Below are 72,089 nucleotides of genomic sequence, written 5' to 3'. Positions count from 1 at the left end.
TGAATGGAGTTCAGCATGACCTTATCTCCATGCAACAGAACTGCACCTATCACGACCAGAGTGGGCGAAGTTCAAAGGGGCAACAAGTCAAACTTACCAAAGTTTGTTCATACTGCAGCGCCCGCTGGTCTGTCCCGTCCCCTGCCATGGCTCTGCTGTGTCTCTACCCGGCGAGTCAGCCAGATGAACTGTTTTCAGCTTGGAAATGAGACGAAACGATATATCTCGCTGTAGAAGGAGTGATTAAAGCATTGGGCTAAATAAAGTCTCTGTATGGGAGTTCACAAAGGGAACTCCGGCTTGAAAATGCGCCCCAACTACAGTAAGTTCCTTCATTTTATAGCCTCAAATCTCCAGCAGGATCCACACTGTGAGGCGGGACTTGTGTGGTTGGAAGTTGAAACGACCCGCCCATCTGGAACCCGTGTCAACCCAGCCAGAATAAATTATGCCCTTACTGGTTTTGGAATGATGATTTGCATAACTACATTCTCTCAATTTCTGGAATTGTTTTAGATTTTGACAGTATTATACTGGTAGTTAAAAGATGATCATAAGGCAAGACAACCACCAATATAAACAAAAAACTTTTTTTCCCCTCATAAAATACTTTCATATAAATTACACCAGTTGGATGTAACTTACTATGATGCATACAATTAATTTTACTTAATGAAGATTTCACTTAGCCTGGGTAAACTCTATTTTGCAAAAAGGTGAGTAAACTGGGTTAAGGTAGATTTTACCTTAATATTAAATGGATAAAACATTGTTTTTCTCATTTACATTTTGTAAACTGTCTTGGCAATATTGTTTCTGATAAATGACCATAAAGTAATTGAATTTAGTAATAAAAAATAAGACTTTCAAAAGCAATGTTTCTGAGTTACGGTAACGCTTTTATTTTGAAGGCAAAATAGTCTCACTTATGCTTACTTCAAAGCAGAATTACAAAGTGCTTTATAAGATGAATAAAATGTAAGCAACAAATAAAAAAACAAACTAATAAAATAAAATAAGAAAACATAATACAAAAGCACAAATAAACAGAATATAAAGAGTAAAAATACAGACCACAGCTCAAGTAAAAGCAAGGCCAGAATTGAAGTGGCTGTGTTGCAGGTGTAGTGTTGGATAAGGTACTCAGAGTATTGTCAAGGTGACTGGGTGAAAGCAGCTGGTGTGTCTTGGCCCCTGACAATCAGCCCCCAGCACTGAAAATGTGCCATCACACTCCTTAAATGCATCATGGCCGTGTACAAATCTTTCAGGGTGTAGCAGAGGCTTTTTTCCTATTGGGGGATCAATAAAGTATTAAAAAAACAATCAAATGGCTAGGTTTAGCTTTCCGGGGGAAATCATTAGAGCTTTACCATTCTAGAGATGACAGAGGGAACCTCCTAGACGTGATCCCACATGGTGGCAAGTTAGAGAAAGATTTTAAGGTGTTGACAATGAGACATTGTGTAAACAAGCCTGGTCTCCTGAAATTTCTTGAAACGAGCATGATTTCTTGAAATGCAAATATGTGCTCCGTGCATGAAAAGTGTGAGAAATATGTTTCCCCACCAGGAAAGGATTACATGAAGGAGACACGACTAGGAACAGACAGTAGTCTGACATTGGAATAGCATGGCGGAAAGTAAGGGTGTTGTGGTCGGGGTAGTTATCACCAACAAACTGGGTTCAATTCCCAACTCATAACAAGACCTTTTCTACTGTGAAGTCTTCATTTGTAGCTAAAGTATTCCTTATTTAACCATGACCAAAACCTTTCACTAACCTTAACCAAATTGTTTTAGTTGCCTAAATCTAACCCTTACTTTAACCAAAGTTTTAGTTGCCTAAACTTAACTATTGGCCAACTTTTTCACATGATGAACAGGTGTAAATGGCGTGTCCAACTTGTGGTATCGTCACAAAATCCAGTTTGTGGTGGAGTGTGTGAATTCATGCTCATCTCAAATTTTATGAGCCTGTGTTTGACACAGGAGAGCAACTCACTAGTGAGAACTATTTTGTACACAGAGTACAACTACAAGTCAAGAAAAGCTATAAATAAGTCAGCAATGATCCATCCTCCAAATATGACTGGTAAAGCATAACATAAACACAACAACATAACATGACATGACAACATGACAACATAACATTATATAACATGACATATTATAGCATAACATAACATAACATAACATAGCATAACATGACATGACATGGCATGACATATAACTTAACATGACATGACATGACATGACATGACATAACATTACATGACATATTATAACTTAACATAACATGACATGACATGACATGACATGGCATGACATATTATAACATGACATGACATAACATGACATGACATGACATGACATGACATGACATGACATAACATAACTTAACTTAACATAACATAACATACAAAGTTCGAAATTTTAATTATAGCGCCCACATAAGGCCAATCAGTGTATTTTTTAAAGAACAGAACACACTGCCCAAATGCATCATCCCTCCAAGTTTCAACAAAATCATATCAGTGATGTGTGTGTCTCACTGTGCGGCAGGCACAGTGAGACACACACATCACTGATATGATTAGATAGACGTTGATGTTATTTTGCAATATGACACACTTTTTTTCAATCCACAATCAAGTTGCAACATTAGAAAATCCACTGAGATAAAACTTGGAAAACAATATTGACCTTATGCACGAGACTCAAGACTTGGGTCAATAGTTACACATCATATAGGTGGTGCAACAAACAGGGAGACAGTTGTTCAACCAGAGGACTCATGTCAATAAGTATCCACCCTGCTGAAGTGTCTTTGAGCAAGACACTGAATAACTACCAGCTCTGTGTGCTGTTCTGCAGCTGAATCTGACCTCTGACCTCCCTGTGGAAGGGGGGGGCAAGAGAAAAGAGAATTTCCTTACAGGGATCAATAAACAAGCATGACACTATTACTATGAAAATATTTTTTTAGAAATACTGAAACCCTCTTTGTTGTTCAGAAGCGTATGATTCTCAAGATATGAACTGATGGCCCTGAGCGAAGGATAGGCCCTCCTGAGGTCAAGCACATGCCTGATTTAATTCTTCTTCAAAAGAACTTGATACTGAGAAAGTGTGTTTCTGTTCAAGTGTTTGATGTTCTTTTGCAGTGATGGATGGATTGGCTGTGATGTGAAACAAATACGGAGAACCTATTCATAGCTGTCAGCAGGGGGTTCAACCTGAGATGGAAATCCACAGAATACACACTCGAGCCAACAGGCATTTGTCCTTAAAGACAGTGTGTGTGTGTGTGTGTGCATCTTAAGACCTTTACCTTTGATGGAATCATCTGCACTTTTTTACTATTATTGTTACATTAGTCATTCTCATTTTATTGTAAACACTTGCTATAAATTGTGTGTGTGTATGTGTGTGTATGTGCGCACCTGCATGTGTTTGTTTGTGTATGTGTGTGTGTGTGTGTGTGTGTACACATGGCTGAGGGAGGTTAATCATTAAAACACCTCTGCTTTTATGTGAATCTCGTTTGAAAGTTGCAGCCTTTGTAGTTTAACCCCGCATCTTGTGAAAATGTTCTTTTCAAGGTTAAGAAAGAGCTCACATTCTTGAAATTCATGCTGGCTTTGCTTACCTACAACATCAAAAGAAAAGGCATGGAAAGGTATATGCTGAGCAGACACACAAATGATCAACACATCCCCATATGCCGTTCAATTTCATTCTCAAAATATCTGTACACAGAGGTAGCTGTTATAGAATCCCCCTTCATGCATTCATCCATCATCTATTAGCCCTGCAGACAATTCTTTCCTAAATGACAGACTGTAGAAACAATTTTGCATGTTGTAACATAAAACTCATAATATTTTTTTCCCCAAAAAATTCCATGCTCTCTTGTGGATTGAGAGCATGGAGTAAACAGGGCTGTAGGCAAAACCACTTTGTTGAGACCAAGTCCATTCGACCAGGTCCAGTCAAGTTTGAGTCAAAGACCAGGTCCAAAGGGGGTCGAGAACACGTCAAGAACACTACTGAGACCAGAGCAAATCGAGTCTATTCAAGACCAAAAGAGGCAATAAACAGTGTGCATGTCTTTCCAAATGGAAAAGTAATGCTTAAGGAGTTTCTTAAGAATCAATAGATGTAGATCTATCTGCAGGAGCTCTGTACTATACCCTTAACATCCAACTAATCACTACATAGGATTTTGACTAATCAATGCATACAGGTTTGAGGACCATTACATACAGGTGTAATCCCTTCAATTGTTTGTAGTGCTGGGGAGAAAATAAACAAATGTGGACCAGGTGGAGAAAAACAGATCTTTGAAAATATTTAGATAGGCAGGAAAAAGTTGAGTCAACATCCAATAGAGCTGGCTAGTCACATGGTAATCCTGCAGCATCAAGGTTCCAGAAGAGTTTTGGCTGTTCATTTGTAGCCTTAGCTTGGTAAAGAATATATGATATGTGTGATATGTGCATTTCTGTTTTTTTAGGAGTAAAAATTTAAAGAAAAGACTCTGTAACGATGGAGAACTACAACCTACGTAATCTCTCATCACAACATAGAATGTAACTGTTGACAGTGGGGGTGATCTGCCTGAGGGACTAGATGCTGTCGCATATAGGTAGGTGAGTGACAAGTCCATTGTGTTGCGCAATTGGTTGTCAAAGTCATGTCTTGCTTTGCACCAGACTTTTCACAGTAGCCTGTGAATCTGTAGCTAGCTAGCTAGCTACCGTAGCTTGTTCCCTTTGCAGGAGATGGAACATTACAACTAGCTAAAAGCCTGCTGGCTAGTGTAGTTCGGGAACTAATTTTGTCTTTCATGTAAAGAATACTGAATGGATTTTTGTGAAATTAAGCCATGTTAGATATGTTGATGCTTATTACAACATATTTAAAAATCAAAGCCATATGCCTTTTCAATTCATTATATGAAGTAACCTCCCATATACTGACATAGGGTAAAGTCAGGGTTGACAGAAATGGCGTCAACTTCGGCTCCCTATAGTGTCAAGCCAAGAGACCAAGACAAGTCTGACTCAAAATAGAGACATGATGTCAAAAAGTGGTCTGGAGACCAGACCGGACTCCAGTACTACAGCCCTGAAGTAAACATCACAAATTCTGCTTTTTGTTAGAAAAGTGTGTTTGTCACGTCCATATTTAGATAAATGCAATCAATCAGGAAAGCTAATGGCTTTTGTTTGAGTGTGTGACAGCTTGTTTGTTTGTGGCTTGGAGAGTGACTGATAGGGCCTTGGACCACCAGGGGGATACACACCTACAGAATGGCAAATTAGACAACTGACAGCAAAGCATTGGGATGGGTGGATTTTTTACAGTTTATCTGTGTGTGTGTGTGTGCGCACGTGTGGCAGAAAGAGATAATGTGTGTGCATGTCTAATACATGTGATGTTCGTGTATCTCGAACAAGATTGTCAAGTCCGAATCACTCATTCAGCGCCACTTACACAAAGGAAACTTACCATAATATGAAAAGGGATGGTCAATACCTCTCAGTCAATAAACTATTAGCTAATCCAAACACTGAGTGAGTAAGTGATAGAGTGTGTTACACAATAGAATTGGCACATTCCTTGAATGGTAATTGGAGAATGGAGGTCAGTGGAGGGAGAGGCCTGTGCTGTGACACTGGGAAAGCCATTCAACTCTATGTGCATGTGACTTAGCTAGTCCAGTACCATTTTGACACCAACCACCGAGTTGTGACTGTGCTATTCTGGCCCAGATTAATCCTTCTTTACGTCTGTGTTGACAAGATGGATCAGGCTGGATGGATGAAAAGCCCACCTCAGTTCACAACTTGTAATCCTCTTTTTATTTCTATGGAAGACCCATTTGACATCCTCCAACAGGCCTCCCTCCCTGCTCAGCAGCAGGCCTTGACCGAGTAAGCCACACAATATTTGCTTTCTATTTTCCATTATTTCTGTCAGCTGGATGACACCTGGATGACAATGCCTTCTTTACTTCATTGTTTCTCAGCCATTGCAACGCATTGAGCACTAAAGCATTCCAAACTGACCAAATGATTATACAGTATTATCATCCAATATCCAAAATGAGGGAATAAACACTTAAGGAGAGCAGCCATTTTTAACCTACTTTTAACCAATCCAACAAAGGGTTTTGGCTGAGCATGCATGTTCTATTTCAATAGCACCCTGTTTCATATTCATACAGTTACAAACATTCAAGAGCTAACAACCACAGTAGCTGGGGTAGCTGGGAGTTAAGTGCCTTGCTCAAGGGCACTGTGATGGTAGTTGTTGAGAGAAGGGAAAACATTAAACTTTCACTTTTCCCACCAAACTGGTCTTCTGCAATGAGTGCACTTCTCTAACCTTTAGGCTATACCACCCCCCCCCCCCCCCCCCCCTTTTTTTTTTTTGAGTATTTGAGTATGTGGGGTAGGCTACAATACGCCACATTCCCCACATTTTATACAAGAATATAATAAATTGTCCTGCTGTTCCTACTTTTGTATTCCAGAGCTATGAAAAGCTTGAGTGAGTGATCATAAATTTTGTAAAATGTGGAGGAAAAATCTCCACTTTATCAGTGCTGCAATGCGGAGACTCATGAGGTTACGAGTCCAACCACTGGCGTTTTTTGTTTTTAACTGATTGTTGGTTTTTTTTTATCTTGAAATGACCTTTCACTGCTGCATGAACCTCTAAGAGCAGAAAAACAAGCCTGCTTCACTTTGTGTTCACCTGAACTGCATAATTTTAGCAAAGGGGGAGGTTTTCCAAGACACATCCTGGTGTTTAGGGCAGCTGAGGGTGAAGCATGTCCTGGGGCGGTAGACAGCAAACTGATATCATACATTTTCAATGAGAGAAGACAGCCTGACTCTGTCCATACTGACTGTAATGGCTGAGGGAGCTGTGGTGAAAGTTCCAATATTTCAGCTTGTCATTTTTGCCGCACTGGGACATGGTTTTCATAACCACACGATGAGCCTGTCAAAGTTCAGCGCTTCATTTCACTACGACAAAACAAAGCTTCTCATGACAAGTATTTTCAGGAATAATATTTATAAGCTTATAGAATTTGGGGATGATTTTGCCAGTGGACCATTTCTAATATCAGTAACACGAACGTGACAATAGATTATCTTTGCCCCAATGGAACATGGACCTTATTCTCACAGTGGCCATTTTGAACACTTAATAATAATAATAATAATAATAATAATAATAATAACACATTTTATTTGTACTGCACTTTTCATTCACAGTGAATCTCAAAGTGCTACTTGCGGGAAACTACCCAGAAGAGCAAGTAGAACACAGTTATGTCTGTTGTATAAATGTCTGGAATTGGACAAACATTTATCATTTCACAGATTCCCCACTGAAAAACCTTTCAGAAAAAAATGGATCTAAAGAATATAAAGGGATATAGTTTCACATTTTAAGCTAATTTGGCCCACAACTAGCTACTAGCCTTGGTAACTAGCTAGTAGCTAACTAGCTAGTAAGCTAGCTAACGCCCCTGCTAAATTCAAGCAGTTGTTGCTGAGACTGATGACCAATTTTATAACTGTTAGGTCTATCTGAAGTCCTCAGTTAAGTGTTGATTGATTGAGTGTCTAGTTTTAGATTATATGCCAATCTTCTGAGGTCGTATTGAACAGTGAAACTGAGCTTGCTACCGATCCTACCTCTGCTGCAATGTTAGATTCATGATTGCATATGTAGGTCCAGGCTCAAGGAGGCACAGAATAGTATATTTATAGATATTTTGGGGGGGATTTTGTAGAAATGAGCATTTTGTGGAGCATGCAAAAGCAATATTGTGTAGTTTTCTTATTGTGAATGCCTTGGTTGTCCTGGAACAACAGCTTACTCCCTCGTTAATGTTACAGTGTATCCAGTAATGGTTATTCATCCTCCAACACTCTGATGTAGAGAGATAAAAGTACAAAACAGTTTATTTACAATTCCACAGGTGAATCCACAAGGCAGTGTTATCTAACAGGAGTACAAATCTGAATAACTGTTGCAAAGTACCGACAATGTGATAGCATTAAGATGCGATAAGAAAGCTGTATTTCTCCAATCCACTGGCATTAATCAAACCATCTCAAAATTACCATTTTTGTCTGAAAGTAAACAAATGCACAAGGCTAGGGAGTTTCTTATAGAGACAGTAATGATTACTGAAATACCTACAGTATATGAACAATAAATTGTATCTCACAGATTAAATTAATACTAAGTATCATGATTTAGGGAATGTTGGTTTCAGGGGGTCTTCAATAGATGTGACTCAAAGATCAATATAACTCAATAAAGAAAAGGTGTTTATTATTTATTCAGTTCATGTGTTGGCATCACTGATGTAAATATTCACTAGACATCATCCGCCACTTTAACTGGGTGACTGCACTTGCCAGCACTACGTGGCATAAGGTCAATAAAGTATGCTGATATTCAGATTGGTCTATTGACATTTTGTTCACATAGTTCTGCCTTACTGCTGAAGCATACAATATAAGCAGGCTATCCTTACACAGAATATCATGGCATGTTATTATGGCATCTGGCAATGCACTCTCTAAAAAACACACAATATTGTTCATTTTGTTACGGATGATGTACCGTTCTGTCTGTCACTGGGCAGGACCCTGTAAAGATATGTTCATTGTATTTTTCTGCTAGAAAGCTCCATATTTCCACATTACAGGCCACTGATGTAACATCAAGGTAACACATGTTAAAGTGGAAATCCACGAAATCCTTGTTTTTGTTTTGGGTTTTTTGGCGACATCTTTGGTGCTCAGCGCTCATTGCTGTGGTGTTTCTGCACTGCACTTCCCAGAGATCACCTGTCAATCAAACAGAGTGTCCAGTACTGTGACGTCTTTTTCCTTGGATTTTCTGCTGATGAGTTTCTTTAGGTGGCGCTCTTTTCTTTGTCTGTTCAGCCATGGTGGCTATCGCTGCTCATGCTAACTACCCACTTCTTCTTCTATTTATTCTGAAAAAACTGGAAACATAAAACTCATAACTTCCTGTGTGCCAGAGGATTTTTTGCAGAAAAGACCTATGACACCATAATGTAAAAGCTTTCATGAACTGGTTATAGGTTAAATCACTATTGTGTTATATCAGTTGCCGATAGAAAAAGGTACATTTATTTATATGAAAATGTCATGGATTATTGCTTTAATTCTGTCTCCTCACCACCTAACTTTCCTCCGAATGTGAAAGCTCAGAAGAAAAAGGAAACTGAACAACCTCTGAAAAGGTCCAACAAAGTTGACCGATCTTTCTCTGGGTCTCATTAGACCTCTCAGGCTCTGTTCCTCTCTCGCTCACGAGTGGCTGATGTGAGGTCAACCAATTAAGAAGACTTCCTTTAAACAGCAACCACAGGCCTCACAGTGCAGATGCTGCTGCTTCTAGCAGGATTTATTTCTGTTCTCTCACCCCTTTTCTACACAGCAGCTCTTGTTTTCATATTTGTTCTGTTGCTAAGTGTTATCCCTCAACACACACACACACACACACTTTTGAGCCATGGTATTTTCCTTTAAGGAATATTATTACTCATCTTCTTTGGCTTCCTCATTCTACTTCTGACCTTTTCTGACCTTAAATTGTCTTAATTCCTTCTCTACGGGTTAATTTGTTTGTTCTTTGTTTGTGTGTGTACTTGTGTATACACGTGTGTGTGTGTGTGTGCGTGTGCGTGTGCGTGCGCATGTACTGTACGTTCATCTACTTGTTCCTCGAAAGGCTGGATTCTCCGCTACGGCATGTGAAGTTGTTTGTTCGAGCCTTGGCAGTTTGTTTTTCTGTCTGTCTTTTTATGTATGTCTGCAGTAAAATGAAACTTGTGATCTCTGAGGCTTCCTCTGTGTTTGATGGCACTGCGGAGAACTCACAATATCCTGGAGCTGTGTGTGTTTGTGTGTGCGTGTGTGTGTGTGTGTCTGTGTGGGTTTTGACAGTGCATCAACGTTCACAAAGCTGTTCAGAATATTCTCAAATAAAAAACTGACTCATTGCAACAGCGGAGTATGTGCCAGTGGTGTTCTGTCATTATTCGCCAGTCAGTCTGGGATTACAGTAGATCTATTTAAGTGATATACTGATATATTAATGACACATGCACACACACACACACACAGAAGCAGCAGAGGCTGATTCATCAAACACTGCAAACAGCCTACACTGGTAACTCACTGACCCCCTTTGTTGGATATAGGTAGATACCCGCTGCACGTGCGAGGGCACACACACACACACACACATTCAGAAGTAGTCCCTACTGTATTTTATCCTTGAAATACTGAAGCCTTAAAGAAAGGCGGGTGTTTTTTAATACATTTCTTACAGTCAACAAATCCTATGAAAATAACAAAATCAGCAATTAATTTGTTTTGCTAACAAATCTCGTCCATGTAGCCGGTGCCCAATGAAGCCATGTCCCAGCAGCCATAGAACTCCACTGTATTAAAAAAAACATTAAAAACACGTCAAAGAGCCATGCTGTTGCTCTGGCAGCATATTTCATCATCACGATGCACCGGGCCAGCCGACTTTTTCCTCAAACAACTTAATAAGCCGACCGGAAACATGCTTTCCATCTCAGGAATGTAGTTCCGTAGCACCGAAAATAGTCCCCATCGTAATGAAGAATTTGTTACCATTTGAATTTGATTTGGTAAAAACTACAATAGCCTGATTTTCATGGTAACAGTTTGCGATTTTTAAAATTGAAACTGTCTTTGTGAGTTGTATTTAAAGGTTTTTAGCTTACAATTGGAGCCAATGATTTCCAGTTTGAAGGCTAAAAAGGGAACGTGGGGAGTCGGAAAGTAACGGGAGTAGAGCAAACACATCGTTGATTTTGTTATTTTCATAGGATTTGTTGACGGTAAGAAATGTATTTAAAAACACCAGCGCTATCCTTTAAGATAGAATATCATGTACATATCTGCTTTGGATGCTTTATTGAGCAGCCAATGGATCTGGAGATTGCATGGTCAGCCCACATCATTTGAATTGCAAATGTCATTTATCCCCTAAAAAGTACACAACCTCTACTGTTGCTAACTATGAATGTACACAGCACTCAAAGCTGCTGTCTTTACATAATGAGATTTCATACCATCTGTCATCTGAACACTTAAGACTGTGTTTCGTCTTTCTTGTCTTGAGGCTTTCATCACCTCAGAAATGCCAATAATGTAATAAAGCTCCATGTAACAAAGCCTATAATGTAACAAAAAGCCAATACTGTAATAAAATCTTAAAACATAATGATACATAAAAATGTGAATTGGTAATGGACCTTTTGTCTGAATAATAACGGCAACCAATGACACACACCCGAATAAATCTATTTTAATGTCTTTTCCCTAGAAGCAATGACTGTAATTTTCTACTGGACTAAATGTTTATATTTTGGGCACCGAGTAGAGTGCGTACCATATAAGGTTCAGTCCTTCCCGCAGCAACCCGGGTTCGAATCCAGCCCATGGTCATTTGCTGCATGTCCTCCCCTCTCTCTCTCCCATACCTTCCTGTCTCTCTCACACTATCTCTCTGTCACAAATGGCTAAAAAAACATTATATTTTGGGTAAATGACCTGATATTGACTCTATTATTGTAAAATGTTGTTACATTTTTTTTTTTTTTTTTTAAATGTCTCACTTACTGTCAACAAAACATCATCTAGTTAATCCTGGGTGATGTCAGAAACTCATATTGGTTAATGATGATATCGATCTAAAATTAGAATCTAAGCATAATCAATAAAAATAATAAAACCAACAATGAAAACAGTAAAAAATATTATATAAACAATTGTGGGGTTATATAAACACATCAAGCAGACTGTAAGATGTATGGGAGACAGTATGGATTACTTACAGAAATTAATGTAACTTACTTAAAAATGAACATAATTTTTGCTCTACGAATGCGAATACTTTATGGCTTCAAGATTTTTTATCACATTTCAGCTTTTTATTACAGTATAGGCTGTTATATTTCGTTTTACTACATTACTGGCATTTGTTACGTTATATGCAGATACTACATTACAGGCCTCTACACACCCTCCTCTAATTATAAAGGGGGATAAGGGATGTACGTTGGCGGTCTGGGCCTCCGGGACGAACTCACATGAGGGATAGTGAGTCCAGGCAGCGACGGTAAGCATAGATCTAACCCAGTCATTACACAGCGAGGCCATTACACATTAACAGCCCTTTCATCAATAATGGATGAGAAGATCCAACATCTCGTCCAGCTGCCTTTGAGCTGCCTGTGTGTCCATTTGTCTGCTTTTTATGTATATTTATTTATGCATATATATGTGTGTGTCTGTCATAATATGTATACATGTGAGTGTATGCGCATGTAAATGTGTGCGTATCTATGTCTATGCATGCCTGTGTGTGAGTGTGTGTATGCGTGTGTGTGTGTGTGCATTCCATTTCTATCCACATAGTCTTGCATGCTGAAATAAAAGGCAGGTTTTCTCAGGGGAGCTGAGCCGCCGATGGGCAAACGCTACCTGGTGTTGGGCCGCGGCTTTGAGGTCGGCCATTGGAACGTGTTGAAAGAGACATGAAAGACTGACACACACACACAAATATTGTTTTCTCTTAGGTTTTCACTGCTGCAGCTCAAAAAAAAATTCTACTGTGGTGGCGTGATCCCCCATGTGATTCCCCACGAATTGTGCAGGATTGACTTGTGGCACAAAGGAGAGGCCTCCACCAAAATAGGAAAAGGACTCCCTCGCTCTACTTTTTCGAAGGCGAAAAAATACATAAACAAGTACAGATGCTGTACAGTTCCACAGCAGCTAGCTAGCTGTGCAGCATCAACTGTTGCTGTAGTTGAAGTTGCTACAGTCCTGGAATACTCAGGATAACCAACCCAATGTATTGTCAAGAAGAAGAGATCCACTCTACTACATTACACTCTGTTAGGTTAGCTAACTTAGAGTATCACAGTAGCCTGTTAGCCAAAATGTTTCGTTTGCATTGCCCAAACTTAAACCTGCACGAAACGAATGTGTGCTGTGGAGACTTCAATGAGACATAATGATATAAACCACAGCAGCCAGCTGGGTTGCTGGTTTCACTCATTTTCTAAAGCATGTTGTCAAATTCTGGTTCTAAATGAAGCTCCTCCTGATCTGTAGTAAGTTTTTTAAAACTAGCTTGGCACCTCGCTCGCTGTTAAAAATCGTTCCTCACCCCCTCCCATTCCTGAACATTTTCACATAATGGTGGAATCGATGAAGCAAGGGACATAACCTTCAGCGGGAGAAAGGCTTGTCAAAGTGAGACTGGTAACTGGCGAGACTTCTCCATAGGTACGTTTAGTTTAGCTAGCCTTTATGCATGGTGCTTTTCAATGTTTGTCCTTGGCTGGCCTCAGCAGTGCAGTATACGTATACGTTTTTTGGGCGGGGGAGACAGGGAGGCAGAAGTGGCTTTGCTGTGAGTTTATTTACAAATGTGTTGCTGTTTTGTCAGCCTCTAGTGGTCAGAAAATTTCGCTTATTGAAGCTTTAATAAATTCCACAACTATTACACCAAAAACTGCTCTGCTAGCTAACCAGTTTTGAACACAGATTGTGTGCAGCTAAAAATAACTTCTCAGCAGATGAATACATGGTTGCTCACCTGAAATAGTTCCAAAAATAAACCTACATCAGCTAGGCTGAGCTAGGCTAGACTGAGTTCATGATATTTCTTTTTTAATAATCTGAATCTAGAGACCATCTAATAAAAAACAACAACTTTTTATTAGATGCTTGAGAGGAGTAGCCTACCTCTAGGCTTACAAGAGCCAGGCTCTGTGTGTTTGTTTGTTTGTGCATTTGTGTGTAACACTTTTTGCAATGCGCTAACTATCACTCAACATAGTGTATGCTAAAGTGTTAGCATGGAGCACTGGATCTATGTTATCATCACTTAAAGCTACACTAAGCTATTTTTTCTGACCACTAGAGGGTGACAGAAACCGCAACACATCTGTAAACACACACAGCAAAGCTACTAGGCGACGGAAGCCCTTAAGGACAAACCGTGCATAAAGACTAATGGCTAAAATAAACGTACCTACGGAGAAATATCTCCGGTTACCAGTCTCACTTTGCCAGATCTTTCTCCCGCTACAATGACAAGTGAAGCGGTAGGTAGCAAGTTTACTACTTGAAAATGTTTACTCGCTCGCCTCATCGATTCCGCCATTACCAGATTTTTTTCAGGGAGGGGAGGGGGAGAGTGGCGCTTTCAAACAGTGAGGGAGGAGACGAGGTAGTTTGACGAGGTAGTTTTATAAAAAGGAAAAGCTACAACTCAGGCCGAACCTGACAACAATTAGAAAAGAGGTGAAAACAACAACACAGCTGGCCCGCGTGTGTGGCTATTTGTTTATATCATTACGTCTCACAGAGATCTCCATGTAGCACACATTAGTTTCAGGATTGGTTACAGGGTCTGAAACCGCTTATTGCAGGTTTAAAGTTCACCCAAAAATTTAAATTCAGTCATGGGCAACTCCCAGTAGCAGCCTTCTCCAAAACAACTGAAGTTGTTGGGGGACCTGTCTTCAGAATTTAAAAAAAATATGCTTCGGCTGAGAAGCTCAGGCACTGTTGTATGGACAACATGATCTCACACAAATAAAGAAATAAACATGAACTCTGAAACGCCAATTTACATGCTTTGGGCAAGTATTACGGGAAAATAACTTTTCTCCACCACGAACTGAATTACATTCCTCAGTTCCTACGGTTAAGTTTAGGCAATTAAAACAACTTGGTTAAGGTTAGGGAAAGGGCTTGGTCCTGGTTAAATAAATAATAACGTTCATTAAAAAAGAAGCCCTTTGTAAACACTGGGAATTGAACCCCAGTCGCTGGCACTGAAGGCAAACACATACACCCATCCACCACCCGACCACAACACACTTACTTTCCACCAAGCTATGTCAATGTGACACTACTTCCTGTTTATAGTCGTGTCTCCTTCACATAACCGTTTTATTCTGGGAATATGTAATTTTAACAATTTACGTTCCACCAACACGTAATTAGCTGTTAACAAGTCGTGTTCATTTCACGTTTTTCTGTGAGATCAGGTAGTGTACGGACTAACAAACTTCACCCGAGTTTCTACTGGGATGGGGGTGAGTAGATAATGACTGAATTTTCATTTTTGGGTGAACTACTCCTTTAACAGGTAAGTTGACCAACACAGCAATCACCCAAAAACCTGGTATTCATTTATCTACATTAAATCTTTCCTAGAACACTGAAAATGAACTGCAGACCAGTTGGAAGCAAGACACTGAAAATGCTGCCTCTGTGTTGCCTGTTTTCCCCTCCTTTTTTTCATCAATTCTCTCTCTACATCTCATTTACTTCTTCCTCTCTTGCTTTCTATCTCTTTAACACACACGCACGCACGCACACACACACACACACACACAGAGCAGTGCAGGTAGCTGTCCATCTGCAGTAACATCTGACATGTATCGCCAATTGGTCTCTGTCTTATCCTGCCAATCACACAACAGCCTGAGGACATAAACACACACACACACACACACACACACACACACACACACACACACACACAGAGGCAGCAGTAAGAACAGCTTGAGGTGGATATTTATTGTTTGATGCTGTTTTTCCTTGGTGTGACTGCGGTCAGCCAACAGTGCAAACACCATAACATTCCCACTGTGTTTCTATGGGTTTTTCACTCTGTGGCACACTCCACCTGCACCCTAGGGTGTAGGCACAATCTCAGCCTACACCGGGAGACCGTGCCCTGGAACAGACTCAGCACATGAGCCTCTTACCCTTTTCCATTTCCCACCATCCAGCATGATGTTAAAGTATTTCCTATTTCTTTACCTTCACCATTAGCTGTGCTTCCATCCAACTGCCAAGGAAACTTTTAAAATGCAAATTAGGTGTGTTGAATTGAATAAATCCGCCTCCAGAATAAAAACAAACAAACAACAACATTGAACAGAAAAAAGGAGAGTCGTTCAAGAATTGATTAGTACTGGGGAAGTTGTTATAGTTCTTTAGTGTCAGCTAATGGTGGCCATATTTCATGCTGATGGGAGCGGCCTTATACAGGGAAGAAAGAGCAGGTTTGACATTTTATGGGAGGTGATGGTGGACAGATGTTTTACATATTACAATACAATACATATTTCAGAGTGTCGAAAACCACTTTTCAACTGTTTTGGAATTAAATTCAACCATTCATCAGGCCAAACCTACATCGTTATTTATTCGACAAATGCTTTTCAATTCACTCTTTATCGCATAACTTCTTTATCGACAAAAAACATTTCCGCTTCAAGCGAGCGGAAAAATGTATGGAAATTTTAGCAACATTTTCCATTCCAATTCAGCCTCTCTAATGCAACACATCATTATTCATATGATGGTACGGTAACCCAGCTATTTAACGGCATGCAGCAGGGTGTCCCCTCTCCCCACTGTTTTTGTGTCTGTTTTTGGAGTAAATCTACTTGAGCCATTTAATCAATGAAATGGTTGAAAAGGTGTCAGCAGAATCTGGGTCATAATGATTTGCAGATCAAAGACAAAGACTAGAACAAAGACTTTCATCTGCTATGATTTGCCATAACATAGTGGAGGGAATATATCTTGTCATTCTCAGCACTTGTTTGAGTGTGTCGGCAGTGCTGTTACAGCAAAGAAGTGAGTACCGAGTGTGTGAGCGTGTTTGAAGTAGAGCCAGTGTAGTCATTGTTTGTATTGCTGAGAGTGTACGTGCATGTGTGTGTGTGTGTGTGTTTGTGTGTGATAGTGAACTTGGGAGTACGTGCTGACTGGTCTCTCTGCAGGGATTAAAAGCCGGAGATGATTTCATTACAAGAAATAAGCAAGATTCTCTGATCAGCAAGGCAGTGGGTGTGCATCTAGGTGTGTGTGTCTCAGTGTGTGTGTGCGCATGAATGAGTCACTTAGGCAGAGACCCAGAGTCTGTGTGCGACTGGAAACCTCACGGTGTGTTCAGGTACGACTGAACTTGTGTGTATAGTATCGACATTGTGCGCACGTCTACCCGCAAATCCTCCCCATATAAAAGGGTTTTCTCTCCTGACAAATAAGCCTCCGCATCATTTCCCAGCAACACCTGCACCGATGTTTACAGGAAACTCATTCATATGCTGGGAGGGAGTTGGACATCCCTTTCTATTTTTTTCCCCCCATAAATTCTTCCGTCTGCCCCTCCCCTCCCTCCCTCCCTGTCTGAGTAATGACTGTGGCACCTGACTCCCTAACTTACTTACCTCCGGTGAGGGAATGATGGAGCGCACCGGACGACTATACGCACAAAAACAACCTTCACTATGCTGCAAACACAGCGATCTGCATCACTCATGCATGCCTCACACTACAGACTTAAACATTCTTAACTTGAGCCACTCAGAGCGGACAGGTTCGGCCGGAAACTGAGCGCTCGGAGAGTCGGCGGTGTTTAAAAATTAAACGCACTCCGTGAAATGAGGCAGCTAGAGCCATTTGTTATCGAGTCTCACTTCTCTCGCCTTTTTTTCCCCCCTCATCCCACCATCTCAGTGCCGAATCGGGGGAGGCGCCTCTTTTTTGATTTGTCTGGAGAAAGAGGGAATAAATGGAAAGAGAAGGCAGCCGTTACCATGGGCACTTGTGCCCGCTGTGAAACGGTCATTTTTTAAAAATGGATGAGTCTGAGGTGCCGCTGACAGGGAGCCACCGCACTTTCTGAAGAGGCCTAAGGTGATGGGAAACAGATTCTGGCACTAATAAATGTCACCATACTTCTCTCCTTGTCTGTCTGTCTATCTGTCTTTCTGTCTGTCTTGCAGTGTGTCTGCTCTCTCCTTTCTGATTCCTCTGTAGCTGCATTCTCAGCTCCCATACCTGGAGTTCCATGAAGTTTGACACTGATACCAGTATTTTTTGAATGAAGCTGCCGATAGCTGATATTTTGTGACAAAATACTAGATTTTTAAATCTGACCATTTTCATGCCAAAAAGTTTCTCTCAAAAATTCCAAGGATAAAGTGTTTCCAGTTGTTTGTATTTTTGACAGGGTGGAAAAGCCTCTGAAACAGCATTTAGACCATCATGGGACACAAAAACTCCACTGAAACACAGGATAATAATAATAAACATATTGATACATACTTGTGTGGAATGTGTGATCAAAATGTCTCATTAGAATCAGTTCAGGTTAAGAGCTTCCCATTGACAACCAGTGTAGTATTGATCTTTTCTACAATAAATATGTAATCGAACAAACTGCATCATATCATATCAGAGGTGGACGACACTGATTGGCTGATATCTGATTTTCAATAAAAGGCCAATATTGGTCTGATATATCAGTCTAACCTTACCTCCCACTGCAGAGTAACTATCACTAAGCTCTGAACTAAACTCTGGGTGCTAAAAAGAATAATAATTCAGAGAATAAAGAAACACAAACAGGCGAAGAAGAAGTACAGGCTGAATGTAGGAAAATAAATCTTTTCTCATATCTAAACACAAGTTCAACATACTTGCAGTGGTGCGACTGTAAAAATGTACAATTCTGCCAAAGCCAGAACAAAATATATACATATGAGAATTAGTAGCTATATTAGAGATAAATTGTGTGCAATTGTGAAGCCAAGTCCACTGCTTGTTCCTCTCCCAGTATTTTTACTGTCGTCCAGTTTGACGGAGTTACAAATGGGTTACTCGTCTGTTCTGATAATATTATGATATCTGTCACATTATGATAAAGTGCATCTCTACCTCATGTTTTCTGCAGTTTTTTTCTATTAAGTAGTCAGGACCTCTCTTTATGGCCAGACTGCGGTCACTCAGTCTGGATTTGGTCAGGACCTGTCTGGATCTCTGGCAGTGAAGAGATACTTTGCTGATTTGCATTGACGATGTACCCAGCATGCATTTAGATATTGAATACATGATGATACACGGCCTGCACCAAGGTTTCAATAAAGCACCAAGATGAAAGTTGAGACGATATCTGCAGTCGTCCATAGCTGCTACCTGCTTTGTTTAGTGAAAGCAGAACCTAAATATCTTTCTGATATCACTTCAAAACAGCTTCCAAAGCTGTTTTAATATGAATTTTTACTGTGCCATAATCTCATATTATGAAAATGTTGTGCTCATTTAAGTTGAAGTTAAACTCGGCCGCCTCCTGCAGGTTGCTTGCTGTGCAGGGCCAGATAGTAACTCAGTTTGTTTTATGTTTGGGTTTCAATGCTCCATGTACAGTAGAGGCATCTTTTGCTCCTCTCAGCCTCTCTCTCTCTCTCTCTCTCTCTCTCTCTCTCTCTGCCGCATGTCATTACTATACCATCAGTGTCCCATCAACAGAAAACTGTAATTTGCCCAACATTGCCACCCATCCAAGTTGTGCCCCAGTGAGTGTACAAACAATCAAGGGAAATGATTACCCAGCACAAATTGAACAAGAATGTTAACGCTAGTGCACAACACACACACATGAACACAAATACATATGAACACACACAAGCACACACACACACACACACACAGCTCTTTTTGGCTGACTGCGCTTTTCAGAGAGCAACATGGAATTAAGGCATTCTCAATTAAGCCCTATAGAATTGCTCCAGCTCCACCCACAGACCCAAATGAATGAACTCCATTAAAATTGCTCTTCCGCTAGCGCCGGTCGTCTCATTTGAACACGACTGGAAAACAAACAGCCGGCTCCATCCCCCCTCCTCGCTTCCTCCCCCCCCTGCCCCCTCCCCCTGCGTCACCCAGCGCCGCGCCACGCCCTCGCTCACTCCTCAGAGTCTGACACTGTCCCCCAAGCGGTGAACTTTAAGGAAAAATCCATCGCACAGCTTCGGCGACACGTCCTCTCATACAGTTGGTATTTATTTCCCGGTAGATGACTCTGTTGGTCTCGTAGATAACTTGGACAGGTTTGTGCTTTAAGAGAAACCCCTTTGGTCTGTTAGCCAACTTGTTTGCTGCCTCGCCTAATTGTTGCACATTTAATGTCAACTTACAGCGTTAATGGAATGTGTCTAAAGAGCCCAGGAGGAAGGATAAGTAAATGTAGGTATTTGGCTGAGTACAGCAAGGCCTCTGTTTAGCACACAATACAGCAATATTGTATTCCCAGTATGGGCTGAGTCTCCAGCATGGCAGCCTGCCTAGAGTTCTCCTGCGTCACAAACACACTTCATACTGTATGTAGCTTTCATTCATTTCTATGTGCCTCCACCAAGGTACATGGTTATGTGGGACAGTGTGTCATCTGTGTGTGTGTGTGTGTGTGTGTGTAGACACATTCTTGTGAACACAATACCTCAAGAACAATACATGATAGAAACTTCATACTTACACCACAGGTCCCCCCTATAGAGCAGATGATCTCATTAGATTGTAGAGCACATTGCTGCATAAATTTGCATATTAATGAGGAAAATCACTTAGGTTTCATCTTATCATCAACATGCCTGGACATGCAGGACGCATCAAGGGGTTCGCGTGTCGATATAAAAGGTAATTGGGGAAAAAAAGTTTGGCCAAATGTAGACGACATGACGTCTCACTGAGATATTTCCAGCAGCTACAGTGGAGTTTTCCAGCAATCTAAAACATCAACAGTAATCGTTTTTGACAGGTTCTGGTGTCAGTCCCTCAGAATCAAAGAGCGAGGGCTTCTTTCTAGAGCCGCCATTTTGCACCAAGAGACGTTCAACAATCATACAGGGAGAAATCCATCATAGAAGAGGACAGAGACCAGTTTCTCCACTGACAGCAGCCTCAATAGACCAGAATGCAATGCAGCCACAAGACGTGCTGAGTTTTGAGAAAGTGGGTACGACAACAACAACAACAACAACAACAACAACAACAAAGCACTTAATCACAAAATAACTCCTGGAATGTATTGAACATCAGAGACTGACGATAACAAATGCAGAGTCAAGCACAGGGTCAAATGAGTTGAGCCACACAGCACGGTGACTCTGGGCCCCCTGGTGGGACAATCCAGGCATAGTCATGAAATACAATGTTCATGTTGCCACTGGATATACAATATTTACTAAGTGTTACCGCCTGTAGAGAGTTCATGCACTCTCACCGCTGAGGACCATTGCTCTTTGAGGGGATTCCAGTTTGACTTGTAAACTGGCTGCCCATGGCCAATGCATCATATGCCAACAGGGTGTGTGTGTGTGTGTGTGTGTGTGGAGAAGATGCCAGCCTGATAATCAGACTTTTCCCCATTTCCTGAATGGCTTATAAGCACATGATCACTCCCATGAATAAAAAACATATTTTGCCACATTCAGTACACACAAATTCGCCAGGCTGCCCCAAAAACCCGTCTTATGATCTCCAAGCTTTGGGCTGCTGTGGCAGTCATCATGTCTTGTGACGATGAGGCTGGTGCGCTTACACGACCGTGACCACGGCGGCACAACTGGTGTGTGTTTGTGTGTGTGTGTGTGTGTGTGTGTGTGTGTGTAGGAGAGAGAGAGCGCGCCAGGGTGGGAGGTGAGGATGAGGTGAGGAAGTTCACGACGGCAGATGAAAGGCATTTGCGTCTATCTCACGGCCTCACACGCACACACGCGCATGCACAGACATGCGCGCACACGCACGCACTAAGCAGCACTTTCAGACTCACCATCCTTCCCGGGGCTCCTCGGTATCCCCAGTAAATCCCCAGTAAGCGTCCTGAAGTGGCCGTGAGCGGTCAGTCACCTGCGGCTCTCCATCTCTCACCCTCCAGGCGGTGAGGGCGGAGGAGGGGGAGGGGGAGGGGGGGGTGGAGAGGGCAGATCCAAATCCCCCCAAGTTCAAAGGCAAAGTTTTATTCAAGTCAAAGCTTTATCCTCCAAAAGGAACTTGATGGCCGCAAACAAATGTTCTGACGGCCGCACAACTAGTCCTAGTCCGGTTCCTGTTGCTTCAGGCTGTCGCTGCCGGACTGGAGAGACTGGATAGAAATCCTATTGCTCGCAACAGCCCAACTTCCAAGACGCATTTATTATCCAGAAAAAACACACACACATCCCCTCTTTAATCCTATCAAGAGAGAACATGGACATCAGCGGATAAGGTGTCTGCGCAGGCTCGGTGCGTGTCCGGCGCTGCTATTGTAAAAAAAAAGAAAAAAGAAAAAGAAAGGGAAAAAAATAAACAATGAAAAGAGACGCAAGAAGCCCACTAGACATTCAACAGCCAGTCCTCAGCACCGGGACTGTGTTGCAATGCGGGTGCTGCCGCAGCAAAACTGGTTCATCTCCTCTCATCCCCACCGGTTCTCCCCCCCGCCGCTGCTCCAGATGTGCCGAGCTGAGCTGAGCCGGACCGAGCTGAACTGGGCTCCCGCTGACCGGAGCACACCGGACGGACTGGGACGAGGGTGGGAGCGCGCACTGCTGGGAGAGAGGCGACGCAGGGAGCTGGGGTGGAAAGAGAGCGGGCTACCTGAGGGGGTGTTCAGATCTACTTATTTATTTATTTGTTTTAGTCAATTTAGATGCAGACACCAATGGGAAATCACGCACTCCCGTAGCTGGGAAACATCTGTGTATGATATCCATGCATGGGCGTCGTTTGGGTGAGGCAGGTTGTGGCATTTGCCTCACCTCAGTTATAGTTTTTATTATTATAATGAAGAGCAAAGAGCAAGCAAAATATGTCAGAAATCTATTTGGAAGGCATAACTAAATAAAAGAAAAATCACATCAGGGGACCGATGTTTCTTCTAAACTGATAGTTTGGTGAACATTAGGCAGAGGTGGGGACTGGAGTCACATGACTTGGACTTGAGTCACAGTTTTGAGGCTTGACTTGACTTGGGTTCTGGTGACTTGGGACTTGACTTTGACTTGTACTTTGATGACTTGAGTCTTGACAACAGATCTTGTGTTTGTGTAAATGACTTAGATTGAAAGTGATGAGATTTGTTCCAGCAGACGACTGAATTTAAATTCTGTTTTCTGAATTTGTATGGAATGATTGATTTATTGAAGTTGAAACTGATTATAGAAATCAAACAATGATGCTCTTACCAAGTTTTTATTCTATTAAAACCATATTGCATTGAACAGTCCTAGATATTTAGTTTTCTTTAAGATATTAAATTGATACTGGACTCTTGATTTGTTCTGACTTGACTTGTTCTACATTTAGACTTGGGACTTGACTTGAGACTTGTGCCTCAAGACTTGAGACTGACTTTGACTTGGTCATCTAATGTCCATGCAGACAGTAAAGTTTATCCATGCATGTTAATACTCTTGCTTGTCTTTTCAGCAGATGAACAGTGTGACAGGTCTTGTAGTAAAAAGCCATTCAGCAGCACAAACTAAACAGATATTCAGTCTTTGCTCTGAGAGCCTCTGAGCTCTGGAACGCTCTGCCTGAGGAACGCACACCTGAAAACTCTTCTTCTTCTTCTTCTTCTTCTTCTTCTTCTTCTTCTTCTTCTTCTCATGTGTATTTCACAGCCAGAAATGGAGGGAGCATGTACCAAAAGGCTGGTTTTTGTTTAAATGATGCAGCATGTTAAAGCAGACAGTCATAGTCACTGTGCTGTTTAACATCCAGAGGAAGAAGGTGAACTGTTGTGGAGCATCAAACAGTGTGTTGCTGTCCAGACACTGAACACTGAGCCTCTTCTCAACCTTACTGACACTAGTACTGAGAGTTAAGAAATATATTTTTTTCTTCCCCAGAGAGCAAGCCAAAGGCATGAAGCATTTAGATGAAACCATCTCCACATCATGACAGTAAAAATCAGATTTTCCAGGTAGATGATTATGCAAACCATCCTTTGATTCACCATCCTTTGGATTCTAGGAGTTAAAGGATGGTGAACTTTGGTAGTACCTTGGGTTGTGTAGCTTCCTGGACTTGATATAAGCCCAAAGTTTTTTCTTTCTCCATTCACTGCCATTATGAGGCGAAACAGGTCTGAAAATCATATAAAGCAGATTTTGACAATATATAAGTGAATCACTTTCTGTATGTAACACCGAAATCCGGTCGTAAAGATTTTGGTGTTACAATGAAAGGTTTAATAACTAAATAATAAAGAAAGCGATTCTAGTTTTTTATATATTGTCAGAAAAGTGATTTTCAGACCTGTTTGGCCATATAAGGGTGATGAATGGAGAGAGAAAAAAACATTTGGGGGTTATATCAAGCTGCACAACTCAAGGTACTACATTTTTCGGTCCCTGTGTTGGTTGTCATGCTGTGTGCAAACGCTTTCCTTCTGTTCAACTGAGGCATGAAAAGCCAATGGAAAGGATCTACCTAGAAGTGATGACGGGTTCTGGATGGTGTGTAAAGCCAGAGGCGACAGCAGCAAGGAAAAACTCCCTCTGAGAGGCAGAAACCTTGGGAGGAGCCAGGCTCTCTGGGGGAAACCCATCCTCCTGTGCGTGGTGGCCTCCGGTCCCTCTGTGGTCTGGTCGCCGGGCCACCGGACACGCAGGTAGTCCTCCTCCTCCTCCTCCTCCTCCTCCTCCTCCATCTTCAGCTTCACCTCCACCACCTACAGAGGGAAGACACAGAGAGACAGACAGAGTGAGACCATACTTACCTGCACGCCGTCTTCTAGGTCCTCTTGTGGGATCCTGGGTCATGGTGGATCAGGTCCAGGCTCTTGGCCGCTGATCTTAACGGCCATCCCGCTCGCTGCGAGACCATCCCACCGACCTCCGCCTCTTCTACGGCTGAGAACACAACACACACAACACACATAAGTCCAGTATTAGTGGATTTCATCAACATTAGACAGATGACATCCAGAATCCTTTTCAAGACCCCTGTCCTTCTGAACCTGAATCTGACCAAGAAATCATGTGGACTGTTTCTCTCTGTCTCTTCCACATCAGACACATGGTCTCTGCTGTGTTCTTACCTGTTTTTCGTAGAAGAGGATGTAAGCTGTGCTCTTCCTCAGGTCGCAGACAGACGCGCCGGTCGTCTCACTGACCCTCTCATCATCATAAGAGAGCCAGCGGTCTGTCGGGTCGCCTGCCTGTTCCTCTGTGTAGGCCCCGTCACTGATGTAATGTCCTGAGAGGAGAGGAGAGGAGAGGACACACTGTTACCTGCTACCTGCTACCTCTATCCTCACCATAGGGTCTTTCTTCTCTGTGCTCTCTGTGTCTGGAACATAAAAGAATGGGAAAGAAAGAAAAACAGCAAAGAATATGAGCATTTCATATTTCACTAAACTTGATTCTGGGTCTCTATGTTTCAAATGCAAATATCAGCATCCATATTACACTGCTCTAAATATACAGACTACTGAATGCACTACATTTCTAAAGTCAATTCATATTTAACATATTGAAATGTTTTGTCTGCTTGCAAAGACCGGATCACAGAAGAATTTTTCACTAAACATAGCTGTCATCTCAAGATGAATCTGGTGTCAGTGTCCACATCAGATGAACATCAGTCTATGTGGAAGGTGTATCAAGTTCAAATGTCACTACAGTACCTGAGGCAGAAGGAGGGCTGACAGGGGTCACACGGTCAGTCTCTGTCTGTCCAGATTCCAGCTGCAGCTCTCTGGACAGAACCATAGGGTCCTGCACCTTCTCCAGGGTCCAGAAGGGTGTGCACCTGAAGCGTTTCAGCTGCAGGACCAGCGTACTGTAGACACAAAAGACAGGGATGAAGGGGGAGAGGTGGAGAGGAAAAGATAGGAGCAGAAGTTGACAGAGAGGAAGACAGAATGAGGGAGAGAGAGAGGGGAGACAAGATGATGAAACACAAGTTTTATTCTAATATTATCTGTGAATCAAAGTACTCCAGGTATGTAGGAGATAAATTCTATATAGGTCCAAAATCACTGAAATGACAACAGTTGTGTGGTGTGTTTGTGATGGATGTGATGTCACTCACCTTGGCAGGGTCAAAAAGGACCACTGCTGTCCAGATTTGTTCGCTCCACACTCACAGCGATACTCCAACTGCTAACAAGTATCGCTGCAGCGAGTGTCCCACGGAGCCTCCAGGCACCAGGTCCAGGGACAAGATGGTGAAGTCCTCCACTTTCAAGGACTGCACCCCACATCTACACAGTAAAGGGGCAATACACATAAAAATACAAACACACAGTTAATGACAAGTCCTCCTGCTTGAAAGACTTTGTACCATAACTAGACATGAGGAGAATCACACATCAGTCAATGGCATGACAATCTTCTGGCAAACTTTCTTAGCATGTTTTGTTATCAAGACTGTTACAACTTAGTCCATCTGAACAGCAGGGGAATAATGCACATATCATATCAAGAGACATTTAGATGATTCAAGTTGGAAATGCCATCAGATCTGTGTTGTAGTGTTGAGGGCTGTCCTGCATTTCAAATGTCTCTGTGGCGTCCTAATTGAATCCTGACAGGCTGAAACTACAGGAATGGTCAGCTATGGGACGTCCCAGCAGGTAGAAACGTGTGTGATGTGTGTTGCTGTGTAGTCTTACCCCTTGCAGGTCCTGGCGCTCTGCATCTTGAAGGCCAGGTGAGCCTCCACTGGGCAGGTGTAATTCTCGCCCGTCTTTGCCATGATTCCCTGCAGCATTGGAGCTAGACATCTGATCTGCTCCAACATGCTGGTGAGGAACTTGAGCGTCCTGAACAACACACACACACACACACACACAGAAACAAACAGAGAATTCAACACACGGAGGAGAAACTACCAGCAGGTGGTGAAATAAAAAAATGGAGTAAAGATCTGCGTGCTGCTGCGCTCTCTGTTGAAGATACAAAGCTTACTCACTTTTTGCCTGTTGTCTCCAAACTCGATGGCGTGAGCGGAGACCGTTCTCTTGAAGGAGAGGAGGACTTTCCGTTTGTGGAGCATGCTGTCGGAGTGACGGGACAATCCGACGTCCACAAACCCTCTGGAGAGAAAGAGCAAAGGAACAGAGGAGAGGAGAGAAAGGAAGAGAAGAGAGACTGTTGTTTTAGTATTCTGTTATTTCTTCTCGAGCTGCAAGTCTGTGGAGGAGCTTCAGAGTGACTGTGTGTCACTGCAGAGTAGGGAAGCTACATGTGTGTGTGTGGAAGGGTGGGTAGCATGTACCTGATCACTTTAGCCTCAGGGACTGAACGCCACACCTTGCGTTGGCGGCTGATCTCCTGAGCGAATGCTTTCAGGCTCAGGAGGCTCTGCAGGCTGGAGTTCATATAACAAGTCTGCGCCAGGTTGGGGAACCTTAGACACAAACACAACAAGTCAGACTGAAGACAATAATATCACATCTTCTTCAATGACAGTCACAATCTGGAGCGCATGGATTCATGTCTTGTTACAGCTTTGTATCTTATGTGCACACCTGCATGCAAATGAACATTCATTGTGTGTGTGTGTGTGTGTGTGCTTACCCGAGGCAGACGAGCTGCTCCTTTGACAGCCTCTGGGTGGCCGGTTTGAGTCCATGGGACTGGACCGCTGGAGGAGGAATCCAAGCCTGGACAGGCGCGGGACGTCCTGCCTCAGGAATGATTTCCACTAAGGTGACAGCCTTCTTGTGAGGCTGCTTCTTCTTAGTGGCTTGCTCCACTTTGGTGGGAGTGGATTCAACCACCTCACCCCTCTGTGTCGGGGGGGCGCACTGCTCCTGTTTGGCCTCAGCAGTAGCTGGAGCCTTCACACCTGCATTCTTACACTTCTTTTTCTGTTGGGAGGAAAGAGATACACACATGCTTAAATATAGCAGAGGCTGCAGCAACAGACTAATAAACCATAAAAATTAAGTTTTTGTACAGCTCTCTCATTCACAACATACAAGTTCAAATGTAAAACTAAAAATCTGGTTCATGTTTAGCAGCGGCACTTTGTGTGAAACGTACCTTGTGGCGACTGGAAAACAACCTCCGCCACCAACGAGGCTTCTTGGCCTGCAGCTGGTTTCCAGTCTCTGGTGCTGAGACTGGAGTGGCGGAGGTTGCTGGAGGGTCGGGGAGCCCCTTCTCCTCTCTGGGCTCCTTCAAGTTCACACTGCTGATAAAGAGAAGCACAGTTGGTTATTCTAAGGACCACAGAAAGTAAAGGAATACAGTCATGAAGCATTTCCTCACCTCTCCTGATGACTGGAGTGCAGTCTGCCGTCATCGTCCCTGACAACATTTTTGTCAAGGCTTTTTGTTTTGTGCTGATTGAATATAGAAAAATACACATGATTAAATATGACAGAGACATAAGTAATATAACTACTATAAGTTGGCATAACTTGGACTCACAAGATAGTATCTGCAAAACACTTGTAGATGCAAGCATGTGTAATGCCAACATTATCAATTCACAAGGTCACATTTAAAGCATAGAAACTAATGAAAAACTGTGAAACTTACCTTTCGGCGACGCCAAGGACAGCACAACATCCTTGCAGTAGTTTTGGCAAAAATGCCCAAACTAATTTATGATGAACATACTCCTGCAAACGAGCGTATACTTTGCAGGGTATCAATCTTCTCCAGTCAGCATCGGCCAAGGTTCAGAACATGGCAGCTCTGTAATGCTGCCCATTCTGAAGTCATAAAGTCACTGCTGCACCATTCAAATGGAGAAGTTTGAATGTAAAAAATATAAACTACAATATATAAATATAAATAATAGAAAATATAAATAAAGTCATTGCTGCCAACAGTAGACATTGGTGGTCCTGATAAGTACATTGGTGTGAAAACGTGCAGTGTTTTGAAATTGTGTTTTGAGTGTAATGAACTTGTACTGTTCTCAAATTGTTTTTCAAAAAGAAAATAATTGAAAAGGGGGAAAAACAGTTCATTGGAGGATGTCATTCAGATATTTTTGAGGTTAAGACAAGGAGGAGAATCGACTGGTGTTATGAAGTAGCAGTTCAGAATCTGGAAGAGCAGGACTGCATGTCAGGACTACACATACAGAATATACTTGAGGGCGCTAGCTGCTAGATCCAGAGGTGGGGACTCGAGTCAGACTCAAGTCAGTTTTAACTACTTGAGACTTGACTTAACTTGGGACTTGACTTTGACTTGTACTTTGATGACTTGAAAAGGTTTCTAAAGTCTTGACTTGAGATCTTGTGTTTGTGTAAATGACTTAGATTGAAAGTGATGAGATTTGTTCCAGCAGACGACGATTTGTATGGAATGACTGAATTTATTGAAGTTGAAACTGATTATAGAAATCAAACTCATGATGCTCTTACCAAGTTTTTATTCTATTAAAACCATATTGCATTGAAAAGTCCTAGATATTTAGTTTTCTTTAAGATATTAAATTGATACTGGACTCTTGATTTGTTCTGACTTGACTTGCTGTTCTACATTTAGACTTGAGACTTGTGCCTCAAGACTTGAGATTGACTTGGTCACTATACCAATAGTTCTAATAATTTATCACATTGACTAAATAAATGATAATATCTAGTCAGTCATCAGCCATCACTCCACTGTTTTTTTTCCCATAGTTTTTGTGGTAAATTATAGGTTAGGGACTTTGCCATAACTTTGGCTTTAGTGGACTGACACTGCTGGGAGTTGGTGCAGGGAGATGGATGGAAGAGAGAGCGCTGGTTTACCTGCTGGCTTTTATATTCAGTTTAAATGCAGACACCAATAGGTAGTTCTGTCTTAGACAAATTTACAGTGCGTGAAGTTGCTCAGTGTAGTAAGGCTATGCTGTTTTCTCCTTGTCTCCCTCCTGTTAAAGTACACACAGAAAAAAGAGGGTTCTTCAAGGGTTCTTTGGTTAAAGTAGTGGTTCTGCTTAGCACCGTAATGACTCAAACAACCCTCTGATCTGTTGACATGACGATAAAACTGGCAAATCAGAGGAAAGACCCAGTATGGTTCTTAAAAAGTTCTTATACTGTTGAATAAGGTGTTTCATGTGTTCTTAAATGGTTCTTTACAGCACCATAAAGGGTCTATGTAGAACTATTTGAGCATGGTGCTGTAGAGAACCTTTCTAAAAGGGTTTTTATAGCACCAAACGAGTTCTGCTGTGGTTCAAGGCTAAAGAACCATTCTCTGGTGCTATATAGAACCATTTTCTGTATGAGTAAAATCTTCTCCAATGCCTCTTCCTTTGCTGAACATCACTCTGTGGTCTGAGGCATTTCTATATAGGGGACCATGAAAAAGACTGGGCGAGGTTATCTTTAAATCAGCACACTAAAGTGCTTATCCAGTGTGATTCAGCCCGACACTCGGCTTCTCGCTGATAGCCTGTTCAAAAGCAACACCTCAGCAGAGCTTTTGGACACTGCAGTATGGAGATGGATGTGACGGTGGCCTAAAGGGGACATATTAACCAAATTATTCCGAGCCGCTGGCTGGCCGCTGCTCATTTCACTTCTCCTTTTTCTCCCCGTACAGAGAAAGATATAGGAATCAAAATGTAAGGGGCTGACTGCTTAGTTTTCTGTTTTGTATTCCACTGGGCCAAAGAATATATTGAGTTTGAGATGGCAGGATAAAAGAAGTCTTTTTGGAGTCAGAATTGCTTCCAATATGTTTATCCTCTTCAGTAAAGACAGAGAAAACCTTTGACTGAAGAAGAAAATATCCATTGAAATGTGGTTTTAATTTGGAGAAACACCAGCACTAATAATACACTGTAGTGAGATAGAGGCGACCCGTCATCTCCACCATGATCTCATTTGTTTACAGTCATTATTCCAACGTGTCGCAAGTCATTTGACAATGAGCTATTGATGTTTAAAGATGCTACTTGTAGGGGCTTTAAGAGCAAGTGAGTTAAGCATGGACGTCATTAGTGTGGAGGATTGAGCAAGTGACTTTTCAGCTGTTCTAACCTCATGGAAGGGGTGCGTTTCATTTACGCCGCTGAATTTCCAGCACGGGAGCCTGCGAAACGGAGCCGCTAATTGTTCCGGGGCCTCCTTTACATTGCGATACCAGACTCAAAGGCGCTCTTTATCTATAGCCGTTGTTCAGAGGCAGAGCCGGGAGAATAAAGAAGTCAATAATGTAATTTGCAGCGCCGCTGTATTGCCCCCTCGCAATCTTACTCAATTAGCACACGGATCAGCGAGCCCGCTGCTGGGATGCCGACGCAGATTCATCCCCCCGCTTTAAAAGTCTGAGAAAAGTGGTGCTGCAAAATTTATCAGGTCACGGTCTATACTGGAACCTGGAATCTATGTGCATTAATTAGAGCCTGAGTAGCCTAGACTGGGGCTCGGCAGGTTAAAAGGTTATAAAAATCAACATGGAAGTTCCCTGTCTGCTGCTCCTATATCTCTCTTACCTGTGTCTGCTGAGCCTCTTCCTCTGCGACTCCTCACCACACTTCAACTGTGACCTGTTAAGTCCGTCTTCCTCTAATTGCTCACACATTGTATTTTCTAGGCTTATTTCCATGTAGTTCAGAGCTTTGATACATTTACCACAGGAGGATTAACAGAGAGAGAGCAGGATTGTAGGTGTGGTGATTGTGGCTTGTGGAAATAGTTGTAATGCTAGTGAGAATGCACATCCATCCACTGTGTTTCAGTGACTGGTCCGTCTTTCCCTACCTATCATGACACCAAAATCAACTCTTGGCCGCTTAAGCTTAGACTCTTCCCCGTATCCACATGACCTTGCATTGATAAACACAGCAACCTTTAATTTGTACACAAAGCTGCTTCCTACTCTTCTCCTCTGGCGGAGGGAGATAGGGCGTAATTTGGCCCGTCTGCACGCTTGATAAGCACAGTGGAAGTGACAGAGCCCCTCTACAATAATAGAGTGCAACACTTTTGGCTTTGGAATTTAATGTTGGGGAAAGTATTCTGTTGAGCAGTCGTTGAATCGTAAGCGGTCTGCTGGGGGATTACGGTGCTGGAAATGAATATCTGTCTTTGGAAAGGTCGGCGGCTCGCTCAGACTGATGCCGCGTGCGAAGCGCCTTTAGCACATAATGAACGGCGCCGAGGCCTGTGAAGGAGAACCGGCCACGCCAGAGCGTATTACTCTAATGCAAGAAGCCATTTAATGTAATCAAACAAAATTTGTGCTTTAGCTGATAACGTTAAACACAATTAAGCTGCAGGAGCTTTGTTCATTTGTTGGTTTGGGAGTCGGTTACAGTGTCTGGATTTTGCTGAATCGGCCTTAACGAGCTGTGGGTCTTAATGGAGTCGATAATGCGAGGCTTCCTACAATTACAGCTGATTGTTTGTTAATATGTTTTGTTCCTCTTACTTTGCAGCACTGTGTAACTTTGCTTAGAGAAGGACTACACAAATATAGCTATTATTATTATTATTTTTTATCATTATTAATTAGAATGAATAACATTTACATAAGTAAAAGCAAGTTTATCTATGCATGCAATATTTTCAGATCCACTGGAACAGGACAAAATGAAGAAACTAAGCAGTCACATAGAAAACAATAAAACAAAACCTTTCAAGGATTTCGGGAGGGTTTCTCAGTATTCTGGTTTGAGTAGTCAACATTCATCCTGTTGTTCATCTTCACCTTCATGTACAGGCTATCACTCCTAGTCTGGAAATTGTGACATAAATACACAAAATTTGCAGCAATATCAACCGTCTGACTCTCCTCTCCTAATGCTATTGTCAGCTTTTCTTTATCCGTTAAGGCTTGGAAACCCTGGACTCTATCAGAAAACCAAAACAAACCGAAACAAAATTTCTTATAGGAAGATCCATCTCTCTCTCTCTCTCTCTCTCTCCCTCTCCCCCTCTCTCTCTCCCTCTCTCTCTCCCTCTCTCTCTCCCTCTCTCTCTCTCTCTCTCTCTCTCTCTCTCTCTCTCTCTCCCCTCTCTCTCTCTCAGCAGATGTCAGTGGGGTCGGTGTTGGCGGGACGACGGGGGAGAGAGCGCCCTCTCCCTCCGGCCGGGCTGCCTCTGGCCTTTCCCACCTCTGCAGGTCGGGTTGGGCGATAATGACCGTGTCGGTAACAGCGGCGGTGGGAGTAATGATGGTCTGACATCACATTACCATATCTGGCCCCGCTGTCACATACGAGGCTGTAGCGGCCTCCCAGGTCGCAATAAACCCTTCTGGAAATGATAAATGATGCCACATCCAGAAGAGAGACAAGATCATGTCCAATAACCTCATGTTCTTGTTGTAAACATCCTTCTTCCTTCTGGCTGTGGGGAACACTGGTGTGACAAGTGACAATTGTTGTGATAGCAATGTGGATCACAGCCAGGATGTACAGTACAGTACAGTACAGTACAGTACAGTACAGTACAGTACAGTATAGTACAGTACAGTACAGTACAGTACAGTACAGTATAGTACAGTACAGTACAGTACAGTACAGTACAGTACAGGGATCTCAAGCCTTCCTGCTCACATTTGTCCATTCATGAGAACAGTAACCGCCACCTGAAGTCCTCCAGCGAGGCAGTTAAACTGTCATCATGCTATAATTTGCTGGCTACTGGTGCTCTCTTTATAGTTTAACATGCCAGTAATCACATATTAGCCCCTGAGGATGGCGACTCCCACTCTATAGACTTAGAGGATTGTACAGGAGAGTAAGAAAGGAATATATTATGACCACAAATCACATGTGTTCTTTAATGTCTTACTCCTCTCCAATTAAAGGCTTTTTAGCTTTCAGACCCACATGAATACCTGGACTTGGGTTTATTCATGATCACAAAGAAAATTTATGATCATAATATTTCATTTTCTGGTTTCCAACACAATTCCTGGCCTCCAAGAGCCCCTGTAGCATGCCAATCTATGCTGAGAGTTGATATTATTTTTTCAATACTCCCCATCTCTCTCTCTCTGGTGAGTTACATGCTTCCTCTGTTGGTTCTAGCATCACAAGGACTGAAGAGGATGCTTTTGCTCCAAAGTGAAGCCCATTGGAATCAAATGAGTGATGTAGTGGTAAACCATGGCCTCCAGTTGGTGATCATCACAAGGCAAACAACCGCCAATATAAACAAAAATCAAATGTACTTGTCAAATGTATGAATTTATACCCTTTCCCCCTCAAAAGTCCCTATTTTTATGTAATTTACATCAGTTTGATACTACTCACTCTGATGTGTACACTAAATTTGCCTCATGAAGATCCATATCAGCCTAAAAGGAGGGTAAACTGAGTTTAGGTGGGTTCACCTTCTACTGCATCCCCCCTTTGAAGGCACCACACACATAAATATATGGATTTTGGGGGGTTGAGACGGCAAACAGCATTCGTGCCTCGCTCTGTCCCACCTATGTGAGCAGTATCGGATGGTAGTTCTGCTCTCTGCACAGAGCGAGAGGAGAGCGGGTGAAATCGAGCGACCGACGGAAAGATTTCTCGCTCCCCGGTCCCTCCTCAGCCGATGACCTATGTGAGGCTGTGGAGCAGCAGAGAGTAAATGTGTGCAGAGAGCTCCTGAGGCTACTTCTGCCTCAAATAGTGCAAATCCCAGCAGACATATAGGGCACAATTCACTGAGCTGTGGCATGACATCAGCGGGGAGGAACTTTTGTCTGTAACTTCATCGTTTGTCGTGTGATGACGGATGTAACGAATATAGAAAGATATGTAAAAGCGGCGTGAAAAAGAGGTTTACATGAATTTCACAGGACCTAGAGGATGATGGGTGGCGGATAATACTAAACCAATTTATCACTTCAATGTTTCAACTTTAATTATCTCCATCGATTTTCCTATCAAGGAATGATATCCGGCACAGTTTATATAAAAAGTGAATGAAAGTTTGCAAGTCAAAGTGAAGAATTTTGTCCCAAAGTGAGATATTCTCTATTTTAATGAAGGCACCACTCACACACAGTGATTAATAGCACAAAATTCAAACAAATTCTAATGCTTTTTAGTAAACAGTCAGTAATTGAAGTTCTTAGGTGATAAAAAAAGAACACTTCTGCAGACCGGATCATCTATATTTTAGAGATACTCAATGATTAACTTCAGATAATGATTTTTGTCTTTTTGCATGATGGATTTTTGGAGGTGAACTTCGAGTTTAGAAGTAGAGATACAGTTCAGAGGGAGCTGCAGAGGAGAAAGTTAACAAAGAACACTGGATTCACTGAATTGAAAACACATCCACAGGCACCGACCTCTGGTTAGAAATGCATAAATGCATGTAAAGAAGTTCAAAGTGAATCCATTTGTACCAAGAATTAGAATGAATCCGAACAAAACTGCAAAAAAACACCAGTCTTCATAGTGCGATGTGGGTGATGATGGAGTACATTTGTCATTAACATCCTCCTTTATCTGGGAATGATGATTAATGTTCTGCAGAAAGTTATGAAAGGCACCAAAGGCATTGCTGCTATCTGAAAAAACAGTGAGTTCCTTTTGGACTGGAAAAACCCTATGAATGCATAGATTTCATGTTTGAACTCACTTTTATCACAAGAGATGTTTCTCTCTCTAACTGATCTCCCATTGGTTCACACTTTTGAATGATCGCTCCTCATGTTATGTCCCGCCCCAACATCCTGTTTCAACAGGAAATACATCACATTAAGGAAGCAAGATGCTCTCAAAATGCAGTTTCATTGTGACTTTAAGGTGGAGAAGACGATCTCCAGCAGTGGCAGCAGTGCAGTCTGGAGTTCATACTGTATATTACCAGTCAGAAGCTGGAGTAGTTTGAAAGGCATATCTTGACATTTTGAATCTTTATTACTTTTATTACAAAGAGCTTCTGTCCTTCAGTTGCCCTAAACAGTTTATTGGCGTTGCTAGTCATGAAACTTTTACTCTCCAAAGTCATCTCAGTAGAAACTTTGTGTCAACGTTGCAACTGTCTGATAAAGAGGAATAAGCTTCTAAAATTCAAAATGTCACAGCGTCCCTCAGGCCTTAAAAGACATGCCAGAGCTGAGGGGAGCAGGTGATGGAAGTGACCTCATCAGGCGCCATCAGGCGTTTTCACTTGCCTGCTGTTGCTGTCAAACTCATACTCAAGTAGAACTGAAGTTAACTTTCGCCCTCTGTAACGCAAAGTGTTTCATCCTATGTAGAGTTTATAATGTCTGGCAATGTATAAAGCATGGAGTTCTTTACTTTTATCCTTAAGCCCACAGGGTGTCTTGCTGCCTCGGGCTCAGGCTAAACACCAAAGCTCATTTACCGAGTAAATTCTAGTTAAAACCCGTTTGATGTGATAAAATGAGTTTGGAGCATCTTTTCCTGGATCCAGCTCTACCTGTGTGTGTGTGTGTGTGTGTGTGTGTGTGTGTGTGTGTGTATGTGTGTGTATGTGCCTGAGGAGCCTCTAGCCTTGAGGTGAGATAACCGGACCGGCCCGAACAATCTGGATGGAGGGAGTGATTTCTCTTTCTGCCAAAGTGCCCACGAGCGAGGTTTTCCCCCCTGCAGCTGCAGCAGTGGAGCGGCTCTGCTCATCAGAAGACTGTGTGGAACTGTATGAATGTGAAGCTGAGATGAGAAGAGAGCATGAGTCCTCATTCAGCACTTCCCTGGTGAAAACACTCTGCTAGAGTTGAGACACTGATAATTACTGAAGATGGAAATGTTGCAAAGCATGCAAATGACTCAAATAACTGATAAGTGATTTGTTAAAATAATAAAAACCTGGCAAATCAGAATGAATCAGTGTGCTTGTTAAAAAGTTATTTTAATACTGTTTGTTTGAATCCGTTCATACTTTCATAAATGGTTCTTTACAGCACCATAAAGGGTCTATGGAGAACTATCTGTGCATGTTGCTATAGAGAACCTTTATAATTTATGTTTAGGTTCTTTATGGCACCAAAAAGGTTCTGCTATGTTCTGCAATTTTTCGGTGCTATAGAACCATTTTAGTTGAGAGTGTCTCCAGGTTAAACACTGCTGACCATTTTAACTCTATGATCTAAGTTGTCAGTTCAGCTGTTCACAGCAGAGGGCAGCAGTGATACAATGATGATGAGCCCTCTCTCTCTCTCTCTCTCTCTCTCTCTACCAGATAGTTAAAATATATTCCTATCAATAACCAGGTAGTTAAAATATATTCCTATCAATAAGCAGGTAGTTAAAATATATTCCTATCAATAACCAGGTAGTTAAAATATATTCCTATCAATAACCAGGTAATTAAAATATATTCCTATCAATAACCAGGTAGTTAAAATATATTCCTATCAATAACCAGATAGTTAAAATATATTCCTATCAATAACCAGGTAGTTAAAATATATTCCTATCAATAACCAGGTAATTAAAATATATTCCTATCAATAACCAGGTAGTTAAAATATATTCCTATCAATAACCAGATAGTTAAAATATATTCCTATCAATAACCAGGTAGTTAAAATATATTCCTATCAATAACCAGATAGTTAAAATATATTCCTATCAATAATCAGGTAGTTAAAATATATTCCTATCAATAACCAGGTAATTAAAATATATTCCTATCAATAACCAGGTAGTTAACATGTATATGAAATAAATAAGATAGTCAAAATATATTCATATTAATAATGGGGTGGTCAAAGTATATTGCAAAAAAATGTATGGGTTGAGAAAATTGGTAGGTGTGTGTGTGCGTGTGTGTGTGTGTGTGAGATGGAGACCTCCTTTTGGTGACCTAAACAGCTGTTGGCACAGTATAGGCCTACTGTCATTGCATAACAAATGTGTGTGTGTGTGTGTGTGTGTGTGTGTGTGTGTGTGTGTGTGTGTGTATCTACTTATATTCACAATTGTTCTCAGTCTCTGTTAGACAGCACTGAGTTTTGTTTACTTGGCCAGACACTTTGGTGAAAAATGAAAAAATGACAACAAAGAGATTTACAGGCTCTTGTTTCTCTTAGCAGTGTGAAGGATAAATAAGCTGGGTCACACCAACACAGCAAACACATCCACCTTCTCTTCTCCTCCCCTTTTCTCCTCTCTCATCCCATCGCTTCACTCTGTCTTAGTGATGCGCGGATCGGCTCTGACGCCATCCGAATCCGCATGTACGCATAAATCATCCACCCGCCACCCACTCGAACAAATTATTTTCTACGATTTATAGACCCGCACCCGCCCCGTACCCGCATGGACATTTCACTCCACCTCTATATTGCCTTTTAAATTATGTCGAGCAGCGCAAGCTTTCTATGTGATTTCTTTATTGTGTGTTCGTTGTATTGATGTATGAGTGTTTTCTTTAACGATTTACTTTAAAGATTAGAGAGGCTGCTTTCAGTAATTAAACGTTTCCATGGTGAACTGTGCCTTTGCAATACAGTTTCATATTTACGCTGCGGTCCCGTTTACTTCGCAGCTGTTGCATATGACAGACCCAGCACTTGAATCGTCGTCATGGTTAAGTACTTCACTAAATCGCTCCCACACGGAACTTTTCTGCCCTTCCTTTTTTTTTGTTTTTAATTCTCCTTTTTTAATTTTCTCTCTGATCTTTTTTGCCTCCATTGCTCTTTAAAAATGGACCCCGCAATTTGCACACAGGCGCAGTGAGTCATGGTTAGAGTCTAGTCGGCTAATTCGTGCCTGACGAAAAATGAAGCTCACATTTTAGAGAATGTAATTAATATTTCCCTCATTAATGATGTACTATTTCACCCACCCGCAACCCATCAGCTATTAATCAGAATGTTAATTTTTATGACCCGACCCGCCCGATCCGCGGATTAACCGTGGTGCCTGCGGATATAACTGCAATCCGCGCATCACTACTCTGTCTCTTACCCGACAGTTTTCCTTCAGATGAGCTGTTTTCTTCTCTTTCTCTGATGCCCCCGTCTCCTCTGACCCTTGTCGTGGAACCCTTCAAGAACCACTCAGTGGACTGCTGTTGATTATGCTTTATTTTACGTGCATGGGAGAAGACCATTGCCATAGCAACTAAATGAATCTCTCTCACCGGTCAGTATTTATACTTGCTCGGGGGGTGGAGCTTATAGAGGAAGTAGAATCTTACATACAACCAGCCTTCAGTGACACCTACAGGTCTGGCGGCGCACAGCATATACCGTATTTCCTCTAATAGTGGCCTGTGGTCAATTAAAAGCCGGGTCTCCGATAATGGCCGGGGTCGTCGTCGACACGAACAAATAAAGGGGGAAAAAACAAAGGAAACAAGACTAGGTCAAAACCTAGTATATGGCTGGACCGTGTCCGTCTCCTTTCTCCCCCGCTGTCCTCTCCACCGCGCCCACGGCCCGATCCAAGCCCCATACCCCCGCCGAAATCTTGGCCGGATCACCGGGAACACATCGGCGCCCAGGTTCAGTTAGCTTCAGTTAGCTTCAGCTTACATGCAAACAACGGTGGATACCGGTAAACTCCTGGTGCCTGTTTGTAACTGTAGTTTGTAGTAATGTACAAGTGCCACAAGATGGCTCGGCCGGCGGAAGTCTCTGGAGCATGCCGTCGTCCATTACCGTAATTATCATAATGCATTGCAGTAACAAAAAAGCGTCTACCTAACGTACCCCAACAGAAGCAGATCAGAAAACAAGGAGGCTTCGTACTAAAATATGAGCAAATATACTAATCAAACAGAGGGAATTAGAAATAAAGGCCTGTCTCTAATATAAGCCTGCTTCCAATAAAGGCCTGGTACCCTCTGCAGTTGAGGTAAATAAAGGCCCGGCCAATATTAGAGGAAATACGGTATACACAATTCTTCCACACCCTCCTTACCCAGTGTTATTATTTTTATATTTAAGATATGCACCTTTAGCCTCAGTTCATGATGTGTGGCTCCGATTAAAAGGAAATTATATTGGAAGTTATGCAATTTGAACAAATGTTTGACATCAGCAGCTGATTACACAAAGAAGCAGCGATGAAATGTGGCTGCAGTCAAACAGATCTTATTAACAAACTTGCTGTCTCTTGGCTTATTGGTTCTTTTTTCCTCATTTCTGGCACGCTGAAAAATAATATCATAATTTTGTATACACATGTTGTATATACACACACATCATTTATTGGAGGAGTGGAGAGAAAATTGTTTTGGGCTGTTCTGAGTGCAAAGTTCTTGTCAGCGTCATTCTTCTTCTTGCCAGTAGTCTGTTTTGTTTTTTTTTTTAATAAAATAAAAGTCATTATGAGGAATTATTGAAGTCACTAGCCATCCTGCCACCTTTCCTTATAAAATACAGACACTGGCTTTCCCAAGATAAAGGTTTTAAAAGCACAGAGAGGTTGGATGTGAGTGAAAAACAGCCTCATCAGACACATGAAGATGCTCTAACCCGTGCACACACACACACACACACACACACACACACACACACATACACTGTGCAGGTGCAGGGCTCAGGCTGGTTCATGTCTCATGGCTCTTCTCCTGGCTGCCAGAGACCATAGCTCAGCATGCTTAACCTTTGACCTCCACCATCCGGCTCTGACATGACCCCCCCCCTTCCCCCCTTCCCCCCGCTGGCCTCATGATGGCTTTCCAACATGGCTTCAACACACACGCACACACACGCGCTGCTCTGCGCCCTGGGAAGGTCAACAGGTGCTGGCAGATGTACTGACAGCCAGCTGGTTTTTAGTAGGCAGCTTTACTGTAATGAAGAGTTTTACCAGCAGAGGGAGATAGCAGGTTTACTCTCAGTGTGTGTGTGTGTGTGTGTGTGTGTATTGGAAACAATTCTCCCTGCCCTTTGGCAATGTGTGTGTTCCTGATTCAGAAGTTGGTGCATGTGTACATCTGAGAATTTGTGTTTATGTTTCAGTCTGTCTGCCCTGTGTGTGTGTGTGTGTGTTCCTTACATGGGGAGGGGGGGGTACATGCAGGACATTCTGAACACATGTGGTGAGTGTCTGAGGAGGAGAAGCAAGGAGAGGAAAAGGAGGAAAGGAGGAAAAGTAAGGAGGAGAGAAGAAAAGAGGAGATGAATGGAAAGGAGAGAAAGGAAAGGAAACGAGAAGAAAAGAGGGGAGACGAGGAGAAGAGAAAGGAAAAGAGAGGAGTAGAAAGGAAAGGAGAGGAGGAGGAGACAAGAGGAAAGGAGAGGAGAATAAAGGAGAGGAGAGGAGGGAAAAGGAGAGGAGAATAAAGGAGAGGAGAAGGAGAAAAAAAAGAGGACAGGAGTAGAAAAGAGAGGAAAATGGCTGGATAAAGATAGCGGAAGGAGAGACAGAAAATAAAGAGTGAGCAATAGAGAGAGATAGAAAGAAAAAGAGAGAGAGAAGCTACGTCTCATATCCCCCCTATTCCTCCGTTCCAGCTGGATAGAACAAGAGTGAGAAAGAAGAGAGAGAGGAAAAGAGAAGAAAAAAAGGACAAATCAGAGAGAAGTCCAGAAGAAGAAGGGAATGGATGGACAGCGTGAAGAGGTGGAGAGAGAGAGAGCAACAGAGAAACAGAAACAGATTAAGTCCGGTCAATCCGGCTCGTCAAAAATCCATATGTGCCGACCTGAGAAGAAAGAGGAGTGAGGGAAAGGAGAGAGGGAGGGAAAGAAAGAGTGGAGTCCCGTGACGGGGGGAAATGGAGGGATGAGAGGCTCCGATGAGAAACGGAGATACGATGGCAGAGAGGAAGGATGGCGGGGGATTATTAGGGGGAAGCTGGTTTAAAATAAGCCACAGGCATTCAGTCCTACCAACAAACATCTTTTTATTTTGTCTCCACACCGTTCAATAAATACAAAATACAAAGCAGCTTCATATTCAGAAACACCGATAGAAATTCATAAAATATTACTTCATACTGAAATTAAAAACAGACAGGCCACATAAAAGGAACACAGCTGATCCTGATGCAAACAATTTTGGATGATTGACATTTTTTGAGAGGAACAGTCATATTTTTGGGGTAAAAGACAAAAAAAAATGTGAGCAAGAGTGTTGCTGACTGGGTGAAGAGACAGATACAATGCTTGCTCTAGGTTTTGAGTGTGTGTGTGTGTGTGTTTTATAGTTTCTTGAACCCCACCTTGCCACCCAGCAAGTTTATTGCGCTGCATGTCTGTGCTGCTGATTAGCCGTACTCTTTACCAGTGGAAAACACACAACCAGACACACACATGCAGCTTTAAACAACAACACTTTCCCTTCTATATCCAATGCAGGACAGTGGGAGCTAAGCTGAGGCTGTACTTCAAAAAGAAGCCCTGTCGACGAAATCAACCAAATACCAAAAACATGTACAATTTTACAAAAGTCTGCCACTCCAAAACCTCCTTCAACACCAACAGGTTGGCCAGCAAGACAGTCCCAGAAACCGCTGTGTCACATATATCTGTATCTATATTTTTTTTTTTTCTGGATTGAGCTGCGTTGAAAAAGAAAATCAAAATCAAAACAAAAGTGAAATTCCAACAAAGATGCGAGTCTGCGAGGAGAAGGAAGCGGAAGGCAGCAGGTTTGAAAGGGATCTGGTTGGTCCTCTTTATAACTTCATCCCTTCTCTCAACGAGTCTTTGGAAAGAGAACATCTCTCGTTTTACTTTTTTTTAATTATTATTATTATTATTCCTCCTTCTCTGCTCTTCTTTGTTCATTACAATCCAGGCTGATAACAGGGTGGGTATGAGGGGAGGAGGGAGGAAAGGGGGTTTGTCTAACCCAGTGTGCAGGTCTGGGTTAGGTCCATCTGGGTGGATTGGGTTAGGGTTAAGGGGGGTAGAGGTGGGTCGGGGATTTCTTTTGGATGGGTATAGTGGGGGGGGTTTCCCACAGATCAGTGTCTCCAGGTTTGCCTTTTGTCTGGAGCCTTCGTCATCAGGTCGTCTTCCTCTTTTGAATCTATGGAAAAAGGAAAATGTATTTAGGTCACAAGTCCTGGAGTCACACAGTTTGTGCTTTGGGATTCTGCTGTTAGGATTTGACCAGTAAGAGTTTTTCAAGGCGGTCAGTGTTTCCCCCAGGATTTTATTCTTGTCAGGATGGAAAAGCCTCTGAAACAGCATTTCCATCATGGGACACTAAAACTCTCCATTGAATCCCAGACTAATGAAATTCTTAAGTAATTTACAGAAACATTATTGAACAATGAACAAATAAAATGTACAAAGCTGTGGTCAGGGAGGAACCTCCATCATATCAGAGGTGAACATGTGTTTTTGCATGTGTGTGTGTATGTGTGTGTGTGTGTGTGTGCTCACTGCTCACCAAGGCATTCGGGACAGCACTTGCCCTCTCTGCGGGTGATGTTGGTGCAGGTCAGTACTGGACATTGCTTCCTCTGACACTTAGTCACACCATGCTGGAGAGAAAGAGAGGTTGGTGAAAAGAGGTAGAATGGAGGGACGTAAAGAGAGAGAGAAACAGAAAGATGGAGAGAGTGAAGCGAGAGAAAGAAAGCGTGGAGAGACACAGGGAGGCACGTTAGGAATGCATTGGGATGGGGAGGAATACTCCATGCATCTTAACTCCAAATCCCAGAATCCCCCCCACTAGGACTGGAATGTCCCCCTCATGGGTTCAGGGCCACCCAGATCCCCCGCTGTTATCACAAGTATGGACAGGTTGTAGGCTAGAAAAAATAAGGAGAGGAGAACAACTTCTGATGCAAAAAGATTACTGTTCGTTCAAGCTAACAGCTGCAGAGATGAAAATGCGTTCATAGGCTGTGGAACAGTAAATGGCTATAAAATACATAGAAATACATACAAAGTACAAAGTATTGGAGTTTTCTCCATTGCTGCCTGAGGAAGTGTGTATCCATTTGAAACATGTGGCCTAAAGTGAACATGTGTCGTCTAGCTTTATTTACTGTTACATGACCTGTGAACATATTTTCATCTTTCCAACTGATCTTGTTCTTTTTTGCATTAAAAGTCGTTTCCCTCTTTATTTTGACAGTATTTTGCCTGGTGGTTTTTTCATGGTTTTTCATGGTTATACTGATGTCCAGCAGATTTTAGGCTACTCATGTTCCTATTGCTGTATATTGAACCATAGAAGTTCATTTGGACATGTAGGAATGCCATATAATACACCATAAATGTTTTTAAGCATTAAGCATCAGTAACTTTACTCCAAATACATTTTAAATGAGCTACCTTCAAGTACATTTTTCTTCTACTTCAGTGAAATTTCAGCAAACTAACAGGACTTCTACTTGGAGAGGATATGTTGGCACTCTTTCCAGCCCCGATACTTACATCACACCAGCAGTTGATGCACTTCATCTCCCCCACCAGCGGAACCCGGGGATGCCAGTTGTCGCTGTTCTGGTAATAGTTCTTGCCAAACTTGCAGTGTCTGGTGCCGTCGGCCTGCATCATGTCGGCGTGCTCCGGGCCGGCGGGGCTCCTCTCCTCCTCCGGACACTCCTTGCAGCAGTCGGAGGGGCTGCGCCTCACCGGGCGACCGCAAGTCAGCACGGGACACGTCACCTTCTCGCAGTGCACCTCGCCTGTCGACCCCTACAGATATAGTGGAGAATTAGCAGTGTTAGGCAGCGTTCACACGATCGAACTGCCAGCGCCTGTTTTACATTAGAGAAAATGGCAGCTGTGAGGCGAATGGAAAATGACCACATTGGAAAAAACACTGTGCCATGGCTTCTTTTTAGGCAGAGTGGTGCACTTTATAAAGTTGAGAAAAGTTTTTACTTAAAACTCTTTTTATTTTTACTAAAAACTTTTTGTGAGTGCACGCAATGAGTGCACATGATGTTGACTGCTTTGTTTGTGAGCCAATCAAAGACAGCAAGAAGAGGCAGGTTTCAGGGTACGTAGGCCGCTAACAGTTACCATGACAACCAGAATGAAAATGGAGAAAGCAGTTGCAGTTAAACTGGTAGTAGTTGTTGATCATACAGAGTCAATATAGAGTTGACTGTGTTGTGGGAGTTTCTGCTCACAAGTGTTTTAAAGTTGTTCATACTATCTGCTGACAGTGGCAGCTGCTGCAACTAGTCTCTTAGAAACAAAGTGCACCTAATGCAGCCCATTTCTTAACAGCACTAAATGCAGTTGCTTTTTCTAGAGAAAAGCTGAATAGTCTGAACATGCCCTGAGGCAGAATTGATAAGAAAATGATTTGTGTCTCAGCATCTTAAGGGTTTTGTACGAAATAAACAACTTCACTGGAGATGTTTACAAAGTAAAGATAGCCAGACGTGAGTGGATTTATGTGGTTTGTAAAGATTGTTATCTTAACGTTTGTCTCTTTTTTTCATGCTTCATGGTCATTGATGTATATTTACCTTGCAAGTGCAGACAGCACACTTAATGTAGCCGAAGGGAGGAACAAAGGGATGCCACGTGGTTCCCGGGGCGTGCATCTTCTGGTCTCCTTCAAAGTAACAGCCTGAGAGAAAGAGAAAGAGAGTGAGGACAGGGGGTCACTGAGGACAAACTGTCAGCATGAAAATGGCTGAGTCATTCAGAGTTAACTTCAATCTGCCGGCAGAAAGACAATGAATGAAATACAGCAGAGAGGGATTTCGAAAGAAAAAGAAACTCAGTGAGAGAGCAAGAGCCTCCAGGCAGAGAGAGAGATGGAGGAAAACACAGAGAGAGGGAGAGAGAAAGAAGCTAACAGAGGAGAGGAGGAGAAATGGCACTTACCTTCAGGATGTTCTTCTAACCTCTCCGGAGCTTTCATGTCCTTGGGCTCCTTCTTCTCTGTACAGGAAAAAGGAAATGGACACATAAAAAAGGATTCGTTTTCAACTGTGGGGAGCGCTTTGGGACTTTACCCAAAAGGATAAAATGTACACGCAACCCGGGACCGAGAAGAGCACAGCCAATATAAAATATGGTCAATTACACACATTTTCTATCACACACAAACAAAATCTCTGTCTATCTATCTCACCATCGCAGATAGGGCAGCACTTGTCCTCAGGCTGGATGGTGCGGGAGCAGGTCAACACCGGGCAGATGACTGGATCACAGATCACTGTTCGCTTCTACAGGGGAGGAAAGTGAAGAGAGAGATGAAGAAATGAGCAAGAGATGGAGGGACAGCATAACTAATATTAACTTAAACATACTTTCCTAAGACTGCAAACATGTTCAAAGAACAACTCAAGTCAATATTTTCAAAGAATCCCTGGCTAACAAACATAGCTGTAAAGAATCACAGAGCTAGAAAACAGTGGCTCAGATCTGAAAAGGTTCATATATCATACTCATTTCAGTGCAGCAGAGCCTCCCTTGTGTCTGGTTTCCTTACCTGGCAGCTGCAGGAGAAACACTTGTCGTAGTTGGGGGTCCAGCGGGAGCCGTGGGCGTGGTGCTGGCTCTCAAAGAAGCAGGTATGGGGGTCTTTCTTCAGCTCCTCGGGGTCCCTCACAAACAGGTCATCGAACTCGGCCTCCTCCACCTCCCCCCTGGTCCCAAACTCACAGTTGTTGGGCACATGGACCTGGAGAGAGACGTGTAATCGAAGAGAGAGAGAGAGAGAGAGAGAAGGGATGAGTGGAGATAAGGCAAGAGGGAGGTAAGGATAAAGGAAGCAAGGAATGAATGAATGAAGGAAACATGGAAGTGCGGGGAAAATGGAGTGAGAGGGAAAGGAGAGAGGGAGGTGGGAGAAAAACAAGAATGCAGAATGTGTCGAGGCAGCAGGAAAGATAGTGAGGAGAGGAGAGAGAGAGAGAGGGAGAAAGACAGAGAGAGAGAGTGAGGTTAGGACATGAGTGATGTGTTTGCCACACCTGACTTGAGGCTGGTGTCAAGCTGACTTGTTAATTGGTCCTAAATTGAGCATTCAGGCTGCTTTCCGTTCTGTGCTCAGGCAGATGGCTGTTTATGTGTTGGACCTGGTTGCTATTAAAACGGCTGGACCCTACTAGCAACGTGTGTGTGTGTGTGTGTGCGTTTCTTTGTTACTACCTCTAAAAAGAACTCATCAACCACTACACCTGCAAATGGGTTTGTGTGTAACTGTGGTCTATGTGTGTGTGTGTGTGTGTGTGTGTGTGTGTGTGTGTGTGTGTTTCTGAACCCCAATAAACTTTTACTTTTCAGCAAAACCTCTCTGAGCAGCCAAACACCTGCCAGTGAAAGTGTGTGTTTGTGTGGGCTAGTGAGTGCTAAGTGAGCAATCACACAGACGCATAAACACTCAGATGGCTAAAGGAGGCCCAGAGGACTCTCACTATTACCGCTCCTCCTCTCTCTTCAATCCCTCACTCCATTTTGCCTGTCTCTTCTGTTTTCTTCAATAATATGGGATCACTTTGCTCCATTAGAATCGCTAAAAGGCCTAATCCTTAATCCCACTGTAAAAAAAAGACTAACCCTCCAAAGAAAACTGCGATGCAGTAGGATGAGAATGTTGCAAAAAGCAAAATAATGCCCCACTTCCAGAATCAACAAATATCTGTAACTGATAAAACTGCTGCTTGGGGCTTAAAAGTACATTTCATTAGCTTTGTATTCACATTGCAGAAGGACTTTGATAGAGCCAATAACTTGAATGCAGAGATATGGTGGTTGATTTAATAGTATATGTTCCCCAGAACTAAATTTATGCTACCTAGGAAATTCAAAAACAAGCAACTTGACATTCAGTTCAAGGTTCAATTTTTCATTATTTTTTATAGCTCATGCTTTCAAATTTCATTCCTGTATTTCTAAAATTTCCCATTTAAGAGCTCATGTACTTGGAGAAAATGTTTCAGTGAAACCCTGCTTTTCACAGCAAGACATCTGGAGGTCTTGCTTGATGAGCAGTCAGGACACTAACTTCTATCGTTTGATTTAAAATAATGAAAAACCTATTAGTATAGCTCAAGATTTGAGGGCAAAATGATCCATCTAATCCATCTTTGTTAGACCTTGTTGTAGTGGAGGTCTAGCTTGCTCAGCTAGCATTTTATTGGGTTACGGCTGTAAAATGGCTGTCTCGTAATAGTAAAACAGTTGTGTTTTTGAGGGTGAGGTCGTTGCGCTGTGGCTGTGCTGTAGTAGTAAAACGATTATGTCATGCTTGTCTGATGCTGGTGCTGTGGACGTAGATGTACTCATTAGGGTTCCACTGATAAAGGGTTTTTGTATTGAGTCTGCCAACATTCAATATCTTTAAATTTGATTATTTTTATGCCAAAAAATTAAAAGTATTTAATGTTTCCCCCAGATTTTATCCTTGGCAAGGTAGAAAAGCCTCTGAAACATAATTCAGACCATCATGGGACACTAAAGCTCTCCACTGAAACCCAGACTAATGAAATTTGTTTAGGATTTTATTAAATTTGATGGGCAAACCTGGGATATATTACTGCCTCGAAGAGGAATTAATTCACAAAAAAAGCGAACCATTAAATTAATAAATACAATTTGCAAAGATAATACAATTTCTTTGAAGGTTTTACAGACTGTTTTTATGTCGTTGTGTTCAGGCAAGAAACCTCAGGCCCGATATATATCGATCTAACCTTTGTTAAGTCTCTCTGCATAAGAGCATCAACTACATGATTAAAATGTGCTTGTGAATGCAAATTTGTGAATGTGAATTTGTGAATGTACATTTTGAATGTAAAATATGATTTATGTGTTTTCCATCCACTTACCCGTCCTCGTATCTCTCCTCGGGGGTTGAGTTTGGTGCTGACCTGGATGAAGGCTGTTCCTCGGTCCAGGTGTCGCAGCAACTCAACACTGATGTCCTTCAACACTCCCTGAGCCTGGAAGAGAGGAGAGGAGAGGAGAGAAGAGAAGAGAAGAGAAGAGAAGAGAAGAGAAGAGAAGAGAAGAGAAGAGAAGAGAAAAAACAAGAGAATCAAGAGTATGTTTATGTATGAGTGTGTATATGTGTGTGTTGCATATTTGCGTTGCATTTGTATTTGTGTGTGCGCTGACGTACCTGTGAGCCGTAGAAGCCGGTCAGCAGCCTCTTGTGAGTGGTGGTGCTGTCGTCCATCTCGCCGATCTCAGCCAATCCGTGAAGGTGGGCATTGACGGTGAGGTCGTCGCCCTTGCTGAGGCCCGCCACCACGATTTCATAATGGAGGTGACACTGTTCATCCACCGACACCCAGGCATGGCCCCCAGCACCCGTCCTCACCGGGGGGGACACAAACTGGCCGGCCAGGGGGGTGGGCAGCTCTGGAGGGTCAGAGGAAGGAGGAAAGGGTGAGGAGTATGGCTTTCATAGATTTGAACTAAGAACAGGGTTTCCAGGGCCCTGATGTAAAGTTTCCATGACTTTTCCATGTGAGCTGGAACTGCATTACAAATGTGAACGGAAGTGACGTGGAATAACAGTGCAGGTGAAATTCAACCATCCATCATTCCTTCCATCGATCCATTCCTCTATTCATCCATCCATCCCTTAAACCACACATCCACCTTTCTGGATTCATTAATCTTTCTGTCTCTCTATCCATACACCACCCACCTTTCTCACTGCAGAAATGTCCATCTTAAGTAATTGAATCTACTAAGTCCCCAAATCCTATTGTTCTCAAAACAAGTGAAACAATCTACCTATGGAGTGAAATTATTTTACTTGTATCAAATGCAGTTTGACCTGCTTCAAGAATTTTCTAGAATTACCATAATAATAATAATAATAATACATTTTATTTGAGGGCGCCTTTCAGGACACCCAAGGTCGCCTTACAATGCATAAAAAGAAACATACTCGAACAGGTAAAAACAGCGAAACATGGCAAAGACACCAGCATAGACAAAACAAGTGACATAGGGTGGGCAGACACATATAGGAGGGGGAATAAAAACAGTAAAAATATATTCCATATATAATATGGATATATATATACATATATATATCTATATATATCTATATATATATAGATATATATATTCCATATCTGGAAATGGGCAGATCACTAGTATAGAAGAAAGTGAAGAAAGTGCTTGAAACAAATTGATGGATTTTACCTTGTATCCAGACTTATCAAGCTTATTTCAGGATATACTGCACTGGCAAATAATAATAAAAAAAAACATTTTTTCTTCTTATTTCAAGAGATCTACAGAAAATGTCTTAAAACAGAGATTCCAAATTCAATTCCTTGTTTCATGGTTATTTCTTGAAGAGAAGTCACAGATTGCGAAGAATCTAGTAAAATTGATTGAAATTAGCAAAATTATTTGCCAGTGCAGTAAGATAATTTGGACAAAAATTTTAGCCATCTCATCTATCCCACCATATCCATTCATCTATCCATTCCCTCCCCTACCGTGTCTGGGTGCCTCCAGGCCACTGTAGAGCAGAGCCTTGATCTGCCCCCTTAACTCCCCCTCCTGGCTGTGTGCCGTGGCCACGTTGATGAAGAGCTCGTTCTGCAGCAGCATGTGGATGTGGCGGGCCTCCAGCCGGCTCCAGCCACCCAGCGCTCGGCCCGTGGTCCCGTCGTACTCCGGCGTCAGGTCGTACAGCACCGAGCGCTTGTTACGCCGCCGTGGCTTCAGCTCGATGGTGAGGCCGACCACGTCGCTGGTCAGACCTGCAACCTGAACCTGAGGGGAGGAGGGGAAAATCGATGGTCGGTTGAGTTTGTTGTGGTTCTGTTTGGGTTGAGATCAGCTTAGTTTGATGCCAAGGAGAGGGAATGAGTTTACTTTTATTGATTTTCTCTCCTGTCCTGTCAATTCTGTCAATTTGTCAATTTAACAAATTGTAAAAACCATGCAGTCAGTTTGATACAGGTTTTTTGTAAAATAGAGTCCATCCAATTAATTTAGACTAAGACTGGTGCCACACTAAACAGCTTATAGGACAGATAATCTTGTTTGTGAGGGTTCGCTCCCGATCCAGTCAAGACCATCATGACAATTTCAGAACTTTTTGATTTTTATGTCTCAAATCTGGACAAGACTTAATGTTCTTCTGTAGTGTTAACTGGTCTGCAACTCAGATCTGAACAGAGACCAGCCAATGACAGTTGAGAAAAAATTGTGAGTGTATTTTTTTTACTTCCATGTTTATTTTGGTTGAGTTTTGCAGTAGCCTGAGAGCCTGTGTTTTCTAGGGGGTCGCTTGGTGTGAGGACTTGGGTAGTGTGTTATCCCCGCGTTTACCTCGTTGTTAAGTGTGTGTGCCTCTGTGATGCAAGATGAGAAATCTGCAAATGCCAGTGTGTGTGTGCAAGTGTGGAATGTACAATCTTTTCACAGTCATGTAGTGTGTCCCCAGCCTAAGCTGATGTATGATCAAAAAACTGCATTGTTAAAAAAAGTCTTACAAAGAACAATTGCACCCCTAACAGTGGACAAATCCGTACCTGGTAGTCCAATGTGCCGTTGTCATGGAGATTAAAGATGGCGGAGCCCACGCCTCCTGTCTTCCCCGGGGTCAACGCATCACCACTGGACATAACACTCTGGATGGCTAGACAGAGAGAGACAAAGATAGACTGTTAATATAAAAAATCCTCCTTATAGCACATTTTTTCTCACATCACTTATCTAAAACCATCACAATCCCCCTATGACTTTCCCTCCCTTAAACCATAGTAGAGCCTGACAGCATGTGAGATGAGGCAATGCTTTTCTGTCAAATTAAAATTCACTGGTTGGTTAGAGGAGGGAGAGGAGGAGTGGGGGCACAGTACATTCCCTCACGTTTTAAATCCCCACACGCATGCACACTGATGCACACACACAGACACACACTAACTCATAATGTCATCACTTCACCAAGAAAGAGTCGCTAAGGGGACAGATTCAATTGAACCACTAATCAGGGGGGCGTGTCTGCTCATGTATGTGCGTGTAAGTATTCGGGCCAAAATCATACATTTTCGGTCCATACACACACACAAACTCATACACACATACACACACACAAACTCATACACACATACACACACACAAACTCATACACACACACACACACACACGCCACAACCCACCCAAGGTTAAGCCTTAGAATGAGGTAACCCTTGTTGAATGCGGCAGGCTTAAAAAGATTGAACTGAGGAACTGTGAGAGGACAGGAGGGAATGAGTAACAGAGCAAGACTGGAAGCGCAGACAAAAACTAGAAAACAACATGGTAACGGAAAAAAGGGCTGAAGCAAAGAAATACAGAGAGGGGCGATGAAGCCAAAGACAAACAGGGAGGACAGTAGACGACAGGATCGATTAGATATGACAACACATGAAGGGAGAGAGAGAGAACGCTAGAGAAACAGAAAACATGGAGGAGAGAGAGTGGGAAAGAGAGGGATGAAAGAAGAAAAGGAGAGAGGGAAAGGAGTGTGTTGGGTTTGAATTCTTCACACATAACGTCAAGCTGTTAATCACAGCACTGGAACACCGGCATGGAGAGTCAGGTCCAGCAGACTGTGACCTTGGCAGCACCAGTGTGTGTGTGTGTGTGTGTGTGAGAGTGTGTGTGCATGGCTGCATGCTGGACAAAAACCTGCTTTTTCTGCATATTTGTGTGTGTGCATGCCATTGTGAATGTATGTGCATGCATCTGTGTGTGCATGTGTGGAAGCATGTGTGTGTTAAGACAATGAAAGTGCCTTTTCAACGTGTGCAGGACACCTTGATGTTCATGTTCAAGTATGCGTCCCATGAAAAGAACATGTGTGTGTGCTGAACGGTTTCAGACGATTAGACTGTCCACAACATTCCTGAAACCTCTCTCTCTCTCTCTCTTTCTCACACACACACACACACACACACACACACACACACAGAGTCTTGGTGGGCCACCAAGTCAAACAGAAGGTCTATAAACATGGTTTTCCCCCAGTGATAAGACTTGAAAGAACGGAGGGAGAGAGAAAGAAAGCGTAAGAGTATTTATAGAAGAGAGAGAGAATGGCAAAAACAGCCACAGATGGACAAGCACAAACGAACAACAACGCAAAACAGATTCCTAGCAACCTCTGTGTTTGTTGCCTGCACTGGGTTAGGGTGGGTAGCTGCGAGCTAGAATAATGGGTAGAGACGAGACGAGTGGAAAAAAAGAAGTGAATTGAATGCTTCAAGAACCTTGAAATGAATCTTACTTTACCCAGGTGAAGTTAGTTTAGTGATGTGCATAGAGGGGGCGGGGCCACTTACTGTCACAGGATTTCCTGCCAGTGATGAAGCCAGAGATTTGGCGGGGGTCCTGGCTCTCGGTTGCAACAGCGATCTCCAGCTGACCGCGGGATAACCAGAACAGTTCACGGCTATTCAGGTCAGTTAGCACCTCTGCAAAGTCAGGATCCTACACAGAATAAAAGAGTTAGGTCAAGGCTAGCTCCTCCACTGCTAAGAAGCTATTTGTGGGGTCGAACGATTGGGTCAATATAAAACTTGCTCCCACTATAAACAAGTGCCTTTTCAATTACCAGAAATGGAAATGTCATGTTATACGTTTGAGATAATGTTGAGATCTTTTTGACATGATGTTGTTACAACACTGACGTGTTGCCAGAGTAACCAAACCCCAACCCAACCAGAAAAAAGACAGCCCTATGATTTGTTTCCTACTGAAATTAACTTTGCCCTTCGGTTTACACTAAACAAACATGATCAGAAAACTGAGAGCAAACCAGGCCCAGAACAGTGAAATCTACTAAAGCTAAAAATTAATTCAGCAATCACAAAGGCAACACAAGTCAGAAACCATTATGGACACAAACAGTTATATCACATAAAAACACATGATTCAAGTCAACCCACTCAAGCCCACATTGAACCCTTGAGCAAAAATATGGCTTGCATTGCCCTAACACATTGCATATTGAGTAAAGCTTAGTTTCATTTCAAGCAGGCCGACAGGACTCCAGAAAGACAGGGGATTGGCGAGGACGTTGAAAAATGTTGGATTAATAGGACAGATGTACGAGCATGTTGAATAAATGTTACTTTTATGACCTCAGGGCCTCGGTTCAATATAAATATCCGTGTACCATAAATCCCTGTCCAGGACGGAGCCAAAACAGAGTGGGAATGAAGGCGGGGGGAGGAGTGAGGGAAAGTGACTTATAATTGGAAAAATGAATGGATAGAGAAGTGAGAGGAGAGTAAGGTGAAAGAGGATATATTGGGGTCTTGTGTAAATCAGTGGGTAGAGCGTGGCAGTAACACTGTCGGGGTCAGGGGTTCAATTCCCAATGGGGTCAACCATGCAAAAAGTGTTTGCACTCATAGTACTATAAGGCACTTTGGATAAAAAAAAATGTTTTTCTTCATAACGTGGATAGTGTATTGATTTAAATATTGAAATTGTAAGGGAAATGCGCTTGTAAAAATGTGTTTGCTTGCCTATGTGTGTGTCTCAGGACAGAGGGAAAGAGTTAATGTCATCTTAAGCTAAAAATTACATTGCTATTTAGCTGCCAGTGTTATCCAGAGTGACTTAAAATGAGTGAGCAGTTAGGGCTTCGGTGTCCTGCTCAACGACACTTCAACAGGTCACGGAGCTTGAGCCCTTTCAGTTACGGGACGGTCTGTCTAAACGTTAGGCTAGAAACAGGCGCATTAGCCCTTCACTTCACGCAATTCCTGGCAGAATTAAAAACAGACCCGCCTTTCATCACTCCTCCTCCCCCTTTCCCTCCCTCCTTCCTCCCTCCATCCATCCCAGCCCACAGACCGCTAACCACTGACATGTGTGAGGAGTGTGTATGTAGTCCATCCTCTCTACCTTCCTCCCTCTTTCCTCTGTGTCTCTCATCCCTCGCTCACATCTGTCTCCTGCAAAGCCTCCTCTCCATACTTTCTCTCGTCTCTTGTTTCCCCCCCCCCGCTCTTCCTCTCCATCCATTTTTTCTCGTCGTGTCTCAGGGTAGTTAGCTGTGATCAGAGCGGCGGCGACAACAGCGGTAGGATGTGGGGACCAAACCACATCCGTCTCCGGGACAGGGGAAATCAAGAGTGTGAGTGTGTTGCTGTGTCATCTGTTCCCAACCGCCGACAACACTCCTCCTCCCCCATCCACCCTTTCCTTCTTGGTCTATACCGATAACACTTTCCCCTAAAACTTCTCACTTATCTCATACTGGATGGAGAACATGTTTCTTTTGGTGTATTTTCATATCATGGATATTTTCATTCTCTTTGTCTAACTATATTGTACTGCCCTCCCCTGACCCTTGTCCATTGTCTGGTGGGGCCAAGGCTAGTTGGACTGATACATTGCTTTGTTGATATATTGGGTCTTTAATTAAAAATGGGATATTGGCCAGTCAGTGTTGCCCATTGTCGATAGGGTGGATGTGATGCAGTTTGCTGGATTACTGGAGTTGATTTGTTAGATAATTGACTATGCATTCATATGATTTATCATTAGTATTATTATCCTGGGTTATTTCACTGGAGTTTTAGTGTCCCATGATGGTCTAAATGCTGTTTCAGAGGCTTTTCCACCCTGACAAGAATAAAATTCTTGGGGAAACACTGAATCCTTGTCATATTTTGGATTTTTGTGCATGAAAACAGTCAAATTTATAGGTGCCATGTCGGTTGACCGGTAAACCCCAGTGAATGTGTGTGAATACTCACATGAGCAGTGACATTGGCTCGGATCTCCCTCAGGATGTGTTGGCGGTACATCAGCTGGACCCGGATGGGCACCAAGGGGGGATCTGAGGAGAGACAGGGAGGGAAAGAGAGAGAGTTTGGAATAAGTTAACATACACGCATTGTTTCTCTCTGTCCTCCTTATTGCCTGCCATTACCTTCCTTTCAACATCTCCTGATCTAAGTAGGTTTGTAGATTGAGACATTGAGATACAATTTATAGAAACTCATGGACTGAGGTGGCAACAGACATCCCAGAAGAGAATTCTGGTCCCAGTGGTTTTGTGTAAACTTTATTTATCCAGGGATGATCGACTGAGCACCTATGCTCCTTTTCAGCCTGCAGCCTGCTTCACATTCATACAATGAAACCCATTCATACCAGTACAGCCACCGTCTTCCACTGTTGGCCACTAAGCAGCTCCACTGGAGGAACTGGGGATTCAGTGTTTTCCTCAAGGGAACCTTGACAGTAGTTGTGGGAGATGAGAACAACCTCATTTGAACTAATCATAATCTGATAACTGCCTTGGCTTTACGATCTGCAAAGCTTGTGATCTGTCCCAATCCTTTCTATTCTCATTCTCTCTCTCAGTCTATCCTCCATTTTCTCTCAGTCTCAATGCTACTTTATCCCCAAAATACCGTGGCCCTCCCACCCTGCTTTCTTGAGCACTCTTCTTTTCCTAGCGCTTGTTTTCCTCCTCCCATCCCTCTCTTCATCTGCTCCTCTTCCTCTCTCTCTCCCCTCTCACCTTTGTCTTTGTGCTTTAGGAGGCCTTGCAGGATGAGGATGAAGTGGAGGTTGTTCTCTGTGTCGCTCAGCGTCAACATGGCGATGCCTCCCATGCCTGAATTCTCCTGCTCCGATGTCAGCGTGGAGCTGAATGTCTCTGTATAGACACACACACACACACACACAAGGTTAACGTAAGGTTAACAACATGCAATCCACCACAACCATCATTGATATACGATCGCCCAACAGCTACAGTGCATCATGCTTGTGAGCACAAACACACTTGCTCACACACACACACACACACGCACACTCCCACACACACACACACACACACACACACACACACATTTGCCATATTGAGCATATTCATACCCTTACAATGGAATGGCCTATATAAATACTTCTCTGTAAACAAAATCCACATTTTTTAGCTACATTAATCCATGCGAGGCTTTTTAAGATTACATGAGAAAGTATACAATTCCACTGCTTTGTAAATACTGAGTTGAGTTGTGTACTACAACACACAGACACACATACATACAGGCTTCCTTAAAGGCACATTACACAAAAAATGTCAGGCACAAAATGTATACACATATGCTATAATCACACACACATACACACACCTGCGAACAGTGCCCTGTGTTTGATGATCTTCCCCTCCACCTCTTCTCGTCTGCCATTCGATGTGGTCATGGTGATGCGCATCTGCTCAGTTTGCAGCTGTCTCAGCAGAGGCTTGGCCAGGTTCTTCCACACTCCGCAGATCTGCACACACACATAGAGGCAGGTAAGCTGTAGTATTGTCTCATTTAACAGTAGGGGTAGGCTATGAGGGTGATCTACCATAGGTAGGCTACATCCATATTTCCATATTTTCCATATTTCTCTCTCACTCACACACACACACACACACACACACATACGCACACACATCTGTTGAATACATCAAACCATGCGATTCTCAAGCTGTACTCCCAACCCCTGGCCACAAACCTTCAACATAAAACCACTATTTCCCTCTGAGAGAGGAGGGAAGAAATGTGGCAGTGCGCCGGCACCTCATAACTCAGGGTTCAGGGGTAATCTCCTATTTTAATTAGCAATACTCTCTGTCCCCCTGCTTAGCAGTGATGTAACGCATGAAAAATTCCCTTTCGAAATGGTTCGCTCCAGCAACCTCCCTCATCCCTCCCTCTTCCCTTTTTGCTCCGGAGTGTTTTTCTCCAAGGTCCTCTGTTGCTTGACATTGGATAGGGGGCATTTGTCTAAAAATAATAATGGGCCAATTTCTGGGACCTATATTTAGGGGGCTCCTGCCTCGCTGCACCGCGCCTTCAGCCTGCTGCTTAAATGCAATGAGGAAATGTGTGTAGTTTGGCCTGAGGCGGGAAATGGAGCGCTGATGATGTAGCCAGGCCTCGGGCCGTATGTGAACACACTTGCATAGGTACTAGGGTTAGACCAACATATCAGTTTGCTGATATATGGGGCCGATATTGGCCTTTTATTAAAAATCGGACATGTGTCGTCCACCTCCGATATGATGGAGTTTCCTCACTAACCATAACTAGTCCAAGTTGACCCTAACCAAAATTTGAATGGGTAACTTTGATCAGATTCCACACAAGTAAATACGTCTTTTTTACTTGTTTTTTACTTTCTTACTATTATTTCTATATCAGATGTCTGACCAGAAATCATTCCAGTGTGGTGTGGGAGGATTTTACTCAACAGTCTGTGAAACCTGCAGTGAAACCTGCCTCACCCTGCCTGAAGGAGCTGCTAACCCACCTAAAAGAATTTCGCTAGTATGACTTTCAATGGAGAGTTTTAGTGACATATGTATGTGCAAGCACCCGTGCACATACTGTGTGCCTGCACACTCACACACCACGTCTGCACACGCACAGGCCTCCACTTAGATAACTCCCCAGTCCTTCCCTCTGTCTCTCTTGTGTACTTGACGCAGAGTTAAGTGACTGTGTGTGTGTATGTGTGTGTGTGGACCTAATCATGGCATTGTGTGTTTGTTTGTGAGTATATGTTGATGTTTACTGCAATCAAACTGAGTTTGTGATGTTTAGAAAGAGGCAATGAGGCAGAAACAAAGTGTCATTGTGTGTGTGTGTGTGTGTGTGTGTGTGTGTGTGTGTGTGTGTCAGCAGTGGTGTTTATTTTTGCAGGGTGAGTTATGGGGGGGAGAAGTCAGAGTTTGAGCAGAGAGTCACGAAGAGCGAACGTTCATCATGGAGCTACTTAATCTCTCCCTCTCTCTTTCTCTCTCTCGGGACACACACATATATACACACACACAACAAAAACAACCATAGCGGAAGCAAGAGGACATGTGACATCTTACCATGTCTGACTGTCCCTTGGGGACCCTGTACTCAAAGGCAGCGGTCCCATCTGAATCCAGGAAGGCTATTTTATTGGGACGACCCATTCTGGAAAGAGCAGGGGAGGTGGAGGGAGACAGAGAGGTAGAAATGTCATTTATAATGTAATTTTAAAGTAATAATCTGTAACATTTTCATATAAATAAATGTACTTTTTGCTACTCTCTGGCCAATTGATGTAACACAATAGTGATTTAACCAATAGCCAGTCCATGAAACTTCTGTTCTAAACATGGTGTCTGGTAGGTCTTTCCCGGGAAAAACCCTTTGGCGCACAGGAAATGAATTGTTTTATATTTCCAGTTTGTTTGGAATAAATAGAAGAAGAACTGGGTAGTTAGCATGAGCAGTGATAGCCACCATGGCTGAACAGACAAAAAAAGAGCGCCACCTACACAAACTTAAACTTCGTCAACAGAAAATCCAAGGAAAAAGCACTGGCCACACTGATTGATCTCTGGGAAGTGCAGTATCACTTAGCACCAGTTAGATGGAGGCAAAATAGAAAAAAAACAACCATCTTGTCAATTACCACTGTGTGTGTGTGTGTGTGTGTGGTACCTCTGGAATGTGATGGAGAAGGCCAGGCTAGTTCTGGTCAGAGAGAAGCGAGCTCTGGCAACACCACTGGAGCTGGGCAACCATGAGTCTGTCACCCCCGTCAACACTGCCACAAAGTCTACAGGAGGAGAGGGAGAGAGAAAGAGAGAGAGAGAGGAAGAGAGAGAGAGAGAGAGGGGTGGGGTGGGGGGGTGGGGGGGGTAAATAACTGCTTAATAACATGCCATGATAAGCATTCCTGTTCATATTGCCTGTGTGTGTGTGTGTGTGTATGTGTGTGTATGTGAACCTCTATGCCTGAGATTCCTGAATGCATGTTCTACGAAGCATGTGTGTTTGTGTGTGTGTGTGTGTGTGTGTGTGTGTGTCCGCTATGCCATGATAAGCATTCCTCTTCATATTGCCTTTATTACTGTATGTGTGCCTGAGTCTCACTATTACCGTGTGTGTGTGAAGCCTACTGAAGTCCTGAATGCATGCTCTTTGCAGCATATGTAATTCATATATTTCACACTCCTTATAGTTCTTAGAGTTATTCTTAAAGGTCTTATAGTTCTACTTAATATGTTCTAGTGTTGTAATTGTCAGTTGTGTTATGTTTCATTCCCCCCTGCTGCTGCAGTGACCCAATTTCCCCATGGGGACCATTAAAGTTTCATCCTATCTTATCTTTTCCACTGTGTTTTCTGTGTACATCACTGTCTAGATGTGTGTGTCTATGTGCCCATGGGTGCTCCTCCTCACCAGTGCGGCTCTCCCCGGGGCCCATGTCCTCGGAGCTCAGGTAGGATCGGTCGTTGTAGGACTTGTGGAGGTCGTCCTCCTTCTCCTTGCCCTCCCTGCCCTTCTCTTGGAAATACTCAAAGCCGTCCAGCACGGATTCCGCCTGCTTCCTGTCCTCCTCGCCTAGAGAAGGAAAAAAAAAGGCAGAGTTTAAAAGTTCAAAAGAGAGCGAGAGATACCTGCCTAACACCTGGAGGTTGGTATTGAACAGTACTGAACAAGTGAGCACAAAATATAGGATATGGTGGCTTCAAACCAAAACTATTGATGTTGGTATCAGGTCAAACCCTAGTTTGGAGATATAATCTGGAATTTTTTTCAGCATCTAACTTTCAGTTACATTTACTCATATATTCTTCCTAAGTTTGCCTTGTAGATGAAAAATTATGTTTTTGGAACTTTCTGAACACATCATAACTCAACATATAGGTCTATTTTATTCCAGTGTTTATAGACATTACAAATGTAAACAAAACTCATGTTAAGCTGCCACATACAGTCAGTCCTTGTATGAAAAGCTCAGACAATAAATTTCAGAGAGATAAAAATGTCTTCAATCCAGTAAATCATTATGTAAACAAAGACTGTAGGAGAGCGACAAAGTATTTGCATTTATGGATTGAGCCTTTACCACAGAGGCCCATAAAGTCTGTTCTTTTGCCTCATATTTATCTTCCATGATAATCCAAGGCATAACTTGCTCATTATCCCAACACGGATTGAAAATAAATAAATAAACATAAATAGAGTGTGAATCACAGCATTTTTATGCGGCACTGTGGGGAAAACAGTTGTTGAATACATCCTGAGTATTTGAAAAAATGTGCGGAGCGTTTGATTTATCGAGCGATGTGTCCACTTTGGAGGCAGTTTAAGTATCTGGCGAGATAAACCAAGTGAACCTCAACACTTCAAAACACATTCAGCTACATTTTTTTTCCCAAGTCTGGTGCACAGATGAGGCAGCAGCGTCAGCAGCCCTCCTTTTTCACTTGATGATGTTTTGAGAATGGATAAAGAGTGTGAAATATGTGGGCATGGAGAATGAAAGAGGGAGAGGGAAGGAAAGAATGACTAATCGGGGATGAGCAAGACAGGTAAAATTTACAGAAGGAGATTTATAGTGGAGATAGGAAGAGCATTAAGGTATTCTGTGGAAAGAGAAGGATGAGGGGGAAGCAGACTGCAGTCCAACGCCAAAGAAAAGAGCTCTTTCAGCACCCCGTCATTCTTTCTGTCTGTCTCTTATTTCTCTCTCTCTCTCTCCCTCTCTCAGCCAGGGGTAACTAACTAGGGTTGTTTCTTGGGGCTGAAGAGCATAAGGAGAATTGGGAGTGACACTGGCGTGCGATCCCAACAATGACCCGCTGTTCCACACACACTGCTGTGCGTCTTGATGTAATGTGTGGACTTCATTGCCTTGCACACACACACACACACAGACACACATGCACACACACACACACACACACGCCACACACACACACAGGGGTGCTCATACAGCCAAAGACAGACACACTGACACGATTTTGAGAAACACAGTCACCAGCTCTTACTCACCCACACTTCATTTCTCCAAGGCCATTTTCTGAGCTCGGAGCTGAGCTGGACTGTCTGCTTTTTTTCTAAGTGTCTTATTCACACACTTCCAGCGCCCCCCCCCCTCCCCAAAATCCCATCATCCCCCCCTCGCTCCTCTCCTCCTCTCCTCAATCGGGCACGCTCCGGGGCTTCTGGGTAGTGTCACTCTCACTTCTCCCTACTCTGCAATACTGTATCCTCAGGTGCACCAGCCATTATACACACACACACAAAAACAGACACACACACACACACACACACACACACACACACACACATATAAACACACACACATTCACACACACACATATAAACACAGACACACACACACACACACACACACACACCATTTTCCACCACTTACACAAACATACTAGCTGCTTTAGTGCCAAAGCTAAGACAAACACACTCAACCTTTTCCTTAAAACTTGACCACAACACACACATACACACACACAGCTCAGTGTTGTCCCAGTGATGGAGGCCACAGTGCTTTACCTTTACTTTCCATTCCATTACCAGACACACAGGGTAGAAAAACACCCAATCTGCTGAATAACTACACAGCATGAAGACCCACCCTGTGTGTGTTTGTGTGAGCGTGCGCGGGGAGCACTAATTTTATAATAAGGTGGAATTGTGTGCAACAGCGTGTATAAAAGGTAAGTGGCACTGTGTGAGTGGGGCTTACTGTAATAGATGGGCCGTGCCATTGGTTGCTGCTGGTTAGAGAAAATGTCTATTTGATCCAGCTGAATGGAAAATCAATTGACCTGTTCATTGTCTCTATCAGCCGGTTTAAAGACAAAGCAGCTGACCGAGATAGAGAGAGAGAGAGAGAGAGAGAGAGAGAGAGAGAGAGAGAGAGAGAGAGGGAGAGAGGGAGAAAAGAAAGAAAAGGAGAGCAACTGGGAGATATAGGGAGAGGAAGGGAGGGAGAGGGAGAAGAAGGCAAGAGGTATGAATGTAAAGAAAGAAAGAATAGAATTGGCAGAGAAAGGGATAGCAGTAAAAAAAATGTTTAGGAGAGGAGGACATTGATGTGAGAAAGGAGGTAAAAAACAGAGAGAAATTGTAATGGAAGGATTAGGGTCACAAGTGCATAACAGTTGACAGCCACTAATCTGAGGAACATTAGGGCAGTGGGTGGTGTGTATGGGTGGGGTCAGTCGGTGGTTACCTTTCGGGCAGGTTTTGCAGCAGTGTCCCGGCAGCAGGACAGGCTCATCACAGTCGGGCTCCGGACAGTCCTGCTTGATGTTCTTACAGTTTACCTTCCCAAACACCTTGCCGCGACGACTCTTTTGCTGCAAAACACCAAGGAAGTAGATAAATCGTCTCACCAAAGCATATGTTGGCATGTTATCGCTACACTGAGGACATACAGTAAAAATATTGCTATTTTGAGGCAACAATTAATTACATATTCATTTGCCATTAGATTTTCTCAAAGTATTCATAGCATTTTCTACACTTTTTCAGTGATTCTCAAAGTGAGGCCCAGGGGCATTCAGGGGTCCCCAGAAAATGTAAAAACGGGCCCCATTATCTGAGGCTTGCACTAACAAACACTGAATGGCACTCTCTTGTAAGTGAAAAAATAAATTAAAATAGCAGTGGCCAAAAATGGACACCCGTTGGCCAAATGCGGTCACACACTCTTTAATGTGGTTTCCAGTTTCGAAGCGTTCCCTGTCAAAAGGCAAGTCATATGAAATCATACATGAGAAGCTAAATTAAATTTCATGTAACATGGTGCCCAGATTTGGCCACTGTTACAGTAATTTGTTATTTCACTTAAAAAGAGTACAATGCAGTGTTGATGATGGGGTCCCCAGCCAGTTTTTGGGTGTTTCTTTGCCTGAAGTCTCTCTGTTTGGGGCTCCTGTGTGAGTTTGGTTAGTTAGTTTATCCAGCTATTACACAGTTAGTGAGTGGAATAATCTGCCACACTGAGGCAAAACTTACAGGTTCGCAGTAGCACTGGACACAGTGCATGACCCCAAAGGGCTCCCCCAGATCTGGGTGCCATGTGTCCTCCAGAGAATAGGACCGACCTCCAAATGAACATCCTGTAACACAAATATTGCTGATTACACATGGTCACCTTGACAGGCAGATAACAGGTAATCATAATCAAAACTTTGTGCCACTTATCAAACCATGTGCCATTATTGTTTAGAAATGCATTCGACATCATTGAGATAATATGACCATATCTAAGGTGCATCAAACCCTTTCTAATTATAGTAAAATTAATGGAACTTGATGTGATATGAGGGGGAAATAAGAGGTGAGTTGAGAATTAACCCCACAAAACACGTCAGCTCAGTGGATTGATGTCATCTAGTCCTCCAGGCCACTGAGGGAGACTGAATGAGACGGGCCTGTTTATGCTTGTATTGGATGATGTGAACTGGACTGCAGCGTACTAAAAGTTCCTCATGCCCACAGGCCTATTAGCTGATTACGAGAAACAAGGAAACTGCAACTCCTAGGGTTAAATCCAGTGTCAGACCGCAGGGCTAAAGAATCTGCAGACTGAAGCCTTATACCTATTTTCATACTTAAGAAATAAATCCTACATAGCTCACTGCCCAGGCATGTCAGAGGGAATTGAAAATCATTGGATGCCCCATGAGTTCTGGGGCTCAACTTTGCATCCTGTCTCATTTAAACAATGAGGGGGCATGCATGCATGAGGGATATTCAATTTTCCACTCAATGACTATCAGAGATTCCCAGAAATTCACACAATATACGCCAAAACCTTATGAAAGGGAACTTTAGAAATCATAAATTTTAGAGGGATACTATATAAATGCTATAGCATAGTATAGGACATAGAAAAATACCATAAAATACGATAAAATGACTATAAACTCAGTATGAAGTACCACAAACACAAAAGTCCCTATATGAACACTATATATCTCTTATGGTGATACTGAGATATAAAATACCATAAAGTAAAATAAAGTCACTGTAAACTCTGTATTGAGTACCACAGACACACTAAAAGTCCCTGTAAGAATATTCCAGTGAGTTCTCCTTAGGAATGAGTGACTGGCTTTTAGCAGCTTAAGCTACCTGGCCTATCATCAGCGCGCAGTGTGTGTAGTGCGCGTGTGCGCGTGTGTGTAAGTGCAAACTCCAAACGTGATGTTTCCCCTTGCCAAGTTCACTCATGTTGATGGGTTGCCTTCGCACTGCTACCAACCTGGTTCGCATTATTCTTTCATTAAAGTGACTATACACTTTAAACAGTCCAGTCGAGTTAAAGGGAGCCAAACTGAGAGCCGCTTGCCTTTGCCTGCTCCTGTCTCACTAAAGAAATAAATCAGCTAACTGAGCTTCTGGCATACTCAGAGCAGCCAATGCTTGTAATGGAAAGTCGATTGATTACAGTTTCCAACAGAGGATTAAACGTTAAGGCGTTGGTTAACGTGAAGTTCCCAGCGTTTTTAACTCTAGTTTAGTTACCTTATAAAAACTACAAGGAGCTTTATGTAGGAGCATGCACATGGACCAAATGGCATTCGCTGTGGTTATGACTAAGATGTTTGCTGCAAGTTTACATATGAAGTAACCATAATAAGTCTTACCAACTTGAGGGGCATTTGAAGAAAACGGGGAAAGGGACAAATATATGGGGAATGAATGCCAGTAAAGCAGAGCAGTTAAGACTACAAAAAGAGCACATTTAGGCCAACTCAACATTAAAGTCCATGTGTAGCTTTGAAAACATTGCAAATTCTAACACCTAGCTAACTTTTACGTTGACCCATTTGTAACTTGCGGGCTACTGAACCGTTAAGTCACTAGTTGACCTGGCCCTGGTACGAGCCGTTGTCTCGTATGGAGAAAGCGTCAGGCCAATCTCCATTGAAAGACCTGGCAATTTAAGGTCGCCTTGTTTACCAGCAAACATATATCTCATAGACCATGACGTAAGACCTGTATAGTTTCATTGGGAGGCACTTTGCAATTCAGGATACATATAACCCACCAAGCAGCATTCATTTCAATAAAATTTCAGCTTTTAGAATTGCTTCACAGTGCTCGCTACCGCCCTTCTCGGCATGTTTTGGGTGGACAACGATTGTGGGAATTACTGGCGAACTACATCTAAAACTTGAAAATGTAGATAAATGAATACTGCTTGGTGTATTAGGTAAGTGCCGAATTGAAGAGTGGTTCCTAACACTATATAAAAGTCACAGTGAGTCTTGAGTCACATATTATGGGATATGTAACTTGAGTAAGAGCAAGGCCACGTGAAATTGACATATTTTTGAATGAAGTTTGGCTTACCCGCATTCTCATTCCATACACCAACACAACAAGCACGTATCGCGGCTACAGACGACCAAAAATATGTTCGGAACATGTATTCATGAAAATAAGTTTATAACGAATAAAAAATACTAAATATTACAGTTTTCTTACCTGACAAGCCTTTGGAGGGCAGCGGTTCTCTCTCTGACTGGATGGGCAGAGCGGGAGACTTGAGTCGCGAGGCCGCTCCGGTGTGCAGCCACGCGCAGCTCAACACGCACAGCAAGGAGCGGAGCGCGCGGGGAGCCTGCATCACAACTCTCCCTCTCTGACTTCTTTACTTTTCTCAACAAAATATATTTCCCAAACCGCCGATAAAGGCTATTTTATGACGTTACTGTCGACCTAAGCCAACTGATTATCCCCCCAGCAAAGAATTAAAGTTCCCTCCTTGTGTCCAAGTGTCCGGTGGTCAGTAGTTGAGAGTCCCTTGTTTTAAATCATCCGAGTTGGGCCTGTAATTCCAGAGAGAGACGGGGTGAGTAGACCAGACAGAGGTTTTCCGAGGATAGGATACACTGTCTGTCTTCACTGTGTGCCAGCAGCCTCCAGAGCCTCCTCTGAGTCCCGTCCCTTTCTGCTTTATACTTCCCTGACAGCTTGGAGCAGCCACCGGTTGGGAGGGTGGGGAGGGATGATGGGTGGGAAGGGTGATGGGTGGGGGCGGGTGATGGAAAAGAAAATTGACGCCCCTATCAATTCACTAAACCCTAAGTTATGACAAAGTACCTACATCTAATATCATTTGGCACCAAAACTTTGACCAAAACTTCCTTGTTTATACCGACAATGTCTAGGGACAAAGTGGAGCCATGGCTGGATATTATTATTTGGTCGATGTGATAAATTATTGGAGGTAGTCTATTGGTCACCAAACTATCAGTTTAAAGGGAACATTGGCCCTGAATATTCCACTGATGTGATTTTCATAGCTTCCAAATAGATTCCTGGCAATTTTTGGCTTTTGGCTTTGCTTTTCATTACAGCTAAATATAAACAGTACAAGATCACATTTGGACTCACTAAGCTAAGCAATGGCCAAGTCCCTGCATGTAATAGCTTACCATTTGCCACAAAAACTTCCAAAATCTTGTTTATATCAGCCATATTTCTGGGGACAAAGTGGAGCAATAACTGATAAGATAATACAGAAAATGTGATCATATGCTTATAAGGCTATCATTATCTTATTTAAATAACTTTTTATAAACTGTTTTCATAGACTTCCTTTTATTTGATGTCTTTTACCTATTGCTTTAATTGTTTTAATGAGATTGTTTGCTTTAAGTGATCCAAACAAATATTATTATCATTATCATTATCATTATCATTATCATTATCATTATTATGTCATAAACTGTCAGCTTCAGATTTGTTTTATTTATTCTTTTATCTAATCATTTATTTATTTGTTTATTATATGGCTCCCAAATACATTTCTGGCAATTTTCCATTTGATCTTTGCTCTCTATTATAATGATAAAAACTACAAGATCAAATGTGGACTCAGGCTCAGCTATGGTGAATGCCACCCCTTGCCATACCCAGCTGACACCAGTAAAAGTGTTTCAGAACACCTAGAGACACAGTGTGAATGTCCACATCGTGTACAGTAAGGAATGTGTGAGTGTGCGCTGTGGCTGGCCGCCCTGTCTATTTATTCAAGTGTGTTTGGAGCTGAGACCTAAGTGACTTAACAGAAACAAATGAAAATAGCTGGAATACCTCATGGCAACCCGTTTCAATTTGTCCTGGCCCTCTGCAACCCTCTGTCCTCTTTCAGACCTCTAACTGTTTATTTTGCCATGGCTAAAAGCCTACCTGGACAAGCCTACTTAAAACCCCATTTATTACGAATTAGTTCAATCTGAACGATTCTCACATGGATCAAGGTGCCAGAAGCCATTTAAAAAAAAAACCCAGAATCGTTTAAAACTCGGTGCAGCCAATGCGGTGCTCACAGCGTAAACAGCTCCATCCTGCATGGGAAATGTATTATTTTGATCTTGGGGATTTTTCCTGTCAAAGAAAATAGACTGGTTGAGCAACAGTCCAGTTCCTCATAGCGGTCCCTTGGGGGCCAGAACGAGCGCTCTGCGGTTCAAGTTTACATTACTGTAGTGCTGCTCATGGCTGATTTATTCTGGGGAGTTCAGCAAGGGTCAGGCTTATTATATGGCTATAATCATGGAGTGGAGTGATTGATTGGAGTTATTTAATAATAGGCCTACTACTCATAATACTAATTCTAAAACTACTACTATTAATAATAATACTAATAATATTTCTCAGTACTATTAATTACTTTAAGTTCTTGCACCACTGCCTATCATAAATTCTATTCACAGCTGGTTATCTCTAAAGAACCATAAAATAACCAAATAACCATTTCCAGGGGGGGAGTTGGATGTTGCTTGGAGAAAAGCCATATATCATCAGTTTGTTGACCTGCAGTTCTGGAAAATGGTGGGACCTCTCTGCTTCATCCACATGTTAACCATGATGATGATGATGATGCAAGAGGACAGCTTTCCTATATCTAATATTCTGTCCCATAGGATCAATCACCCTGTTACTTTTCCTCATTGTGCTCACTTCTGAAGAGAGAATGAATAGTCAAATTAAACTATTCCTCATTTTGCTTGGGACCCCCTGCAACCACTTCAAGGTCCCCTGGAAGTCCCCAGACCTCACTTTGGGAACCACTGAGCTAGACTATAACAGCAAAACACATATGGGTCTACTTCATTATTTTCAATTTTCTTTTAGTCAGATTTCAAAATATTTTGTCCAAATGATAGTTGCACTGAATGATCACCCCAAAGACACCTGGATAATCTATGCCATTAAACTCAAAAGTGCACGCGGGTACGTAAAAAAAAAAGTATCAAACCTAATGGTTTTGTGTCAAAAGTGCAGGCCAAGGTGCGAGAGCAAGGTGTTATTTTTATGCATGTGTCACATTAGGTGGCCTGTGGGAGCCACTTCCATCCGGGTGTGGGGATTCACGCCGGGGGCCCCTCCTCTCCTCCGGGAATGGGAGTCGATGATGGCCTGTTTGCACTTCATCATCGGGTGATAAGCGACGCTTTTATTTTGTGCTGCACACGGTGATTCATTAGGCAGACTGGATGGCAAATTGTTTATTGGAGCTAACAAAACCCGGTGCACTTGTAGCCCCACTGGCGTAATGAGGGCAACATTTTTTGTGTATTGGAGGCTGTAGTGACTTTTACGCATGGTTTGAACTAGCCCCGATACGCACCCTTGTCTCTCGTAGAGATCGCAAGAAACGCCAAACTCTATTCAATTAATCTGGCAGTTTAATTTCGCATCGCCTATCGGCATAGATACGTACACCATGAAATATGACTCAAGACTTTTCTGCATCATTAGGCTCCACTCTTCTATTCGGCATGCATATAATCCACCAATCAGCACTTATTTTAATACAATTTCAATTTTTAGATTGTGTTCACACTGCTCGCTACGGTCCTGGACGATGTATTTTGGTGGAAGAAGATTATGGAAATGTCAGGCGAATTAATGCTAAAATTTGAATCTTTAAAAAAAAAAAGTGCTGCTTAGTGGCTTGTTTGTATGCCGAATTCAAGAGTAGTTTCTAAATATTTGGTTGAAAGTCTTGAGACTTAGTTTATGGGTATTTTCCTGTGTCGATAAGCAAGACAACATTAAATTGGCAGATTTTTAAATGGAGTTTGGCGTCGAGTTCTCTTAGAAAACGGCACCGGGACTAGGCTTGAAGGATTCGTGCACCAAGACACATATGGAAAGATGTTGTTGATTTAGAATTGAATAGAACTATCTACACATTATGGGCCTATATGGGGAGATTGGTGAGTGAAATCTATGATTATAGCCATTTTTATACATCCAACTACTATATATTATATTTATACTATTTAAATTATACTATTCGTCATTTTGTTGGGGGACCCCTGGAGCCTCCTCGAGGGCCCCTGGATCTCTGGATTCCACTTTGAGATATGCTTTAATAGCGATTTCTAAAGCATAGGCTATATATCATCGTTATTGTTATTATTTTGATGAATTACAGGTGTTTTTTTCCCTTTAAACTGCAATGAGTCCATCTTGGATTTAGAATCTGCTCCTATAAATCTTGCCGTGTGTTTCTGCTGTAAATCAGGAGAGGGGTGGGCTCTAGGCGAGGGAGGGAGCGAGGGATTAAAGAGAAGAGAAGAGTGAAGTCTGAAGTCATTTCTAATATGGCACGAAACATTACAGCCCAATAAAATCGATTAACCGTGAACAGCGTTTTATGAGTCTGAGTAAACTTACAATTCCGATCAGGACTTAATTAGAAGCAGACACAATGTTCCTGTGTGTGTGTTTTTTTTTTTTTTTTTTAAATATCGCTCCACAGTCCGGGGATTCTCTTAGGGGGAGAGTGCAATCCCATAGGAAACACTATTGGCTTCACACACACACACACACACACACACACACACACACACACACACACACACACGCAGCAACAGATTTTTACAGACCTACAAGTGACATCATTAAAAGGACATTATCGAAATCTGCTCACAGGCATGCGGGGGAGGTGTGTGTGTGTGTGTGTGTGTGTGTGTGTGTGTGTGTGTGTGTGTGTGTGTGTGTGGAGGGGGGGGGGGAGTATGGTTTTAAATCATCCATAAAGGCATAATGGTGCATCTGGATGGATACACAAACACTGTTAGACACTTCACTCTTCCATCGCTCCACCGCTCTGTGTATTTGGTCTTGTTTTTCAGACGCCTGTATCACCCCCCCCCCCCTCCACCTCCCCTCTCCTCCTCTCCAGTCTGTCTGTCTGACTAGCACACACACTACCGGGGACCGCATCCTGTTTGCTGGTCGGACCGGGAGGTGTGAATATTCAGCCAGAGAGAGAGCTATGATAGCCTGGCAGATGTGTCCCTACAACCCCCCCCCCCCCCCCCCCACCACCACCACCACCACCTGTTCCCCATCACATGGCTGCTGCAGTAACAAGCATGAACACATAGGCCACTGAAAAATAAGCGTTCGCAATGACTCAAATAATTATCTTTATTTGTTAAAATAATTTTAAAAGAAAGGCAAATCAGTTAATCAATTAATAATGATGATTTAGAGCATTTCATGCATTCTTAACCGGTTCTTTACAGCACAAAAAATGAAAATGTTGACCTTTCTGAAAGTGTTCTAAAAGGTTCACAAACAAACCTAAAAAGTCATTTCTGGTGCCATATAGAACCCTTTACCTCCCCTCTCTCCTATGTATTTACTGGAAATGCCTCTTAAAGTCTCAATTATTTCTGACTCAGGTTTAGATAAGCCATGATACAAACTCTAGCTCTAATTATGGATTTCCTGCTGGATTCCTGACTTGTGCGCCCATTGTAGGCTATTCTATCAAGACCAGACATCTCCATGGAATGAGGAAAAAAATAATTTTGTATTCAGATACCAACGCCAAAAAACAATGTAAAAAAAAATCAAACCGAGATAAATCTGCATCCTAAAGTTCTTCATGAAAACTTGTCCCATCACACGAGCTATAATTTTCATCTAACAGGATCATTATCTATCAATTAAAAGCCGGATGCACCTCAGAGCGAGCGGCAAAGCCCTAAATGGCGACTAACAGAACAACAAAACGATACGGGCATGATGACTTTATAGCTACTGTTATGCTGATGCTGATAATGATGGTAATAAGACGCGGCCTGCTCTGTTGTAAAGCTAATTTCGTGCTGCTGCTGGCAACGGAAAGGGCGAATGGGCCTTCCCACTCAATATGCAAATGAAACGTCTTGCGGAGGTGATGTTTATTCATACAAACGGATTCAATCTGCAGACGCTGCCGAAACCTGAGGAAGAAAAGCGGACGAGGGGCCTTCTTTTCTTTTCTCACCATCACTATTTCCGAGGTGGGGGGGGGGGGGGGGGGGGGGTTGATGGGAAGTGTGTGACGCTCATTACTGAACGCAATTAGCGGGCAGAAGCCATCTCCAAATATACTGGATATGGCTGCTTTGGGGTTGTGGAGAGCGGGTTCGTTTATTTTGACACCTCGGAGGAGAAAAAGGCCGATACACCTGTGGTTTCTCCCATCACTAAGCCGGAAGAGGTAAAAGTGCCTAGTATTTAATATAATTTACCACCAAACCTGCTTAAAATAATTTCTGGGGATAAAGTGGAGCAATAACTAATGATTGACAA

The 72,089-nt window shown here is 42.6% G+C and overlaps 2 protein-coding genes across 2 annotated transcripts in view; both read right to left on the bottom strand.

Annotated features, from left to right (window-relative positions):
• LOC139927477 (chloride channel protein 2-like) overlaps positions 1–236 on the bottom strand; it is a 136,641-nt gene extending 136,405 nt beyond the window's left edge. Inside the window, exon 1 of the mRNA XM_078284085.1 lies at positions 98–236. Within this exon, the coding sequence (XP_078140211.1) occupies positions 98–148 (51 nt within the window). The 5' untranslated portion in view covers positions 149–236. The remainder of the gene's footprint in view (positions 1–97) is intronic.
• A 41,436-nt stretch (positions 237–41,672) lies between these two features.
• chrd (chordin) lies at positions 41,673–66,232 on the bottom strand. The gene is made up of 21 exons (XM_071919658.2): positions 65,967–66,232; positions 63,486–63,589; positions 62,698–62,824; positions 59,898–60,059; positions 59,154–59,271; positions 58,553–58,640; positions 56,817–56,958; positions 56,201–56,338; positions 55,428–55,510; positions 52,998–53,145; positions 51,204–51,310; positions 50,160–50,439; positions 48,818–49,059; positions 48,525–48,638; positions 46,184–46,375; positions 45,824–45,917; positions 45,574–45,630; positions 45,210–45,313; positions 44,161–44,424; positions 43,166–43,259; positions 41,673–42,799 (listed from the first exon to the last, which is right to left on the bottom strand). The coding sequence occupies exons 1-21, from the start codon at positions 66,106–66,108 to the stop codon at positions 42,735–42,737; spliced, it is 2,865 nt and encodes a 954-aa protein (XP_071775759.1). The 5' UTR covers positions 66,109–66,232; the 3' UTR covers positions 41,673–42,734.
• Between the last annotated feature and the right edge of the window lie 5,857 nt (positions 66,233–72,089).

This window comes from Centroberyx gerrardi, chromosome 6 (genome assembly GCF_048128805.1).
Source record: "Centroberyx gerrardi isolate f3 chromosome 6, fCenGer3.hap1.cur.20231027, whole genome shotgun sequence".
Taxonomy (NCBI): domain Eukaryota; kingdom Metazoa; phylum Chordata; class Actinopteri; order Beryciformes; family Berycidae; genus Centroberyx; species Centroberyx gerrardi.
Note: the sequence above shows the minus strand (reverse complement) of the source record. Positions and strands in the feature narration are given on the sequence as shown.

Excerpts from the sequence above, each read along its gene's own strand:
- chrd (XM_071919658.2), bottom strand. The coding sequence starts at position 66,108 with ATGCAGGCTCCCCGCGCGCTCCGCTCCTTGCTGTGCGTGTTGAGCTGC. Across the intron at positions 55,511-56,200 it reads CCTAAAGCACAAAGACAAAG|ATCCCCCCTTGGTGCCCATC; the intron begins GTGAGAGGGGAG and ends GTCTCTCCTCAG. Across the intron at positions 49,060-50,159 it reads CCTGGAGGCACCCAGACACG|AGCTGCCCACCCCCCTGGCC; the intron begins GTAGGGGAGGGA and ends CTGACCCTCCAG.